The sequence below is a fragment of the Homarus americanus genome, unplaced genomic scaffold (assembly GCF_018991925.1).
Source record: "Homarus americanus isolate GMGI-L3 unplaced genomic scaffold, GMGI_Hamer_2.0 scaffold51859, whole genome shotgun sequence".
Taxonomy (NCBI): Eukaryota; Metazoa; Arthropoda; class Malacostraca; order Decapoda; family Nephropidae; genus Homarus; species Homarus americanus.
In genome coordinates this window covers 116862-188950 of record NW_024711292.1, presented here as the reverse complement: position 1 = coordinate 188950, position 72089 = coordinate 116862, and the positions used below count along the sequence as shown (strand labels likewise).

Genomic DNA, 72089 nt, shown 5'->3' with positions numbered 1-72089 from the left:
TCCAGCCACTGGTTTTAGGTCAATAGGATATACAGTGAAGCCTCTATTTAACGGACTCTACAGAGAAGAAAGTCCGTTATATCGAGGGTTCCGTTAAATGTGAAATCCTCCATCTAAAGATTTATACGAAGAGGAAACTCCTTTTATATCGAGGGTCCGTTAAATGTGACACCTCCCATTTAACGGATTTATAAATAGAGAAGTCCGTTATATGGAGGTTTCACTGTAAGACCGTGTTCCAGTACAGTACTACAATAAGTGTATCTTGAAGAGATGTCAATAGTTTGGTGATGAGAGAAGTAGGAGAGGGGGAGGAGGGAGGGAGGGGGAGGGGAGGGGGAGAGGGAGAGGGGGAGGGGAGAGGGGAGGGAGGGGGGGAGGGGGAGGGAGAGAGGGAGGGTGGGGAGGGAGAGGAGGTGGGGGAGGGGAGAGGGAGAGGAGGGAGAAGGAGAGGGAGAAGGGAGGGTGAAGGTGAGGGAGGGAGAGGGAGGGGGGGGAGAGGAGAGGGGGAGAAGGAGGAGAGGGAGAGAGGGAGGAGGAGAGGGGAAGGAGGTGGAGAGGGAAGAGGGAGGGAGGTGGAGACGAAGAAGGGAGAGAGGGAGAGGGCGAAGGAGGTAGAGGGGGAGTAGATGGAGCAGGGGGTGGGGAGGGAGAGGGAGAGGGGGACAAAGAAGGGGAGGGAGGTGGAAAAAGAGAGAGAGGAAGGAGGTGAAAAGGGGAGTGGGAGAAGGAGAGGATAAGGAGGAACCTAACCTAACCAACGAGGATAAAAACACAAAACTAAACTAAACAGAGAAAAGAAAAACAAATAAAACATAACCACCCCTCTTACTCCCCCTCCCCCCCTCCTAGTTCCTTATACCGGGGCAGAGAGTTTTAGAATTTACCCTCAACTTTTAAAACAACTTGACGTAACTTGAGTAAGAAATTCAGTTAAAAGGTTTATTTAGTTCTTGCTAAGGAAAGGACACTCACTCAGTCAGTCAGTCAGGAGGTTTAGCTAAGGTTAGGTTAGACGATATAATCCAAGTCTCTCTCTCTCAATACAGCATCTCCAGCCTGTAATCTAACCTGTATTTATTACATTACAGCCTGTATTACCTTGAAATTCATGCTTTTCATAATATCAAGTCGACTTAGTGGCAACAACTGAATGTGTTAGGTCCGGGTCATGTGGTAGAGGCCAGAATCTCCCCAGCAGGTAAATTTTCTGGTAATTGTAACAAAAACAGTCGAGGGATAACACTGGATTATGATTTGCATGTAAATTACTCCCATGAATATAACATTGTTGGGACTTTCAGGCGGGCGGATTCTTGTCTTTACTTTACAATTCGCATTTAAAGTCTTAACCTGAATGTTTTCCGAACTGTAATGATAATAATGATAATGATAATAATAATAAAAATAATAATAATAGAACCTTGACATAATATTCTCTTCAAAAACTAAAGAATGAAATGATTTTACAAACATTTAAGACACACACACACACACACACATACACATACACATACACACACACACACACACACACACACACACACACACACACACACACACACCTTTTTTCCACGGAAGTTACAGGTAAGAACATCATCAGAGTGAGTAATTAGCGCCAGTACAGGTATAATTTACAGGTGTGTGTGGGAAAGGGAAGTTAGTATAGTTGTAATTAATAGGTATTCTTCTTTTTGTTATTTCTTCCTTATTTGTTATTTTATTCAGCAGTTTCTTATCTCTCTCCTTCCATCCACTTATTGAAGAGGGATATAATTGTTGGTGGTAGCTGTCAGTGTGTGTGTGGGGGAGGTTGACTCTACAGACAGACAGAGAGACAGACAGACAGAGAGACAGACAGACATACATACAACCTTCAAACACTAAGCAATAACCCTAAGCCTAACTCCGTAATCCTTCCTAACTAATCCATACTACTGTCCTTCCTAGCCTAACTAATCCTAACTAATTAATCCTTCCTAACTAATCCATACTACTGTCCTTCCTAGCCCAACTAATCCGACCTAACTAATCCTAACTAATTAATCCTTCCTAACTAATCCATACTACTGTCCTTCCTAGCCCAACTAATCCGACCTAACTAATCCGACCTAACTAATCCAACTAACGGGATGGGAAACTGAGCACAAGAAAAAAGCGTTTGGTCAGGAGGAGGAAGAGGAGAAGAGAGAGGATGGGGAGAGGAGAAGAGGGAGGAGAGGTGGAGAAGAGGGGGAGGAGAAGAGGAAGTAGAAGGAAGAGGGGGGTAGGATGAAGGGTAGGTAGGAGGAAATGGGAGAGGAAGAGGAGAAAATAAAAGTTGGGGAATGGGATTAGGAGAAAGAGGAAAAGAAGGGAGAGGAGGAGGTAAAAGAAGGGGGAAGGGGAGGAGATGGTAGATGGAAGAGTAGGAAGAAAGCAGGGAAGACTAGATGGAAGGCGATATAGGAGGAAGGGGAGGTAGGAGAGGGAGGGAAGAGGGAGGTAAAAAGAGAAGGAGGAAGAAGAAAGGGAGTGAGAAAGAGGACGAGGAGGAAGAAGAAGAATGGGAGGTAGAAATGGTAAGGCTAGGGATTTGATAACCTAACCTAACCTAACCTTTCCTAACCCAACCCAACCCAACCTAACCTAACCTAACTCTAACTTAACCAAACCTTCATCTAATGGATATAGTCCGTTATATGGAGGTTTCATATTTAACGAACCCTTCATATAACGGACTAATCTTCACCAAATAGTCCGTTAAATGGAGGTGTCATTATCCAGGGATGATCGAAAAGTCCCTGTGCACCTGGTTATACTTAGCCCAAGGGAAATGTGTATGGTTTTAACATTTATAGGTGCATAGAGACTTTTCGATCACCTTGTTGTTGTCTAAACTTCATTATATGCCTCGTTACATGTCCTTCATATCTCCCAACCACCTCGTTATCAGAGTTACTATTACCTAATAACCAATCACCTGAACTTTCAATCACTTAACAACCAATTAGACAGTAAAGTCGTTTAGAGGGAATAAGTATTGTTGTTGTGTGTGTGTGTGTGTGTGTGTATTCATGTAAACGTGTGTTAGGTGATATTTTACCCTAAGTGTGTGTGTGTGTGTGGTGATATTTGACCGTACGTGTGTGTGTGTGTGTGTGTGTGTGTGTGTGTGTGTGTTGAGCAGCGCCACAATAACAGAACAACTACCAGATCAAAAAGTCTTTGTCAGAAACACAACACGGGAAGGGGCCCCAGTTGATGTTACTCTCCTCTCAGTGATAACAAGATCCCTATCACAACAACATCAGCGGTACCCTACACAGTCAGCGGTGGGAAAGAGAAGCAACGATGCCACCAAAAGCTACAGCTGCACCAACTGTTGTAGTAGTAGTAGCAGCAGCTGTGTAGGAGAATTAGCTGGAACAAAAACAAAAACCGCAGCAACAACTTTGTTCCCTGACCTCACTAGCTGGTCGCTTGTCACACAGGGGATGAGAGGATCGGGGAGAGAGACTTTGATCTACGAGATGCAAAGAGAGGGAATTATACCTCTCTTTGTATCTCATTCCCCCCTTTTTTTCCTTCTCTCTCTTTGTCCCCCTCTCTTCCTCTTTCTCTCTCCCTCTCTCTCGTATTCCCCTTCCCCCCCCCCACCTCTCTCTCTCTCTAAAAGAAAGTGTTGTTGATGACAGCGAGGAGTCCTCATGTAGCCCGGTGGAAGGACGCTTACGAAGAGGTGATGACAGCTGTCCGGGGGGAGCGTCTCTAGGTGTGTCCCGCTGCTCGGTTTGTTACGCCTGCCTGTGATTCGCCTTAGGGAGTGACTGAGTGGCTTCCTGGTGACCACGAGTGACGAAGAAGTGTATAAAGAAGTTTTGTGAGTGTTAAGTTTGTGTTGTTTGTGTTTCTGAGACTTTAAGTAATGCCTTATTGTTTGACTAATGCTTCAAGTAGTCCTCTAAGTGATGTAAAGGTGTTTGTGCGGGACCTTAAGTAGTGATAATATAGAGCATAATAAATTATAAAGCCTAAACGTAATCTTTTATCACTACTTAAACTCTGGACACCTTAAAAAGAAACTTAAGAGTATCGCAATGGCTTCGTGGACCCCTGTAATATATCATCATGGCACCATCTGGAGACATGAACACGGCTTGTAGATTGATCGAGGTCCTTGAAAGATATATTACAGACATTTCTTTGGTACGAGAGCGTCCTGGAGGAAGTATGTTTGTGCAATAACACATGAAATATGTTAAAAGTTATCAAAAACGTTTTCCTCACGTCTCAAAGGCACCGATGGGACTGGAGTGAACCTTGGAAGTTTAACGAACCCAGACCTGATGCTCGTCTGTGGCTAAATAACTCTACCAAACCACCCAGCAACAACCTCCACAGTCAGTGTAACTTTTAAATGTATTCTAAACGAAACTTTAATACTACAAATGAATCCGACAGCGTCTTGCCTGTGTCTTAAGGGTCTCTAGAGACTCACACTATTTGCCTTCAAGAGAGCTACAGCACCCAAAAGGTTCAACCATTATCAATATTTTGTTTTGTTTCTTAAATTGTATTTGTATTATCCTGGCTAAATAAACTCGTAATGTTTAGAGAGACAGTGAGCATCTGGGAGATCTTCCAGGGGGCAGCTCCTCACTCCCTCAGATGTAAACACAACAAGGGGTCGAGTACATCAGTGTGTTTTGGATAATTCAGACCCTCTTTCTAAACAAAGTCGCGGTGGTGTACAGTATGTATGTACTGTATGTAGCTCGTATGTATGTATGTATGTATGTATGTATGTGTAGTGTAGCGATTGCCTACTGTCTCGAACTCATGTTGTAATGAACCGGGGATTCGATTACAGTTTCAAGCTCATGTGGGTTGGTAGGTGGCGCCACTGGTGGTACAAATTTTAATAATCTGACCATGACCACGACAAAATGTTTATCTATCAGACCAAAGCATCCAAGCCAGTAGAATAACATACACATAGCAGTAACTAGGGGAGCAGGTGTACACCCACGTAAGTTGACCCACCCAACAGTAATTAAAGTGAGATTAAGACCTGACGCAACAGAGGTCACGGTCACAAAGGGAAAAGGGGTTCTCGCCACTGTGTGATGAGAGAACCGGCGACATGATCTTGTTAATTCAAGAAACTGTCCTCCAACCAGCAAACCGACACCTGGCCAGACACACCCAGGGTGGTAATAATTAGGAAGCATTACCGACTGGCGCACCACGATAAGCAACATGTCCACGCACCTGATCAAACACAGTTGTCCAGACACACCAATATTAGTGATAATTAGGAGACGACATCTGACGGCCTGACACCTCCGATATAAGGGGCCTTTAGATCCTTCCAGGGGTCAGACAGGGAGAGACAGAACTCGGAGCCAGACGGTCACACTCGTCACAAGTCGAAATCGGGAGGGGGACTTCCTTTCCCAGCACCGAGTAACCAGCTGAAAGAGTCCAGTGCCCGCCGGGACCACTCGCCCCAGCAGTACCGGGCCCCTGCAGACAGAGTTCCCAGGTCACACGTGAGTCATTATCAGAGTGATCCATAGGGTGAGTTACTTACGGTGGGAAGTGTATCCATTTCATGTTTGTGTCCGAGAGTCATTGTCTAGTAACGTCAATATAATGATCTATTCGTGTCTCCATGCCATTCAGTTAACTAATAAACAGCTGTACTTAAAATTGTTGTTTAGAAGATTCCCCCTAACAACATATTGGCAGTTAAATAACTATTATGCCACGCTGTCATTCCTCACTTTACAATCCTTCTACTATAAATATTATTCTATTTATATATTCCATATGATATTTCCCTCATTACAACGAGTTAACACTGCCATTCCTTCTCTCCCACATTCCTCCCCAATACACATTATGTCTGTCTGTCTGTCTGTGTCTGTCTGTCTGTCATTATTTCCGAATCTGAAGAGTCAATCAGTCTGTCTTAGCATTTGTGCGTCTATTTAAAGCTTGTCGAACATAGTGAATTCGACCATTTATTTTGTACGCTGAAGTAAACTCAAATACACAAACATCTTTCTTCTTCGGTATCGTTGTCAACCTTGAATGTATTTTACTTATTAAGAATCGGAGAGTGAATATTGCTTCTACTTAGATAACTCAGTCAAGTGGCAATATCCCTCATGAGTGTCCCGCAGTGTCTTGCCCTCAATGCATTATCCATAATAAGTGGCTTACCAGGATGAACCTCGGGGTAACATGCATAATGAGTGGCCAACAATAGCGAACACAAGTTAACTCTAATCTAATATCCTTCACTAGTGGCCCCACCGTCCATGTCCCCCGTCATCGTGAACTCGCTAATGATTGGCTCAGCGTACCACTCTCACGATAGTATCCCTAATAAGTGCCCTGTTGACATTGATAGAAAAATAACATTCCTGATGAGTGGCCCAGCACAGGAGAGAACATTACTGTGAAGTATTTATGCACGTTTGCCAAGTATATATTGATCTGTTCAGTTTGTCGGTCTGTTAGCAGGTCAAGGTCAAAGGTCATCGATAAAGGTCATTTGTTCTCAGACGTGTATGTGTGTGTGTGTGTGTGTGTGTGTGTGTGTGTGTGTGTGTGTGTGTGTGTGTGTGTGTGTCACTCCCTATACATGTAAAAATATGAACATTCTTATAAAACATACATCATTAATTTTTCTCTATATATACACAAAGTATTTTATCTTTACAATTTACGTTAACGAAGCGGAATAGTAAAGGTCTATGTTCCCTATATTAAATTAGTGGATTACGGAGGAGAATTATTACTGAAGAGAAAAGGTGAAAAAACTAAGGAGGAACTCGATTAGATTTTTGTCACTATACCGGAAAAGAAACAATTATTTATTACCCTTTACTTGTTTTCTCTCATAACCGAAAGTGTCACTTATATTTTACGGTTAATGGGGATATATTATAACAAGGTGATTCTTATCTTGGTATGTATATAGTGTTTCTAAAAGGTGCGTATTACAATAAAGAAAGAATATCCTTGATGAGTAGCCTACCAAAATAATCATCTTGAAGTATCCTTGATGAGTGGCCTACTTATACGAGAAACAGATTAAGATGGTGTTGTAATAATTAAACTAATCATAACAGTATCTTTATTCTGACCACAAATAATAAGAAACTAATAATATTTAATGTAGGAATCTTTGGGTGGTAAATTCTCTCCACTTAGCCTTGCTCGAGGAACTTTACATGTCGCCTTACGGTGCGGCGCCAAATCTGTGCTGCGCTACACATAAATTCCATCCTTTCCTAAATTCTCCCCAATCTTACGGGAATACAGCATAAATTTCCTCGTACAAAGGCCAAAAATCCGTTCATGTTACATAAAGCGTAGTGTCTTTCAGGCGTCTGGCTCTCTCCCACCTTATATTTAAGGCTTGGAAGCGTCTGGTTCCAGCATTCCTTCACCAGATATTTAAGAGTGAAGAAATGAGAAATGATGTTACTTTTTTTTTTTATCTCGATATCTCTAAAATGGAGAATTTCTCCAACTTTATCATCGTCAAACTCAACTAACATATTAAATCGTCGTAAAATAAGTCTTGTTTGTCGTGTACATGAGGCGACACTCACCAACGGACAATTTATCATTTAGAAACTCCTTATTTCCATTAACTTATACTAACGTACAGTGTTGGGTGATCAATCAGAATGGGTTATTGTATTCGCTTTGCGTGTGTGTGTGTGTGTGTGTGTGTGTGTGTGTGTTATCGTCACTTGTTTTATAAAGTATCTGGAACATGGCGTTGAAATTATATATATACTTTTTTTTTTGAGGGAAGAAGATTAAGATTAAGGTGTCTGTCGTCTCGTCCCCACCCATCCTCCTCACCTGCGATGCACTACAGAAACAGAACACCACCAACATACAGCAGCAGCAATGTCAGTACCAGATGTGGCAACTCAAGATCCACCAGGAACTATAGTGTCCACGCAGAGGAAGACGGTGATGCTGGTAACAGTTCTACTGATGCCTCTGTGGACATGGTCAGTGAAGATGAACAAACACAAACTGAAAATGGTGGTGATGTCGTGTGTAACCAAAGTGTGTTGTTGTCTGCCACTGTAATAGATCAACTGGTGAGCACAACATGATCCAGGAATGTTTCAAAATAGTTAAACAGCCTCCTGCCAGCAGAAGGGACAGGCAGCATGAAAAAATGAAACAATCTCATAGCGTCATCCGGTTCTTTTAATTATAGTACATAATGGCCGGTGTTAATACCAGACAAAGATACAGAGCGGTGAAGGTGATGAGTTGGAACATCTCATCCCTCACAAAACGACACCCTGACCTACACCACAAAGTTGTGACTGAGGACATCGATACTGTGTGTCTGCAGGAGTGTCTCACACCTAATGGTAAGCCCCCACCCAGTACTTTCAGTACCATGGGATCACTATCCACCTGGGCAACTCCACACTCAACGTGCTAAACGCCTATGCTCCCTCAGATCAGCTTCAATACACAGAGCTCCCAGACTTTGTACAAACTAGACCATCTGTACAAAGTTGAGACACAACTAGACATAATCCTGACAGCTCTGTCCTCTTGTTCAACCTTAATACAACCCATGTTGTACTGCTTCCCTCATTATATTTATGTTTTTCAATTCCACTGTAACTTATGTATATACTTATAATATAAATGATAAAAAAATAATAATAATTAAAATAAATATCGAAGTGATAGCCGTGGCAACATTACGAGACGTTCTTACTACCACCATGTTATGTGTACTATTCCAGATGATACTAAATGTTACGTAATACTTCCTTGAGATAAATGTATAGTATACTTGTATATCAGGTGCCTCCAAGAGAGCTCAGGCCCTCAACTGAAATTTTAATATTGTTATTATTATCCACTCTGTATCTCTGTTTTTCTGGCTATATAAACTGTTTCAATATCAAAGAACTTCCTTCCACCCTGGCGGACAGTTCCCTTCGATATCACAATACCGACATATCCGCCTGAAAGATTATACAAAGTATCTATCTCCAAAACACTGCCAAAGTGAGAGCTCTTGAACACATACACACCCTACAAACTGATGATATCACACAGACCATCTACACTGATGGATCTCTTAAAAACTGCCTGTGTGAGGGCTGGAAGTGCTATTGTTGTGACGCAACCTAACGGTAATACAATTGAAAAATGAGTAACAACTGGGCATCCACTCTACAAACGGAATTAGTTGCCATACTCACAGCTATTAAATTTATTGAAACCACTGTCACTGACAGTCTCATCATCACTGACTCTCTATCCTCGCTACTTGCCCTTGACACCCTCAACTTAAGTTGCCACGCGCTTGTCTCTGAAGTCAAGACACAAATATGCGTGCCTTGTTGACCGGGGTGTCAAGATCAAACTGTTGTGGATCCCCTCTCACATAGGCCTCAAAGAACATGACAGAATTGATGCCCTCGCCAAACTCGCGTCTAAGAAAGACCCTGTTGAATACAATCTGTTTGTCAAAAAGAACCCTTAAAACTGTAATTAGGAAGGAACTTATTGATGAGTTTGACGCAAGCAAACAAGTGCAAACAGGCACTAGTCGATCCATAGTTTACCATGATGAGATGTATCAAGTGAAACATGTATATGGAGCAAGTAACAAGATCACTAGATTACAATATGTTGTAACCGCTAGATTAAGGTTAGGATAAAAGTACCTTTGGCAGTATGTTCCTCAAGCAGACGCAAACAAGACTAAATGTAAAGTGTGTGGCCAGACATATGGCCACACACTCGAACACTACGTCCTCGACTGTGTGAAGATAGAACCTTTTAGGGACAGGTCCAATCACACTGTGTGTGTAATGGGACAACACTTCATCTCTAATGGCAAGATAGCCGACATATTAAGATTGTATCCACTTTTTTGCACTTAACTATATCAACTCCCATGTATAGAACTAAACACACAATGTGCTTGAATACCTCTCACGCAAATGTGAATAACAAAGTGTGCGGCCAGAAATATTGCCTCACTCCTGTACTCACGCAGTTGTAAGTTACCCTCTGTGTATTGACATAAACGAAGAATTCATTATATATACTCTGTAACATTCAATGCCATAATATCCTGACCACGGGGGTTAGTTATACTGACCCTTTATGAACTCTACTCTGTATATAGTCCTTATGCGCTACCGCCCACAGGATGAGTGTGGGGTGAACAATAAACAAAAAATTATATATATATATATATATATATATATATATATATATATATATATATATATATATATATATATATATATATATTATATATCCTCACCCTCACCTCTCCTCCTCACATCACCCTTCACACCGACACAAACTGCCCAGCGATCCAACAATACTAAGAAAAATGTGAATCACAGAGTGCCTATCCCCCCTCCATCTCCATCTACAGCACCCAGCCCTCCGCCCTTCCCTCAGCCCCAGCCCATCCTCAGTCCCCAGCCCTTCCCCCAGCCCTCCCCCTGCCCTCACCCCCAACCCATCACCCACAGCTGCTGATGCGCCACCATAGAAATCATCAACGTTAATAATTATGTGATTTGTCTTTGTCTCGTGGCGGCCATCAAGTGTTTCCTCATAAGTGACAGCCGTGAGCCGTCCGTCCCTCCCTCCCTCCGGCAGTCACTGAAGCGAAAAGAATGACCCAGCAGCGTTGATGGTAATACATATTTTAACTCTGTATATGTAAAAAGGAGAGACACTTACGGTTTTGTGAAGTGGGAAGTATAATCCACGACCGGCTGCCAACACTACACCACAACACAGACTGACTCAAACAACTAACCACTATTATGAAGTTTTTAGTAAGAACCGCCTGTTTATAAATGCTGACGGGACAGAAAACAATTAGCTACCCAGACAGGACACTTCTACCCTCTACCCTGAGACGTGATCCACCAACACCATCTAGCGAGTGTATCCTCAACCTCTATAATAAAGGGGCACTGCCGTATATTTGTTATATATTTATTTCAGTATTATATGTAAAAGGATTATTAAGCTAAACTAAAAAAAAAATAAAGAATGGGACAAATCCAGGTACAAAATCTTGATAAATAATGAAGGAATTCCATCTTAGCCAACGACCCTCTTAGTCAAAGGTAGACTACCACCACCACCACAACAAACAACCGAGACTCACAACCAGGTGGGCCAGGGCACAGGACCTATCACTCTAACACTGAGGAAGAGTGAGGAGAAGGAGGAAGGAAGGTGAGAGAAGGAGGAAGGAGGGGAGAAGAAGGAGGAAGAGGAGGAAGGATGAAGAGGAGAGGACATAAGAGCAGGGGAAAGAGGAATTGGAAGGAAAAAGAAGCTAGATGATAAAGACGAAGGCATGGTAGAGAGAGAGAGAGAGAGAGAGAGAGAGAGAGAGAGAGAGAGAGAGAGTCATGATAATAATTCACTCACCCTTAAAGAATCACCGCGATAAAACAGTCGACCTGGAAACTGAAGAATGAGATGGAAGGAGGAAAGGAGAGGGAATAGGAGGAAAAGAGGAGAAAGAAAAGGAGAGGAAAAGGAAAGGAGAGAAAAGGGAAGAGGAGGAGGGAGGGGAAAAGGAGAGGAGAGGGTAAAGAAAACGAGAGGAAAGAGGGAATCAAGAGGAAAGAGGTTACTACTGTTTCTTCTTTGGTGAAACTGAAGACCTGGAGCCGTTGTTGAGCTGGTGTTTCAAACCTTAAGAGTCGAGTCAGTTCAGTTACCATCTTTTGGGAGGTGATACTAACTGAACTGGTTATAAAACATACTATTAGTTACTGAGGTTGTTATGTGTACGCACTGGGGCTATTATATAACACAACTATAACTACTAAAGAAACTAGAACGTATTTCATTGTAACAACACTATAACTACACTATAACAAAACTATAACAAGACTATAACTACACTATAACACAACTATAACTACACTATAACCCGTAAATATAAAATAAAACCCGACAAAGACCACCAGGGTAGGGTAAACTATTATATAACGAGGTATCAGCTGGAGGTGTGTACATGGAAAGGAGAATTTACGTGGCTCTCTTGAAAAAAAAATCCTGGAACCTTAGAGAATTTTCCAGCCAAAGTTCTCTACTCTTTAGGTCTATTGGGACGTGGAAACTGGGAAGGAGAATGAATGAAGGAAATAGTGGTTGTATGTTTGCTTTACAGAGATAATCTTCCCCTTTCCTTCCCCTCTCTTCTTCCCATCCCTCTCACCACCACCGACACTCTCCCCTCGGCCCTCTCACTCCACATTCTTTCACACACACACACACACACACACACACACACACACACACACACACACACACACACACACACACACACACTTCATCAAAGAGACAAACGTCGCCTCAGACATACATCATCTGATTCACAGTCTTTCATCTTCACTCATCCCACCATCTCTTCCCCTCCTCCTCCTCCTCCCCAGTCATCCCTTCCTCCTCTTCCTTCTCAGCCACCCCTTCTTCTACCTCCTCCTCCTCCTCCTCCTGCAGCCATCCCCTCTCCTCCTCCCCAGACATCCCCCTTCCCTCCTCCTCCTCCTCCCCCCTCCAGTCCTCCTTCCTCCTCCTCCTCCCCAGACATCCCCTCCTCCTCCTCCTCCTCCTCCTCCTCCTCCTCCTCCAGCCATCCCTTTCTCCTCCTCCTCCTCCTCCTCCCCAGTCATCCCTTCTTCTGCCCTCATCCCCCGCCATCCCCTCTTCCTCCCATCCTCCAGCCATCCCTCATCCTCTCCTCCGCCCTTCAGCGTGACAATAAGGACAGGGTAGGGGGCGAGGCAAGACCCAAGATCCGAGACAATGGCGCCTCGACACCAAGACAACCTGACTGGTAGGTTCCTCGAGACTACCAACTCTCTCTCTCTCTCTCTCTCTCTCTCTCAGCCAAGCGTCGTAGAATGGAGTAAACAAACTCTGTAATCCAAACTTTCTTTGTATATTAAACTTTCTTGAGAGAAGCTCATGTTTATCTCCTAACCATGACAGGTCAGGCAGGTCCATGGCAAGTCAAGCAGGTTCAAACGGGTCTTTGATTTTATTTCAATTGGCAGCAAAAAGTTGGTTTTAAACTATATTTCAGACAAATAGTACAAATCAAAAGGAAATCTTAAACTTTTACTAGCGTTTGTTTTCTTCAATATCTTCTATTAACACCAAAGTTGACCTCTTGGCTAACATCTTTAAGTAATCTCTTAAGTGTCTTGGCCAGCACCTTGAGGGAGAGACAAGACAAGAAGGACGTATAGTTCCGTCAGCCAAAGAGTGTGGACACTAACCTCAAGATCCTGGACGAGAGTTTTTAAAAGTTTCTTCTTCCGTGAAAATTCCTCCATGATGTTGATATAGAGAGAAGGGAGTCTTAGTATAAAGAAATTGCTTGAGTTACATGACGATAAATGACGATCTGCAGCACTTAGTTATATTCCTAATTATTGAGATATAAATATAATAATCATCTTTATTCTTACGAGTTTATAATTGCTTGTTATATCTGCTCTTTTTCCTAATATTAGGTTCTTCAGCTACGGCAGGACGAACATACTAACTAAATTATGGTTTTACTTAAAAGCTTTTCCACTGAACGTTTGATGTTTATTATGTTGTTTTAGTGGTTTGTAAGTTGACTCAATACAATAAAATATACAAATTAACATCTTCCAATCTTATAAATGAATATGTACGCCGGTATAAATGGTGTAGTGATTTCATTGCCAGAGGGTCATCATACTGAAATGTGGGTTGTTTTGTCCGTAGAGTTATCTGGAAGACTACGACATTGTACCATTGTCATTACCATTACCCAGGGGAAGGGGAGGGAGGGGATGGAAGAGGAGGGGGAGGAAGGGAAGGAAGAAGAAAGAGGAGATCGATGAAGAAGAGGAGGAAGGAAGTGAAAGAGAAAGTCAACTCAACGAGAAAGAAGGGGCAGGAAGAGAAAGTCATTAAAGATAAGGAATGGAAACAAGGGAAGGAAAACGAGAGGAAGAAGAGATAGAGAGAAAAAAAAGAACAATGAAAAATGAGGAGAGGGCAATAGTGAAGGGAGAAAGGGAGGAATCAGAAGGAAGAACAAAGAGATAGAGAAAGTAAGATAAATGAGAAGAATCAGTCAAGGAAAGAAGAAAAGAGAGGAGAGTGAAGGGTGAGGCGAGAGAGAGAGAAAGAAAGAGAGATAGAGAAGAGGAGAAGAAAAGGAAGGAAGAGAGATGGAAGTAACAAAAGATACAAGAAGGTAATAAACAAGAGAGATGAATTAAGAGAAAACGACGTAAACGACATAACCACAAGAAAAAAGAAGAATGAAAAATAGAGAAGCAACAAATAACTTAAAAGAAGACAAGGGAAGGAATACACGATAACAAACTTACAAAGAAACAGACAAAAAAAAACTACAAAACCTCTTAAAGGAAATTAATGTTGACATCACAGTGGTTTATATTCTCATTAACATAACGCGTATATAACAGATCCTCTCGTCTTTATGAAACAAAAACTTACATATCAGTGAGATTGAAGTAGATTATAATAATATTTTATTTTATTCTCTTTGTTAGTTTGTTATACTATGATAGTAAACAAACAAACACAGACCTGTCACATTTCACCCTCTTTTTTTTTCAGTTTTCTTTGATTTTTTCGTTTTCTTTTTTGTTTCTTAAAATCATCCCTCTTGCCATTCTCTTATTCTTTCATTATGCCTTGTTCTATCTATCTCTCCCTCTTTCCATTCTCTCTGTTAGTCGACTCTCTCTCTCTCTCTCTCTCTCTCTCTCTCTCTCTCTCTCTTCACAATTTGTCCCCTTCCTATACACCGTTTCAATGATTCCTCCCGTTCTCCTTCTCCTCCTCTCCTTCCATTCACCACCATAATTCTTTTACCACTCTTCCCCTCTCCCTCTCCTTCCTACCTTCAATTCTCCCTTTCTCTCTCTCCCTTTATTCCTACTCTAACCTAACTTAACTTAACCAAAACTAACATAACCTAACATTTTCCTCAATGCAAAATAAAACTCTCCATATTGTTGTAATTTGGATCGGCTGTCGACTTAGACGCCTCATGGTAAACTTCGACCGAGATAAAATCACTCTATTAATTGTGTTATTATAGTTGTTATGGAATTGTTATAGTTGTTGTTATAGTGTTATTATAGTTGTGTTATAATTGTGTTATAGTGTCGTTAATGTTACTATAGTTGTGTTTTTTTTTTTTTTGGTGTTATAGTGAAATTATAGTTACGTTAGTGTAGTTATAGTTGCCATAGTAGTTATAGCTGTGTTATAGTGTACAGTGTTGTTATTGTGTTCTTATAGTTGTGTTATAGTGTAGTTATAGTGTTGCTATAGTGTTGTTTTAGTTGTTTTAGCATAATTATAGTTGTGTTATAGTGTAAGTATAGTTGGTGTTAAAGTTGTATTGTAGTTGTGTTATAGTGTTGCTATAATTGTGTTATAGCTGTTATATTATAGTTATAGATGAGTTATAGTTATGTTGTAGTGTAGTTATAATCGTGTTATAGTGTAGTTAGTATTCTAGTGTCCTTATAATTGTGTTATGGTGTTGTTAGTGTAGTTACTGTAACTATAGTGTAGTTATAGTTGTGTTAGTTATAGCGTTCTTAGTGTTATAGTATAGTTATAGTGTAGTGTTTGATTTAGACATTGTTAGGTCCTATATTACTGTTACCCGTACCTGTTATCTCTGCCTGTTACCTGTTATCTGTTAATGTTATCTTTACCTGTTAACTATACCTGTGTGTATGAGAAGCAACATGCGTGTGTCAAGTTAAAATCTACACTACTCTACATGTCACAACTAGGATGAAACAACTACGAATCAAAGGAGTGTCCGTGCGAGTTTTCATGATATAAACAAACTTGAATGAAGCGAGCATCTAAACCAAGCAGAAATCTGAATAAAAAATATCGTGTGCACCTGTGGGGGACCTCTAATTAATTAAAAATCAGATAATTGAAACACTACAGTACACTATCGTCTGTTTTTTAGGTCGGATTTAATGGAGAGAGAGAGAGTGTTGGTCGTGATGTTTGTGGAATCGTCGTGCAATGTCGAATGTCTTTTTTTTTTGTTATTTTTGCTTTGTGTTGACCTTTATATTCTTTTGTAATTAGGTTTTTGTAATTTTTTGGCTATGAATATTTGTCTTCGTATTGGTATTTTGTAATTCGGATTTGGTTTTCGTAATTTATTCTTTGCAATTAATTCGTTCTCTGCAATTCGGTCTCTCACTCACTCACGATTCACCTCCCAGGATCAAACATAATGCATCTTAAGCCACCGTGAGCCGCCAAGAGATTTTCCTCGGGGGACGTAAGAGCCAGCAGTCCTCCCAGAATAAGAATATTTATACGAACCCTTGTCAAAGAGGTCTTGGCCCACTGTGGAGCTTTGTCAACTATAATCATTTACACTCAGGCTCCCTAAGATACCTCATTCTTATCGGCCGAGTGTTCCATTTCCAGGTGAGAGAAGGTACAAGATAAAGTGTGTTGTATGAAGGAAGGCATGAGGTGTGAGGGAAGGCATGAGGTGTGAGGGAAGGCATGAGGTGTGAGGGAAGGCATGAGGTGTGAGGGAAGGCATGAGGTGTGAGGGAAGGCATGGGATGTGAGGGAAAGTGAGAGGTGTGAGGGAAGGTATGGGATGTGAGGAGAAGTAAGAGGTGTGTGGGAAAATAGGATATATGAGGGAAGGTATAATAGCTATCTTGCTCTTAAGTATCAAAAGACGCCAATGGGTTCAGGAACTTATCTTTTGCTCCTCCAGACGCAGCCGGCGGTGCTACAGGAACACTACAGCTTCAAGACACCCCTCCCCCTTCCCCTACTGCACCACCACCAGAATCTCTTGACACGCCTCGACCTTCTCTTCGTCAGGAGATAAAAATGCTTCCGGGAGTCGTCTACCTGAAGGGCAAAACAATACAACACGTTCGTAGTTATTTTAGGAACATATGGTCTACATTGCTAACAAACCCAATTCATGTTAAGACCAAACCCAGTGTATATTGAGATTAAACCTATTATTACATATCAATAACATCCTCAATAATATATAACAACCTCAGTACGTATTTATACTTGGTACAATTAGTATAATCTTCAAAAATAATAACTAAACTAACTCGACACGGTTCGAAACGCCAGTTCAACACAGCTCCAGGTCTTCAACTTCACCACAGAAGAAACAGTATCAGCATTTCAATTCATCCCTTTGAGTTAAAGTATTGTAATATTACTACCGATATTCCCACTTTTATCAATCAAGGAAGCTAAATTTGTTGTGGTTATTTACGGGTTACAGATCACTGCTTTCCCTCGTAGTCGGCTCTTCTCTCACCCACCTGCAGTCAACCATAGTAACTGCCTGGATTAAACTTTACTCGAATAAGGGAATCTAGTTGGACTGTGAATCAAGATGTTTACGTCTGCATGAAGAGAGACCTGCAAATCTTCTCCCCTTATTTAGTCATTAGTACAAGACAGTTACCCGCCTTTAAGACTCCACAGGACAAGGTTTAAAAGACTAAAATGTGTACAGTATATCTAGGGAGTACGAACGAGTAGACTATCCGTTCATTTTAGGAGTTCCTGTCAAGTAAACATTACCCTTAAGTATATGAACTTTATCAACCTTAACCAACTACAAGAAAAAAAATTGTGAGGAGTTAAATGGAAGTTTTGGAAGATTTAATAAGATTTTTTTTAAGAGTTTCAAAAGAAGTCGCTGTCTGCCGGTCTCCCCATCCCAACAGACTAATGACAACAAAGTCTCCCGCAAGTTGATCGTCACCCTAGGGAAGGCTTATGGTGGCCGACAACATGGCGATAGGGTGTAGGGAAGGAGAGGGTGGGTGTATAGGGAAGGAGAGGGTGGGTGTATAGGGAAGGAGAGGGTGGGTGTATAGGGAAGGAGCAGGTGGGTGTATAGGGAGGGAGAGGGTGGGTGTATAGGGAAGGAGAGGGTGGGTATAGGGAAGGAGAGGTGGGTGTATAGGGGGGAGGGTGGGTGTATAGGGGAAGGAGGGTGGGGTGGCAGGGAAGGAGAGGGTGTGTATAGGGAAGGAGAGGGTGGGGTGTAGGGAAGGAGAGGGTGGGGTGTAGGGAAGGAGAGGGTGGGTGTATAGGGAAGGAGAGGGTGGGTGTAGGGAAAGAGAGGGTGGGGTGGGGTAGAAGGAGAGGGGTGGGTGTGAGCAGGGAAAGAGAGAGGGTGGGGTGTATAGGGAAGGAGAGGGTGGGTGTATAGGGAAGGAGAGGGTGGGTGTATAGGAAGGAGGGGGGGTATAGGGGAAGGAGAGAGGGTGGGTGTATAGGGAAGGAGAGGGTGGTAGGGAAGGAGGGGGTGGTTAGGGAAGGAGAGGGTGGGTGATATAGGGGAAGGAGAGAGGGAGAGGTAGAAGGAGAGGGTGGGGGAGAGGAAGGAGAGGGGGAGGAGATAGGGAAGGGAGGGTGAGTGGTAGGGGAAGGAGAGGGTGGTGAGTAGGGAAGGAGAAGGTGGGTGTATAGGGAAAGGAGAGAGGGTGGGTGTATAGGGGAAGGAGAGGTATAGGGAAGAAGAGGGTGAGGAGGGGAAGGAGAGGGTGGGTGTATAGGAAGGAGAGGTGTGTGTAGGGAAGGAGAGGGGGTGTATAGGAAGGAGAGGGTGGGTGATAGAGAAGGAGAGGGGTGGGTGTATATAGGGAAGGAGAAGGTGGGTGTATAGGGAAGGAGAGGGGTGGAGTAGGGAAGGAGAGGGTGGGGGTATAGGGGAAAAGAGAGGGGTGTGTAGGGGAAGGAGAGGGTGGGTGTATAGGAAGAAGAGGGGGTGTATAGGGAAGGAGAGAGGGTGAGGTATAGGGAAGGAGAGGGTGGGTGTATAGGGAAGGAGAAGGTGGGGTGTATAGGGAAGGAGAGGGTGGGTGGAGGAAGGAGGGTGGGGGAAGGAGAGGGTGAGTGTGTATAGGGAAGGAGAGGGTGGGTGTATAGGGAAGGAGAGGGTGGGTGTATAGGGAAGGAGAGGGTGGGTGTATAGGGAAGGAGAGGGTGGGTGTATAGGGAAGGAGAGGGTGGGTGTATAGGGAAGGAGAGGGTGGGTGTATAGGGAAGGAGCAGGGATAAACAAAGATTAGTCTTAAGGATAAACATTAGTAGAGTACAATGTCGAATAATCAAAAGACCAAAATTAAAATCTAGAGACTGAGCAGCAGACCTGTAAAACCCATCAACATTTTCTGAAATATTCCCAACCGGATAGCTTCAAACATAGGTTAGATGGATATATGAACAATAAAGTTGGGTGTAAACGGGACTGCCCAGTATGGGCCAATAGGCCCGCTGCAGTTTCCTCCATTATAATGGTCTTATATTCTGACACACCTAGGTCCTTTTTACATTCAGTCTCAATTAATGCAGTTCCATCGTCCCGTTGGGAACTTATGATACTCCTCCTTACCGTTGGTACGTTCCAGATACATCATCTTACACTTCGTGACATTGAATCTAGCTCACAGAGATCGTTCTTCAGCTATTCACAGTCTGATTGGTTCTTTATTTCCCTAATTAGCTTGACATCATCCTCAAACATTTGTATGGAGGAATCCATTGCTTCTGGCGTGTCATTTATGAAGCAAACAAACAACAGCGGGCCCAATACACTGCTTTGTGGTAACCCGATTGTCACGGGTACACATGACGATTTCGTGCCATTAATCACCACACACTACCTGCGGTCATGGAGAAAGTCTCCGATCCACGCTAGGACACTTCCCCGAATCCCGTACCCTTCCAGTTTAATTTTCAGCCTCTCATGGTGTACGCTGTCGAAAGCCTTGACAAAATCTAGTATATTTTGTCGATATTACCACCCTGTTCCAGAATTTGGGTCCAAACATCCTTGAGTGTTAAGCAGGAGCGTCCCGGCATAAAACCGTGTTGGCAATCCTTTACAAGGTTGTTTCGTAGTTTCCATCGTGGCATCTCTTATAATGCTCTTAAGTACTTTACACACTATGCTGGTCAGGCTCACTGGTCTATAATTATTCGTGGAGTGACGATGGCCCTTCTTAAAGATAGGACTCACATAAGCCATTTTCCAGTCACTGGGGACCTTTTGTTCATACAGGCATTTACCGAACAGGATCTTCAGGGGCTCAGCAAGCTCGTTGCACAACTCCCTTAGCACTGTGGGATGCACCATGTCAGGGCCGGGATTCTCATGAACCTTTAGCTTTGACAATTTATTTTTTATAGTCTCTTCTGTGAACACAATGTAGGTCAGCGCTGTGTTGAACCGTCTGTCCTCAAACTCAGGAAGATTGTTCGCATCTTCTCTTGTGAACACCGAGGAAAACAAACTGTTCAATGCCTCCGCCTTGTCTTGGTCAGAATCTGCGTAACTACCATCTTCAAGCCTCAGGTCTGATACTCCTACTCGCGTTTTTAATTTCGACTTTGCATAGAGGTAAAACGCCATTGGGTTTGACTTGACCTCGCTTGCAACCAGCCTCTGGAACTCCTTCACAAATATGAGAAAATATTTTGAAGGGTAAAAGAATGATGGTTTATATGCGTGTTTATAAAATAGGAGGAAAATATATAGCAGATGATTGATTGTTGTGCAGGAATGGGTATTGTATTGTAAGTGGTGGTGGTAGTGGTGGTGATGGTGGTGGTGGTGGTGGTGGTGATGATGGTGGTGGTGGTGATGATGGTGGTGGCGGCGAGAAAGTCAAAGGCTCACCAAATGAATTCTAATCCAACGAATTCAACCTCTGACAAAACCTTTTCAGAACCCGGCAGTCGGAGTCAGCCAGAGTCACCCAGTTACCCACAGTCAGCTAGAATAAATCAAAGTCAGTTTAGGTTAGGTTAGGTTAGATTAGGTTAGATTGGGTAAGAGTTAGGGTGTCCAATCTTAATATGAAATAAACTTAGGGTACATAATCATTACGTGAACTGTCAACAATGTTTACTCTCTGTTACCATGACGACAGAAATACCAAAAGCATAAACACATCCGCAATATCAAAAGAGAATGGGAATTTTTTAACCAAGGATGACGATAGTATAAATTTCTGGACATGCAAAGGGTAAAATATGGAGATGAGAAAAGTGATGGAGGGTGTGAGGGAAGGTGTGGTGTGTGAGGGAAGAGTGAAGGTTGAGGAAGATTCAATGAAATAAGTCACTTCCTTTTAATTTTTTCCATTACCTAAAATACACAACAAACATTAACTCTTTGAAACCTGAAAATAAAATAATCTTTCATTCATCAATAACCACAAGAATAATAAATGTCTAACTTACAGCAGCATGAGAGAAAAACAAAATACTACTTGGAGGACATTCACGTAAATAGACTCTAACCGCTCTGTATGTGGGAAAGGTAAACACAGTGGCGAATTTACCAACTCTGTGGTCAACGTCTCTCTCATCCCACCTAACACCAAAAAAAAAAAAAAAACACGAGTTAGAAAGAGACACGAATATAAAACCAATGTACTCTGGCTACTGTCTCTATACACAAGTCCTACAAACAAACACAGAAGACCCCACAATCCCACACACACAGACCTGGCTACTGTCTCTACACACAAGTCCTACAAACAAACACAGAAGCCCCACAATCCCACACACACAGACCTGGCTACTGTCTCTACACACAAGTCCTACAAACAAACACAGAAGCCCCACAATCCCACACACACAGACCAAGCTACTGTCTCTACACACACGCCCTACAAATACACAAACATACACAGGTGCTCCACAAACGCTAGAAATCTCTTCCAGCGAGAACAAAAGAGATTCAACCAACCCGTATAAGTCTCTGTAAGTCGACACGGATATAACGGGCCCTAGCACAGGAAACACTTAACTCGTCCACACCTACACACACATATAGTATATATATATACATACAGTACATGCATATAGTTTATTATTATTATTAATTAAAAAATAAGATAAATTTCTTGATGTCTTATGGAAATTCTATTCGTAAGCCACTTGGGTGACCAACACGACTATGTGACCTTATGACACACCTGACTGCTACCTGTATTCTGATGGTCAATTAATTAGGTTAGTATTTAACGCCTAGCTTTAATATCCTTATATATTATAGTAATGTACTGTATTATGATGTATGGATATATTATTTATTTTTATCTTTTTCACTGGATGTCTTCTTTGCACATTATCTCTCACTCTCATGTGAGTTAGGTGTGGTGTGGTGTGGTTCCTGTTTGGTTTGGCCTAGTTCGCTTTGGTGTGGTTTGATAAACACCATAAACATTACCATTAATACTCTTAATCATCTAATCATCATTAAACTACATAATTAAACGAGGCAGGGGCGGATCCAGGGAGGTCCAGGGGGTCAGGACCCCCCTTTTTCATCAGAAAATTCCAATACTTTTTCTTTACTGTAGTATTGAGCCCAGGCGATTTTGTAGAGTAAAAATTAATTACCATTGTCCTCAGAATATCTCCTGATATCAAGTGCATACGACTTTAAAATGGCCTCAAAATGCCCATGATATTGGTCAGATTTTAAAAAAAAATAAATCTGGGGATTTACAGCACCACCCACCCCCCCAACCCCCGAGCTGGGTGGGCTCGCTGTGCTCGCCATGTTCCCCCACCCACAACTTCTTGGACCATCCCACCCCCTTTTGGATATTCCTGGATCCGCCCCTGCGAGGTGAATTATTTCCTCTAATTTTTGGAGAGAAAAGCCCACGTCATATATCTATTTACCTAGCGAAAATGTGGCTTCACACAAATTACACTCGCGCTATAACCTAGTGTAAGTTCATCCTCTCAGGTGTAAAATTAGTAACAAAAACAAAGTCAGCGAAACACAGGTCTGGATGTATGCGAGTCAGGATTACGACACTATTCAAATGGGATTTATCATTTAAATGAGAGTAATTATGTAAAGACCCAGCGGCCATTACGTTCAGTTGATTACTTGCAGAGAATTTAATTTGATCAAAAAGAGACTACTGCTGTCCCTTGTGTTCTGTAAACACAACAATTTAAGAATGTAAGATAACCTCAAGACGAAAGGGGAAGAACCAGCAACTCCCAGACACAAGCCAAACAAATTCAAGACGACAAGACCGTCTCTGGTATCTCGCCTTACATCCTCTCGACATCAAACAGCCACCAGCGAACGAGACTTCTACCGCCTGGTGATCGGTTAAACTTCAAATCAACACGTAAAATCTGCCTTAAATTTTTTTTTTTTTTTACTGGGATTAGCCCACCCGGGCACAGGTCACTGACCCACATCAGGGCCTGGGGGGCGAAAATGTTATAATAATAATAATAATAATTATAATAATAATAATAATAATAATAATAATAATAATAATAATAATAATAATAATAATAATAAAAATAATAATAATAATAATAATAATAATAATAATAATAATAATAATAATAATAATAATAATAATAATAATAATAATAATAATAATAATAATAATAATAATAATAATAATAAAGAACCATAAAGAAATACAAAAATAATAAAAAAGATCAAGAGTGAGAAACATTATATGTATGTTGTGTTGTCAATGGTAAGAGAAACAACTGAGACCCTGCATTTGTGTGTATATGAGGCAGAAAGTCAGATTAGCAATCACAATTTTTGTGATGCCATATGGCAGCAGGGTTTACCATTATACAATACATAATGCCTTCAATAATTATCTTCCCAGGAGGTAGTACCTCTGTTTGGTAGCTGCCTACTACCTACGACCTAAAATGCTGCATTATCGAGTTTATAACATTTACCATACAGCATAAAGAGGTCAAATGCCTTTGAAATGTGGTGTTATGGGCGAATGTAAAGAATAAATTACACTGACAGGAAAACAAATAAAGAAGTACTAAGGTTAGCGCAAACTTCAAGAGAAAAAAAATGATACTTTGGTCATATCATTAGGGTCTACGTTCAGTTACTGTCTGAGCAGCTCCCATCCTTATAATGTACAGTAAGAAAAATATTTAAAAGCTTGAAGTGATACAAAACGAAGCCATGAGAATCGTTTTAGGTTGTCAACGGAACACTAGAACTGAAATAATGAGAATGGAGTTAGATCAACCAAGTATAGAACATAGAGTAAAGGAACTTGGCAATGTGTCCAAGTATGTGATGGATCAGAGTTAAGTAACGGTCAAGCGGGATGTGGTGTTTTTATAAAGGAATATATTATCAATGAGTGTTGTGCAGATGAAATAGTTTGTAAAAGAATTAGTAATAACACCTCATCCACGCTGGCTGAACTATACGCAATTTGTGAAGGACTCCAGGTTGCTATAGAGAAATGTAAAGAAACATATTTTTGTTGATAGTAAAAGTTCATTGGAAGCCTTGTAGAGTAAAAACATCCAAGTAACTTTCATATTGTTAATATCTGTAAAAGACTGGTCATAGTAATTCAAGAAATGGAATACACTGTGCAGTTTGAATGAATTCCATCACATGTGGGGATTCATTTAAATGAAATGGCTGACAAATTGGCCAAAAAAGCTGCAGAAAAGATGTACAGTATATAGATATTGTTAGCAATGTAAATATTAGAACGATAAAGAGGGAAATGAAAAGAAAGGGAGAGGAAAGGGAAAAGCAAGAAGAGAAGTGATTGCCATATGTAGCGAGAGTTTTCAGCACTATTAGTATGTTTTACAAAACACCAGTGTAACTTATGGGACTAACTTACCATCTGTTGATACTGTTATAATGAGACAGATTGGGATACACATATTACTGGCAGATAAGTGGAGGGGCGGGTCAACCTTGTCAACTGTGTCGTCTTAGGGATGCACATACATTACAACATTATGTATTAGGATGTGAAAAAAAATCCAACCATACAGGAATAGTGAGATCACTGCATTAAAGAAACAAGTTTGTTGGAGGATTAATAATGGAAAGATTAACATGTATAAGTTTTGTAAGCCCCAGAAGGAGATGGCAAAGGTGAGGGCAGGAGTAGTATACTACCCTGTCCTATTGATGTAATAGTTTTGTTGTCAATGAAGTATTTAAATTTCAATTTCAATTTCAATTAGGGGTGAGGGGATAATAGATATTAATAGGTTGTTGTTGTTGTTATGATATTATTACTGTGCTTCAACAAAAAAGGTCTCCAAGCGCGCATTAAGGTTAGTAATGCACTAGTCCAACAACATTACAAATTATGAGTTAGAACATTTTACTTTACGTGACTAGTAATTCCAATCCAAGAAGGAGGTCGCTTTGGTGATGTGTCTTATGAATCCAATAAAATTTACAGTTTCCTCACCCCAACCTGAAGGTTTGACTTGACCTTAATTGCAATCATATTTAGTAAATTTATGTATTCAGCAATTGGATGTGTAATTAACGTCAATACCTATAAACTGTATTAATGATATAATTAGAAGCTGTTCCAGAGATGAATTTCTCTTTAATTATAATTATTGATAATATAATTCGGCCATTTACTACTAAATATAAGATGCAAATAAAATTTCATTTCCTAGCATCAATAATGTTCCAGGTACTGTACTGTACAACCACAGTACAGGCATACTTTTTCATTATCATTTATAATTGTAGTAACGAGTGTGTGGCCTCACGAAAGACTACACACACACACACAGGAAATTTTAAATGACTTTGAGACAAAACTTGCGTTCCTAATGGGTAAAGGGATGCAGTAAAATACATGTTTAAATACATAAGCTATTGACACTCAGTAATACATTTTAACTTCTTGACATATAAACTTGTTTTTCTAATTTAATTTAACTTTTAATTTGAATTTGATTTAGTATTGATTGCGTCTTATTCTGTTGATTTTCAATACTACTTCTACTACTACTACTGCAATACCAATAATAATAATAATAATAATAATAATAATAATAATAATAATAATAATAATAATAATAATAATAATAATAATATCACTTCAGTAGTTGTTTACATAAAAGACAAAGCTATTGGCTGACAAATATATCCATTAATATTACTATTTATTTACCTATGTATGATAATCAAGAATATTATTAAAGACTAAATATAAAAATGTATAAATATACTTAACTAAACTGCTTGTCATTAGTGGCTAAATATATAGTTATACTGTACAATATTTCATTCCATTAACTCTTAAATCAAATATAAAATCAATAATTCTCAATATCCAAGGGAATAACACTACAGTTTAACATATATTACCATTAATAATAACAAGAAACTGTGTATTAGTGTGAAGAAAATAAAGAAAAATTGGGATAAATAAAGGAAAACGAGTCTTGATGTAGTTCTAGGTCGTCATCTCTCAGTGGCCTCAGACTTGGTGCTAAGAGAGGTTGTTATTTTACGGCTCTCCTCACATCAACGTCTTATTTTTTTTACTTCAAATGGCATATACAGACAAAGAACTCTCACTCTTGCTTATGTTTATGGTATTATGGCCGGGTATATGGTCCTTATCACCTCCAAAAGTGAGTGAGGAAGATAGTGTAGCAGATAACGACTCTGGCAAGACTGTTCATTTGTTAGATAAAACGACTATTGAAACGAGTACAGCTTATGAAGGTAAGTTTAATATAATGTCCAGTTGGGGTTTTGTCATGGAACCGTCGAGAGGATATTGGTGGATTGAGTGAAATATTAGACGAGGATGAATACATAATTAGGGAGTAAGACTGACAAATGGAATGGATTGTCTTGAGGTACTTGGTTTGTGGTATTTCTTGTACAGGTATATGTATTCCTATCGGCCCCACCAGTTGGTCCGTGTTTGTGGCTAGTATTAAGGTGTAAAGGCCTGCAAATGACTTATTGTGATTTGTACAGGTGAACCTACTGTGATTTGTACAGGTGAACCTACCTAACCTACCTGCAACCATTTCCTTAGCTTGAGTGGGTTCATCTCTTCCCCTGTAAATAATACAATGTAAGTTGCTGGAAAATTTTTGTATATACAGAAAAGTGTAGTTTTGTAACCTGTTTACCTAATGGCCACCAACTAGAGGTGGCCATGCTGAGGGAAGGCAGCCACTGGCCAGTATAATATCCCTCCACTGGTCTGACTAATTACCCAAATGTAGCCGCAATGAAGTCAAATGATGATCCTACAAGAATAAATCGGACTGCCAATCACTTCTCGACTAGTATTTGGTGTCAGGAAGTCACAAAAAATTGGTAAACTTAATTTAATCTGAGTTAATAGATCGAGTGCATGTACCTAACCTAACACAACTCAGATTAAATTAAGTTTACCAATTTTTTGTGACTTTATGACACCAAATAAAAATCGAGAAGTGATTCACAGCCCGATTTACGCTTGTAGGACCATCATTTGACTTCATTGCGACTACATTTGGGTTCATTTGGGTAATTACTCGCTCCCTCGGTACAAGCACTCGATCTATTAACTCGGTTTAAATTAAGTTTCCCAATTTTTTTTTTACTTTGTGACACCAATTACGAGTCGAGAAGTGGTTGGCAGTCCGATTTATTCATGCAGGACCATTATTTGACTTCATTGCGGCTACATTTGGGTACATTTGGGTAATTAGTCGGACCGTTCCTCCACTGTTCTTATAAATTTGTCAAGGGTTATTTTGAAGCCCATTACTGTTCTTGATTCCTCAGTTTGGACTGGTAGACTGTTCCAAAGATCTACCAGCCTCTGTGTGAAGTAATATTTCCTTATGTTCGTTCTGCAGGATAGCTTGTTGAGCTTGTAATTGTCCCCTTGTCGCGACCTGTGGCATAATGGGCAGCATGCTCGCCTCGTAAGCGAGTGCACCCGGGTTCAATCCCTGGGCAGGGTGAAACTATGGCCAGGTTTCTTTTTGCCATTTGCCTCTGTCTACCCAGTAGTAATTGGGAACCTGGATGTTAATAGATTTTCGTAATAAAATACTAATTCAGTGATGGTGCTTGTCAACCTCTCAGTGCAGCAAATACATTGGTTATGGCATAATTTTTTTTTAAATTCTGGACTATGTGGCCTCTTGTTTGTGTGTAGAATATTCAAAAACTATTTGCCCAGTAATTTTTATTATGGCTACCATATTGCCTCCTGGAGAATATAGCTACTGGAGTATGTCTCTGATTGAACCATAGGCTATCTTGTATTGTTACCATGTCGTTGATTAATTTTTGTAGTTTGTGAAATGTTATTAACCGTATTACCATAACGAGAACAAGTGACTTGTATATTTGGGTAACCTGCGCGATTTAGCTGTTTGGTAGAATTTCCATTTGCTAGCAACTGTAATACAGTTTTAACCCCTTCATTATGGGGGCACCACTTTTAATAGTCCTTTCATTTGGGCTTGATGGCTGATGATTTTATTCGGCTCTGTACAAAAGTGATTAAAATTCACAGCAGTACAAACGTGATCCAGGAGTGGGTGGCCAATAGCTAAATAAGGTAAATGATTTAAGGACATGGATAACTGTGATTACAGTGCAGTACAGTAGATCCATTAAATACAGGAACACTTTTGAATGGCCATTTTAAAGACTGCCAAGATAATATACAGTTAAGTATTATGTAGACCAACAAAATGGTATACTGTACAGTATGCTATGCACTACAGTTTCATTGGTCTTAGTAACTTTAAGTTTACAAATGATAGGCCAGGAAGTTCTAAATCCAATTGCATATGTTTTACTTGGATATGAACAAAAGCACTTTATGACAACCAACATTTATTTATTTTTATATATTGTAAATAAACTTCTATTTTTATTTATTTTTTCTTTATTACCAGGTACTTTCTGGCAGATTACGGACATTCACTGGGACCACAAGTACAGCCAACAAGGGGATGCCACTAGAATGTGCCACGAGGGCTATTTATCATCCGACTCCAACGGTGTGTACGGCAATTACCTGTGTGACTCTCCGTGGCCGCTTGTGAAGAGTGCCCTTGAGGCCATGGTGGAGATTCACAACAAGCCGGACTTCATATTGTGGACAGGGTTAGTGTGCTGAGGATTAAGAGAAAATATGAAAGGAATTAAAAAGGTATCGGTAATGTAAATACAGTAACCATGTGTATACAAAGTGATCATTGACTTTGTTAAGGTAAATCTTGTATATAATAGTAACTCCTGCTTGATAATGCAAACGGTACAATTGTAGTAATAATGGTGTTTTTGCATATTTAATTGTTGCACTGTTTTAATAGACAAACCAACTTTCAGGGATAATGCACCTCATACTGACGACCCTGAGCCTGACTTCACGGTAATATTTCAAACAGTTGCTAATATTACTGGCGAGCTGAGGTCCAGATTTCAGGAGTCCATCCCAATTCTTCCAGTTTTGGGTAACCACGATGCCTATCCTCGGGTGAGTTGATAAACTGTATTGCATTGTAGAAAATGACTGTGTGTGTGTTGGGCTATTAGTGTTTAGCTTCTCGAATATTGGGCTTATTCTTTTTACTGTATTTTAAGAGTGTGAAATTACTCTAATTTTATTAACATAGTACTATGTGAAATAATATTGATCATGTTACACAAACAAACGATAATTATATTTCGATATGGAAATCGGTATTGGAATAAATTGGTAAAAAAAAGTGACAATTGGATGTATAAAACCATTTCATGGGGGGATTCAGTTTTGGACATTATGAAGCTCCGATTTGGACCTGTCAATATTCTCTGGATAATTTATAGTTTGTTGTACATACTTTGGGGATTTTTATAAAGATTAGGAACTTTTCAAATACTGCATATACAGGCAACCCTTGATACAAGATAGAGGAATCCAACCCTATCATACATTTAATAATTTCTCCATTGATTACCATTAGGAGTACTGTTGATACTTTCCTCCGTTTTCAGGACAATTTCCCAGTTGCTGGAGACGAATTCTATGGACAGTACTTGAGCAAGGGAGGATGGTCGTCTCTGTTACCCGAGGATGCACAACAGGAATTCAGGAATGGAGGTTACTATGGTTATGAACTTCCTACAGGTGTGACCGTAAGTAGCTACTGTATGTGCGAAGATGTAATTTTGATTGTGCTCGTGTGTGACTAAAAGTGCTTTGTATGCGTTTTAAAAGAGGTGACTGTGAGTACTGACTTCAAGGTGTGACTGTAACTACTGTGTATTTGTTCAAGATTCAACCGAGTAGCTACTGTATATACACCTAGACCCTGACTTACGACGGGGTTAGGGACCCAAATCCAGGTCGTAAGTCCGACATGGTCGTAAGCAGGGCTGTGGAGTCGAAGACAAAACCTTCGACTCCGACTCCTCAAATTTTTATGCTTCCGACTCCGACTCCAACTCCGACTCCTTGGCCTATTTGTAACAACTATTTCTACCATCCTAATTGTAATTTGTATGTTGTAACCTGCATAGGTAAAAAGTAAAACACCGTGGCTATACTGCTACAGCTTTATTAATGATCTGGACGATATTTAAGAACTACAAAAAGATGATAGGCTTGACTTTCAAAGTTTCAATCAAAAGAAAAATAAATTTATTAAGAATTCAAGATATTAACTAGAAAACACCATTTACATGTATATCTAAAAGTTCGATCTCAGCATATGAATTTTGTTTAAGCTCATAATCTGATGTGGATCTAAATGATGATCCTACAATTCCTTTTAAAGTAAAGTTATATATTTATGTACATTAAAGAAATGAATACCTTATTAAGGAAAATGGATAAACCTTACATGATTAAGTTATTAAATTAAATTTGCCTTAATCTCACCAAAAACAGGTTGTAGCTAATTGTTTTGTAGCTGAGAGCCTCTGTGCAGTTTTCAACGAAACAAAATTTGATATAATTCAAAATTTCAAATGGTAAAGAAGAGACTATCGTCCAAAATTATAGTGCTATACTGTGCCTGCTACAATAAATTCATAATAATGCTTATAAAATGGAAATAAATTCTTTTAATAACTTAAGAAAATTAGTGGGATCAGTGGAATCACTGCAATGAATATGCCTGAGTTCATATATTTGTTCTTAGGAACAGAATCGCTTCAGTCGGAGTCTGGACAATTTTACCGACTCCGACTCCTCGACTCCGACTCCGACTCCACAGCCCTGGTCGTAAGTCCGACATAGATAAAAAAAAAAAAAAAAAAAAAAAAAAATTTTTTTTTTTTTTTTTTTAAATAAATAATCTACAATGAAATACAGTACAGTAAAAGTAATGAATAATGAGTACAGTAAAAGTAATGAATAATGATGAATGGATACAGTACAGTGAAAGTAATAAATAATAAGGAATGGATACAGTGTGACTGAGCACTTACCCTTTAATGTAGTCAGCTGAATGCACATGGGGCCCCCATAATTTTCTAATTATACATGGAGACTACATTAACTGGAAACGTTTCGGTATAGAAAATGCGTGTGTCATTTAAATTTTTATTTTATTTATTTATTTTATTTTTTTATCTATATCTGAGGCGGTCGTAAGTCCCGACGGTCGTAAGTCCACGTAGTCGTAAGTCAGGGTCTAGGTGTATTGTCTCATTTTATAGCCAACAAGGTGCAGCATTAAGAACTTCACATGAATCTATCCACCCACCCACCTTCTCTAGATCTTTGGTCCAGTACAATGAATGGATGTTAACTGGGCTTGTGATTCCATAATTTGGTTTACAGAGTAAAACTTTCTTCACAAAATCCTAATCGTAATACTCCTGCACCTTCTAAGATTATAGATCTTTGTCACGCTAGTTGGATGACTAGACCCTAGACACACAGGTCCCGTCGACTAGTGAATGAAAGTCGCCTCTCCAAAGCCATAATTTACCTTATTTACTTTATGACCATCCACCAAGAAGTAAATTATGATTTAAAAAGCTATTTTTCCTTTTATTGTAATTGATTTTTCCTCTCGTAGGTGTTGGTGGTCAACACAAACCTCTATTATGGAAAAAATCCACTTGGCATTAAGGCAGATGACCCCTGTGGACAGTTTGCCTGGTTGAGGAAGAGACTTGAAACGGCTCAGAAGAAAAATTCCAAGGTTTGAAATATTTTTTGTCCTTGTTTACATATGAATTAAGACTTGTATATATATATATATATATATATATTTTTTTTTTTAATTCTTAAATAAACTTTGGGTTTATTTAGGGAACTTAGTTTGAAGTTGCTTTGAAATAACAGGGTCTTAAACACTACTTTTTAGTTTCATCCCAAAATCCTTTTTTTTTTTTTTTTTTTTAGTCAGAAACTTTACGATTTGCCATTTTCTATATTTTCCCACACATAAGGTGTGGGGATGAATAAAACTATTTTAACAAACCATTTGATCTACCGTAAACTATATAAAGTTATCGGCCAAGTATCCATCTAAGATAATGTGCAGAGATGTACAATTTACAAAATAAGATAAAGAAGATTATTGCAGTGGTAGGTATAGATTTTTTTACTGCATGATGGTAAATTAAAGGTTGTACGGTAGTCAGGGTAACCAACTCACAAGTCTAAAGAGCCTTGTTGTGGATCCTGTCACTTTTGGATTAAATCTTCTCGTGCTTGAAACATGTTTACTGCCCTCTGTTATTCCCCTTCAAAAGTTCACTTTTTCTAATTTACCTCATGCTGAGTAGTGATACTATTTGGTGTTGGCAATGCTATACAGCAGTAGTACTCTTGCCTCACTGCTGTGTCCTGGATTCAATCCCCAGGTCGGATATGAGAAGGGTGTTATCCAGTGTAACCCTACCAAACTATGGCAGGACAGTGAAGGTAGTAGCAGATAACTGAATGTGAGCCTAACTAGCTCGTAAACTAGTAAGTGGTGTAACTATATTAAAAATGTATTAAAACTCTTCTTTTGTTACAGGTGATAATTGCTGCACATGCCCCTCCTGGATATTTTGAAAGACTTGCAATAATACCATATTTTAATGATACATACAATGAGGCCTATGTTGACCTTCTCAACGAGTTTGGTACAGTGATTATGGCCCAGATATATGGCCATGAACACACGGATAGTTTCAAGCTCTTCCGCTCACCCAAAGGTAAGCACGTGAATTATTTTACTGGATAATAATCTTTCAAAGATGCCATCATAATCCTCCTTCAATGTCTTGGCCATCTTGTTGAAATGTAATTATTATTGATGTATCTACTAGAGTTCTTTAGGAAATAAGTTCTGTAAAAGGATTTATTAATGTAGGGACCACATTTTTACTTTGAGAAAATAACATGTAGGGAAGGAGAGTTGATCTAGTACTTTACAGTATATAGAAAGGGGGAACCAAACCATACACGGCCCATAACAAACCAACAGTGTTGTTCCCTTCAGTGTGGAGGATCTTGGGGGCTCCTTAAAGTATAGATTTCCTGACCCACTGCACCTCTTCTGTCTCTGTATCTTTGGAGTAGAATAGGGTAAATATGTTACTTGGTAAATGGAGAAGTAGGAAGGTACAGTTTCACCCTAAATTTTGTTAACTCTCCCAGCCAGCTATTGCTGCACTACCTGCTTCAGATGTATGAACTTGAGTCTGTTACTTCGAACCTTTAGATTCATTCGTATGTGCTTCATTATTCTGGTTGGTACCGAGACAGTTTCATACATCTGAAGCAGGCAGTGCAGCAATAGCTGGCTGGGGGAGTTGACAAACTTTAGGGCGAGACTGTACATAGGCACTCATGAATGGATAGGTAAGTTACATAGATAGGCATATAAAGAGGTAGATACAGTTTATACAAATTGTTTAAGGTAATCCCAAATCTGTCCATTCAGGTGATATAAAAAGTGCGGCATTTATGGCACCATCGGTGACCCCCTGCTATAGACGCTCTATTCCGGGCAAAGTGGCAGTCAATCCTTCCCTCCGACTCTACTTGTACAACAGTCGCACGCTTTTGGACTATACCCAGTACAATCTAGATTTGACAGTCGCCAACGAACTCCTTTATGAAGAGAAACCCATCTACGACGACATGGCAGAATTAGAGGTGGTGAAGCCTGAATGGGATGTTTATTACCGAGCAAGAGAAGCTTACGGGTTAAAGTCTCTCGACGCAGTTAATATGGCACAGCTCTACAGACGGTTAATGTCAGACAACAGATTGTTTCAGGAGTACTACTTGAGAAACTCTGGAGGATACACAAGATTTCTAGATGGTCCATGTGATCGTGACTGCAAAATGCACTTCATGTGTTCCATGGTGAATATCAAGAGCAGAGACTTGGACAAGTGCATGGGGTACATCGATTACGACACACCGAAAGTTGGAGCTCAAAAACCTCAACACATTAAGCCAGAGTTGAACGAAGAGTTATGATAGTTGTGTACCTTACTCATGATGGTATGGAGGCCTGATGTGGCTTTGGGTGAAGAAAAGTTTTAAAATTTTATATATATTCATATGTAATAAAGATGAACGAATTAATGCAAAGATACGTAATACATAATAAAAATAAGTTATGATAAAGAGGTTTTATTGCGAGGTTATTGTGTTGTAGTTATCGCCACTGGTGAGTTGCTGTTATGCATCATTTTATGCATTTATTCTAATGAAACCATTCACTTTTTCAATATAATCCCTAAATAGAAGATAATGCCAGAAATAGGCATCCTGTCATTACTTCACATTTGATTAAGCCGCTCCTCAAAATACGTATTCATAAAGTTTTCAAAATTATTAAAATAAAATGTATTGCATATTCTTAATGAATTAATTTGTTTAAAAAATAATTTGGTACACATTCTATCAGAAGTATAGACCCTGAGTGAGTGGCATCACCTTGACTGCTGCCCTGAGAGTGTTGCCAGGACAGTAAAGTCCTAAGTTGTGTATCATACAAAGGTTGAAAAGAAGGAAATTGATTTAGAGGATAAGAGAAGGCAGAAGCCCCAGTTAAAGTAGATGACAAATTGCAGAGTGGGCAACACATAATACACTAGGATGATGAGAAGAACCACTCGATAGACCTGATCCAGCAAATGTTCCTTCCTGTGCTGGGCTAAAGACTCCCACTAGGCATGTAAACCCATGGATACTGGATACAGTATTGTGGTTGGTAAAACTGTGTTCAAAATATGAAACTTGGGCACTCAAAACCACCGTTGGTAAACCTGAGGGATTATTGTATACTGTATCTGCTCTTTGCTGATGTTGGTAATATGTTACTCCTTACTGTACTGTTGCAAGCATCACTATCTCTGTCTTTTCTTAGGTGCCTTTTGTTATGGTAAAATCTCTGAATTTAAAAATATAATGTAGACCTGGAGAATATGATGCATAAGCCACACAGGAGGTGGGAAAGCAGAGTTTAGTGGCTAAACTCTTGCCTGAATCTTGTGGTGTACATTTGAAATCTGTAATTCTCTGTACTGTACAGTATTCTTGAACTTTGACTGTAATGCTGTATAAACCACCATGATGTATCCAATTTTTGAAGTTTTAGAGACAATTTTGGTAATAAAAGTGCATTTATGATGTTCTTCAATGGAATATTAGCCATAGAAAAGGACAAATGAAAATTTGGACCAGATTTTGACTTAATTTTGAAAATGATGGGTAGAGAAGGAAACGATCCATTGCAATATTTTGGAAGAGAACAGTTTATTGCCCATACCAGCAGAAACATTGCCCTTAACTGGCTCCTAAATCAAAAGGCTTCTGAATGACGACTCCCTCCCAGGAGTGTGGAGGATCTTTAAGACCTTTACAGAAATGGCGAATAAAGTCACGCACAAGACCAGCAGAAATGAAACTGATAATATATGTATTACTGAACCCCAAGAACTATGGACTGTAGTGAGTATAGATCAAGAAGTTGAACTTATAAAAAATAATAATTATAATGGACAGACATACAAAATGAGAGGTATCGTGGAACAATATGGCTCTATGAAATGAAAGGACTAGAAGGCTATATGTATTAAGATAGCAGAAAGAGTCATCCAGGAGATACAAAGGGACCTGTATCCTTGACTTAAATTATGAAAGGCCGGCAATAAAGAGAATCCACAGTACAGTATATCATAAGTTAAAGCAAGTAAATGTGGATCGCATGGACATGTACTTCAGTATTGTCTGGTTTTACGCAGTTAATTAAACCCATGGAGGTCTGCATACAAAGCGAAACGCGTAAATAAAATAACAGAACCAATGGAATTAATTGAAATCGAAACTGGGCCGACTACCAGACTCCCCTTTTTTTTTTTGCTATTTCCTACACAATACTATACATTGTAGTAAAAATACCATCTTAATTTTATGATGGTATGCACACACAAATAATATACAAGAGAAATAGCAATAATATTAGATTTTTTAACACTTACGTTAGTAGAAGAGATGGCTGGGCACATGGGGGGGTTGGTTCCGAGGCAGAGGGCAGATTATTTGGCCCTTGCCCCCCCCCCTCCTCTATCCACCACAGAGGCTAGCAGGGCCTCATCGTCAAACACCTCGAAGTCCTCGTCCTCACTATGCACACTATCACTGACTTGGGCTTGCTGTGGTGGTTGGCGGGCAAAGTCTGTGATGTGTTGATGGCTAGCATTGATGTGGTCGTGATACAATTGAACATAGGGCTCCAGGCATTTCAACAGATGGTAATTAGACACTTTGTAGCAATGATAGACTGGGTCTTTGGCAAGGATGAGCTTCATTTTCTCACCAAACTCGATGGCATCCTTCACATCAGCATGTGGGGGTCCAGCGGAAACCATTGTGTAGAAAGAAAAAATAAGCACTGGTTCCTGGGCACGAGTGAATATACGCAGAGACAGTGAGGCTGACGCAGCGGGGGTGGCAAGGATGCCTACCAATCACAGCGCGCAACGGAGGGGGTATGTGGGTGATAAGGAAAAGTGGCTCAATCCCAGTCTGCGACGTCACCGGCGCAAGTCTGACGTCAGCGCCCTGCTGCTTGCTGCGTACGTGATGGAATTTTCCGTGTAAATAATAATTATCTCTTCTGACACGTGCCACGTAAATGGCCTTCCCCGTAAAACCAGACTATACTGTATTAAATTTAAAGCAACCAGCAGCAATGAAGATTATGAGCAAAACATTCGATGAAAATGGAGTAAAAAAGAGCTTGGATTTTGGGGACGTAACAAACAAATGGCTGAGAAAATTCCAGCTTAATAGGTGAAATGAGGGAGGAAAAAAGGCAACTTCAAAAATTCCTGGAGGATCGGTTGGTGATGAGCTGATATAGACATGAGTGGCAGATCATGATCGCTGACAACAAAGAAATGACAGTGTGGAGGAACTTGCACCCCTAAGAAAAGTGAATAATTGTAATTACCCCTAAAAAAAAAAAGGATGTAAAAACCTTTAAGCCTTTTGGCCCATTATACCTTTTCCATCTTGTTGCATTGGGAAGGGAGTAAGGTTGATGAAAGATGAATATAGTGGTGAATAGATAGGTACTGTAGTTATATATGAATGGATAGGTAGGTAAATAAAGGCAGTTGGATAAAAAGAATTTTTATAGAAATGTTGTGTATGTTAACCAAAATCTGTCCCTCCCCCAGGTGATGTACAAAGTGTGGCATTCATGGCACCATCAGTGACTCCCTGGTATCCATCCTTAACTCCAGGTGGCACAGCAGTTAATCCTTCTCTTCGACTTTACTTGTACAACAGTCACACACTTTTGGATTATACCCAGTTCCACCTCAATTTGACGAAGGCCAATAACCAAGACATTACAGGAGTAGATAATACCTCGGTGGAAGATACTGGACTGGGGAAGCCAAAGTGGGAAGTTTATTACCAAGCAAGAGAAGCGTATGGGTTAGGAAGTCTCAACAATATTAATATGACAAACCTTTTTAAAGAGCTAATGACAAATGACAGTTTGTTTCAGAAGTACTATGTAAGGAATTCTGCAGGACATACAGATGGTATATGTGAATCAGAATGCAAAAGGACTCAGACCTGTGCCATGATGAGTGTCAAGGTCAAGGACCTAAACCAGTGCATGGGAACTGGCCATTACAACACCGGCCTGCACAGTCCCTCCCCCAATTCATCTCCTCTAGTCATTACTATCATGGGTTTATGTATGTCCATAACTACAATGTTAGCAGTTGCTTTGGCTTTCATGTTGGTTGTGATATCAGTCAGGAGGAATCGGATGCTAAGAACTGAGAGAAGTCTACCTGTTGTGGACCTCACCTGGGGTCGTCGGCAGCAGAACTATAAACAGCTTCCCTGAGTGAATGATGAAAAACAGTTTGAAAGTTATCACCTTTGTTGTTTCTCTGAATCTCTGTTAAATGGTTGGAGGTTAAATCAATTAAATCATTATATTCTTTTTTTTTTTTTTTTATTAAATGACTGTTTTGAGGTTAAATTTTAAATTTGTTAAGTGTCAAAGAGATTAACTTGTATGTCTTGAGGTTCATTAGTTTCTCTCATTTCTACTATGGTTATCATTATTCCTCAGTCAGTCCACCCTTTTAGATTCAGTTCCTAGATGCTTACCACTAAGATCAGATGTATTTACTTCATGTTATGCCTACTAATGTTGCTCTAAGTGTTGTGCCCCGCTTGGTGACTCTCAAAGGAGGGGTATAGTTTGTGGGGTTTCATTACCGTTCTTGGTGTTGTCATTAATGTGAGACTGATATTTGGTCATGTTGCACATAGTTCATAAGATTTATTTGTCAATTCTCACTTCAACTCTTTGCAACCATGACCTTCCTCCCTCCCTCACCCAGTACAGGTACTATATAATGCAGTACTTGTTGTCGCCTCTCAACTCGGTAAAGTCCAGCCCACGTTAAGTATAATCCAACAGTGCCTACTAGAAATAGAACAACGGCTTGATCTAAACACCATGACAGCCTTCCTCTCCTAATCCACCAAAGCACGTCTTACACGTGATGAACACCGGTCTCACTCATCCACAGGTTCCACTTCACAACCAACAACTTTTGTCCTGAATTAATTACCCACAAACTCTTGGTTTGACACTTGGATTTTACGCACCACACAGACTACATTAGTGCCTTCCATGAATTCGAGCCTCTCAACATACGGAATTACAGTTTATACAGACCACATTTAACTATACTGAATTAATAAAAAAAAAACTAAGATTTTGCTCAAACTCCACAAATAACATTCACCTCGTGTCCTAGACACAAAATTGAAGATATTGTGTCCATACAGGACCACCTCAACATGAGACACTTATTTCTTAGCATCATCCCAATAAAGTAACCAACTTTTTTTATTACATCCTCAACCACATCACACTACACAGATACCCTAAACAACCTCCCCACAACTCACTGAAGCACAAAGACCTGCATCTACAGCTAGCTGTGTAACATCTTCCTCAGTATGTAGCCATAACTCCTTTAGAGAGACTGCTGCCAAATATCCACCCCATTGATTCCACCCTCCTTCGAGAAATAAGTATTTGTCTGTTGAAGTCTTCTCTGCACAAACTGGAACTCTCCCCACACACTATAAACTACTTGCCCGTCCCCAACACAACCCTCGTGGCTTCTCGACATAATCTCGTTGAGATATCTCTGGGAACTCAGGCATTTTTGCATAGTAAAATGTAATTACTATTGACTTCAGAATATCTCTTAATGTCAAGTGCACATGGCTTGAAAATGCCCATGATATTGGTCAGATTTAAAAAAAAAATTATGGAGGGGGCCCCCCCTTTTTTATTCCTGGATCTGCCCTTGGAACATGTGGTGGAAGTATCTGGCTTCCTAGTGGCCATTAAGTATTATGTGGAATTGAACTGAGGTAGCACAACTACAATGCCTATGCAGTCCATGTCTCAGTGTTGTAAGCCAAGGTTCTCCTATAACAGATCTGAAACATTCTTGGCTCTAAGCTAATAAGTGCTTAAGCTTTTTATTAACTAAATATATGTTTATCTAGTTGTAAGTACAGTATGCACCATCATTGTGATTTCATCTAGATTTGAAAAGACTTGAGTATTTTAATTACTGGTAATATGTGATAAGTAACATAGGAACCAACTCTTACTACAGTACTTTCTCAACAGGGTAATTTTTCCCCCCCCAATACTTTTCATCTGCTGTTAGTGGCTCAAGGGTTCAGTGTTAGTTTCACCATTAAGATACAGATATCCCTTAAAATGTTTCACTGATGGGATGGAATTCCTGTCAAATTCTGAACAATGATGTGCAATGAAAACAACCTTCAGTTCAGTGAAACCTCCATTAATTGACTTAAATTGGCGGGGACAGTCCATTATATCAAAGTCTATAAGATGTGAAACCAAGTAAAGGACTACTGTATATGGGAAAGTATAGTCTCTTTTATATGGAGATTTCACTGAACTGGTAAATATTTTTAATTTAGTGAGACCAACTACTGGTACATTAATATTAACTCTGTGAATCTCATCGTCCAGTATTGTCTTGGATAATTGCACTAGCTCTTATGAATCTGCTGTTTGATTTGTTAAGTTTTCTTTACCAATTCTGCCTTATGATGTAGCTTTTTCCCCTAAGGCTGACGTTGATATTTGCAGAGAATAAGTTTAGATGATATACCGGTAGCCACAGAACTAATGTGAGTTTCTAGTGTTGTGTGTCATGTGGTCCAGTACTGTAACCCAAATATGTTCTCAAGATCCTGTGATCCTTTAACTGAGTGGCTAAAGGATATATGCTTCTATAGCAGTGGTCCCCAACCTGCAGTTCACTGATGCCTTAGTGCCCGCGGAACCATATTATGGAGCCTGCAAAGGTTTATTTGAAAATTGTGAATTATTTGGGATTCTTTGTAAGAGTGACATCAACGAAAATATGTAATAACGTGATACAACTGTCAAGTACAGGACGTGTGTATTTACCCCAGACCGGGCCCAGAGAGAGAGCCAGCCTTCTCACTGGGGTAAATACACATGTCCTGTCCAAGACTAAATGTAAAAAGTGTGCAAATTGTAACAGTTAGACATGTAAAACTGCAAATAACTGTACAATATGAGATTTTTTTCTTGGATGTAGATCCAAAGTTTTGGTGCCCTCCACTATATTTACAATGATAAATGTGGCCCAGAGCCTACAAAAGGTTGGGGACCACTGTTCCATGGTGAAATCTCCATATGACTGACATCTAGCTTCATATGTTAAATGGGGGATATCACATCTAAAGGACACCTCGATATAACCGACTTTCATCTAGCGAATTATATTATACAGTAGTTCGTTAGATGGAGGTTTCACATGTAATGTACCCTCGATATAATGAATTTTCCTCTCCACATAGTCCGTTAAATAGAGGTTTTATTGTGAATTTATCTCGGGGTAATTTTTACCCCAATTTAATCTATATTCCATATCATATTTTTTAGGCTTAAATGCACAAGTGATTTAACATTTTCTCGGTCAAAAATCACTTTTCAAGGATATTACTATTTAGATTGTACTCATTTTTATATGTATATCATATTTTTTGAGGCTTATATATAAAGAGCGAATAATATTTTCCCAATCACATAATTCAAGGATATTACTATTTAGATTAACTTCACTTGTCATTGATTGTATTTGGTTTAGCTGTGGCCCGCCTGCTGCTAAAACTTGAGGAAAAATGATCAAGTTCTACGAAAACACTATCACCCTTGGAACCTTCTGAGGATATTTGATGCTTTTAGTTGATGTAATAAAGTGTCAGGACTGTAATGTAGAATGATCTTTGGGTATCATTTGTCCTGAAGAAAAAAGTGGGACTTATTTATTTTATCATACAGTACAGGGTTTTGATAAGATTTGTACTTAATAAACGCATAGTAATGACGAGAAATAATAGTCACTGATCGCCAATTAACTTGGTGTTGTCAAGAGCTTAAGTGTAATGATAACTGTCCACACCTGATACTGTTGATTAGATTAGTTCAGCGTGGAGTATCTTGTGTTGTGATACATACTGTAAGTTGTGTTTACTGTGAAGCTGCAGGTGATTCCTTGACTTTCAGTAATTGGTAGAACTTAGGATATTTTTCCAAGAGTTTATTTAAGCCAAGTTATATTTTTTGATGTTTTCCCAAGAGTTGTGAACTTATTTTGTGAAGCTAATGTGTGATATTACAATATAGTAAAATACTTATTTAATTTATTTGTATTTTTTCTTCCTTTTTATTGCAATTAAAACAAAGTACTGTACTTAATAATAATAGTTTCCCCTTGTGTTCAAGGTTGGCCAACCCTTAGAGCCAACATGGTGTGAAATTGTTTAAGGTATACGAGTAGAAGCTGTCTCCAACACCACAACCACACCCCAAGTTAAGGACCTGTATGATCCAATGTTAAGGAATAATCCAAGAAGAATGGACAACTGATCAACTGCACTGGCTAATCATTACCCTGGAACACAATCTACAATTCGATAAACTGCCAGGTCTCCAACTACTGATGGTTAAACAGAGGCAAATGTTGTAAAGAAACTTGTCCATAGTTTTACCCTGCCCGGGGATCAAACCCAAGTCCACTCACTTGTGAGATGAGCATGCTGGCTGTTACATCACAGGTATATTACATTATAGAGTACCTGTACTATATGATTATGCCCATCAGAAAGGCATATTAATGCAACATTTTCTTTGGTTTGACAATCACCTTACTATACACAGGACACTGTACAGTACAGGGGTAGAGTCCAGGCTGTAACTGCAGGGGGGGAGGGACACAAGCTATGCGGGGCTGCTTCCCCAGTAATAAAACACACTGCATCACAATGTCTCAATCAAGCAAGATCACCAAACTATCATTAAAGTTATGTCAAACAAATAATAGTGAACTGCCTATAAAAATAATAAGAATAATCTAATATATGTATAAAAGCACAGCCACACACACCAAATATTGATGGGAAATCAACAATTCCAGCAAATTTATCTGTCAAGAGACAACAATCAGTCACTGCAGCGGCAGTTGACGCTCAGACTAGTCAACAACAGTTCTCACCGTTCGAAAATTGTCAATTCAGATGAAATTTTAATATATGATTTCAGAATATAGACCCTCACCAACTGCAGATTCCATGTATCCACGGTTTTCACTCTATACCATTTCCCCAAATGCAACATTTAGTTTTATGTATCCGCAGATAAGCGTGGCGTATTTATCCCTCCGCTGTCTATTCCTTTCTAAATGTAAGAAATAAATAAAGTAAAAGAAAAAATACTGCATTGTTTCTTGCAATCACTTCACTAAGGACATGGGAGACAGGAGCACCATCTCCCACCCCCTCCTCTGATCATGTGCTAATTCCCGCACATGAAGAAATGTTTATTCTCGTTAAGTTGTTGACCTTATGATCATATTATTTTATTTTTTTGCACATTCCATATGAACAAACAATTGTGTGTGCATTTAACAGAGTAAAAAATTTTTTTTAAGAAAATAGTATATATCTACCAGAAATATGAGTTGAGAAATAACAATACCTATACAGTAAACCTTTGCAATTCGCAATTTCGACAATTTGTGATAAGCAGATAGTGGTTATGGTGGCTAGCTTGTGAGCCTCTCCCACAGCGCAGCAAGTCACCCCACGCACCCGCAGCATCTCCTCTCCCTCTGTTCGCACTCAACCATTGTCTGCGACGCAGTATCTCTTGTGTTTTACTCTCAAAACTTTTAGTGTTTCTGTGTGAAAATGGCCCGTAAGTCACTGCCTAGTGTCAGTGCTAGTGATGCAAGTGGAGTGAAATGTAAAAGGCAGAAGTCAGTGACGACCCTGACAAAGAAAACTGAATTATTAGACAAGTTAAAGGAGGGGATGAGTGCTGCTGCAGCTGGTCGGTTGTTTGGTCCAAGAAATCAACCAGGCATTGGTTCCCTACCAAGAAATGCTTAAAGACCTCAAAGCCAGGAGGAAACAACTACTAATCACTATGTTTTTCAAGAACGAACCAGTCATTCATTCAGCTGATTTGTCTCCCTCCCACACTCAGTCAGCTGCTGCCGCCGTTCCACCACCCTCCTCCCAGCCACAAGCCACCAACCACCACTGCATCATCTTCCAACAGTGATCCTGATGATCTCCCTATGCTTCAGTAACCAGGGCCGGTATACACAAAACTTTTAAGTGCTAACAAACAGTTGATAAGGGCTGACATTTTCCTGTTATGCACTAATAGTACATACACAAAACTTTTAAGGGCCTCAATAGTACTGTTAAGTTAAAAGACCTCGGGAGCACTTTTAAGTCCCGTAATAGTCGTCTGTTAGTTGATACTATGGCGAACCAACAACAACATCACGGCGGCAACGGATTTGTCGGGAAAGGAGAGATGTATTTAATGAATATAGTGTGTACGTATATATTAAATAAAGTGTGAATATATTGTTTGTATTCCCTCTTTATAACAGGGATCTTCATTCTTGACTTGGGCAATACAGTAATGAGAATCAGCGTGTCTCACACTCTGCCACTAACCTCACCACACCAGGAAATGCAGCATTGACTCTCATGGTGATTTCCAGCCATGCCCTTTTGGATATTTTTTGTGAACCACCCATCATCTTTTTCACAAGAAAAATAATTGTTTTTCGCTAGTTTTCTTGCTGTTTTAGATGATTCTGAAATTTATCTTTGGGGCAAATCACTTTTTTTAGTTAGGTAAGGAGGTTAGGATGTGGCCTGTTAGGTCAGGTAACCTAATCTAACTAAAAAAAAGTTAGGTTAGGTTACCTGACATATGACCGCCTCAGTCGTACCAAAATTTTGTCAAATTACGTATTTTCGAGTCCCAACGTCAGTGATTGCGCTGTGTACTGAAAAAATTTTCGTTTGTAATTCACTTTAAAATGGCTGGCAAGCTTAAAAGTGAGTTTTGTGGTGTTGAGAAGAAAAAGTGTATAATAATAAAGTGAGTATAGGTGTGTGTGTGTGTGTGTTAGTGGTAATAGTAGTGGTAGTGATGGTGGTTAGGTTAGGTTAGGCACCGATACGTCTTGATGTGTCTTCTATTTTCTATATATTATTTAAGCATTTTTAACTTACGACCTGGATTTGGGTCCCTAACCCCGTCGTAAGTCAGGGAGCAGCTGTAGTATTGGCGACTTAAGTTTCTCATACACACTATAGGTATACAGTAGTGCACTGAGGTAGTGTAAGTTGCTATTCATAAGTTTGCCAATTTGGGCCATTCCTTGGAACCTAACCCAAGCGAATAGCAAGGGCTTACTATCGGGCAATTCTACGAGGGGGCCAGGGGGGGGCCATGGCCCCGAGATTTTGGGCTGGCCCCCCCACTTTTTATTCTCAAAATTGTAATTCCAAAAACATTCCCAAAACCAGGAAGTGAGTCAAGTGACTCAGGCAATGGGCGCGCCGCATGCCAGATGCAGGCATGGGTGAGGTGAGGTGAGGCCCGGAGGGCAGGAATTGGGAGGGTGCAGATATGCGGGGTGGGGTCACATCACGGTGTATATAAACAAACTGCCTTGTCGCTGATGAACATTACCACTCTGTATTTCCACTGAGGAGGGTGACAGACTGACAGTAATTGTCGAATTTGTCGCCGAAACTGATAAACACCACTGTAACTTGATTGAGCATTACTCCGAGAAGATTGATGAGCTCTGTGAGAAATGCAGGATTTCACCAACAAAGACACGAAAGCGAACCAGAAAACCTCGACAGAATGATGAATTGATCGTGCTGGAGACGACCGGTCAAAGCTCTGACGTGAGTCATGTGCGCATTGGCATCTTCTATGAAGTCCTAGACTGTTTGATTAGTGAATTAGACAGGCATTTCTCCAATGATTCCTGTGTAATTTTTTGTGGGATTTCAGCTCTTTGTCCAGAAGGACAGACATTCTTGTCTGAAGAAGATTTGAAGGCATTTGCAGTTACATACTCAGTCAATCAAAGTGATTTACAACATGAGATACCTCTGGTGAAGAAATTGCTCGTGAAGGAACACAAACAACCTTCATCGCTCGTGCAATTTATGTCATTTATATGCCCTTATAAGGCTGCATTTGACTGTTTGTATAAATTACTGTTGATAGCTGTAACTCTCCCTGTTTCCAGTGCTTCATGCGAGAGAAGCTTTTCGAAAATGAAATTAGTGAAAACATTCCTAAGAAATTCCATGTCCAGTGACAGACTGAGGAACATCGCACTTCTATCGATTGAAAGTGCACGCGCTGAGGGAATTGATTTAGATTGTTTTGTCGATGAGTTTGGCAGCCGACATGCCGACATAATAATCGTTGGATTAAGTTGCACTGAATATACTGCTACCGTCACAGTACCGTGTGAACTGAAACTGCACCATTGCCATTTGCCATTGGGTATATTGTAACAGTTGCATGCGGCGCCCATGTCTGAAAATGTAAACGTTGTCTCCATAATCTCTATTATGTGTGAAGCGTGAGATCATTCATTTTTTTGCTGATGTATGTACATACATTGTAAAGACACTTGCTATATTTTTCAATGTTTGTTATGTGGTACACCCGCCCTTTATGTGACTATGTGAGCAATAATACAGTTTTAGAGATACAGTATGTTCAAGTGTGTCAATACTCCAATGAATCATGATTAGTGGAATAAGAGCGTTACCATTATACTGCCATATGCCGATTATTTTAGGCTGGCGTCATGAGAGACGTCACTTTACATTTGTCAATCAAAATGGTGTAATAATGCCAAAAACTGCATCTTGCAAGTTGTACACAGGTTTGGTTTTGCCCCTCCCCCCCCCCAACATTTACCTTGGCCCCAAAGTGGCCCCCCCACTTTCTGAAGGCTAGAAATGCCACTGCTTACTATAATATAGCTCACATCTTGGCCTTGTAGGGGGAGAGTTGGAGGGATGTAGCTATAGGTACAATCTAGCTTGACAACATGTTAAGTCTACACACACATTCACTTCACACACATACACACCCATGCTCTTCATTTTTCTTATTTAATAGCAACATGCCATCTCCACGGAGATGTAAAATTTATATTTACTTTATTACTATTTAATTTATATTAAGCTATTTTATATGTACTGTACATGTACTGTATTTGATTCAAATTTAATTAAATTTACAATACAGATATTGTTTGGTGAAGAAACAAGCAATTGGTGAGGCTTTAACAAGTATACTATTTGCAGCCATGGAACCTAACCCCCTACTTCCCAGAAACCTTCAGCCTTGCCAACCACGGATTTGCCAGCCACAGGGTTTTTCAGGAACATCCCCCCCCCCTCCCCCGGCAGTTGGCGAAGAACTACTGTATATATCCTAAATAAATTATCCTCATTTATGCCTAAAATTTGTCTTGGTTTTAATTTTTTTTTCTTTATTACATGTATGAAATGCGAGCTCAAATTATTAAAGTACTGTATCTGTATTGCAAAAATAGGAATAACGACGAGACCTCATTTGACATGAGACAGCGACAAAGGAATCTGATCTTCAACCCTACATTCTCCAATTAAATATGGATTCTTGGCTATGAATGACATCACTAAGCATAGTAATTCCTGAAACTTGGCCTTCCTCATGCCATGAAAGTCATAGAATGATTGAGGGTCTTCCAGGCCGACTTACAGTACAGGGTATTACACTAAATTATGGTACACACTCCTGCTCTCTCTTCTTGCCAGCCAGGAAGGTACCCATATGCATTTTTTTTTTGGTGTTTAACCTAATCTAATTGAACTGCACATGTTATTAAAGCAGTGATAGCCACTGCTGTCATGCACATGGATTCCATTGCTTATTTTGGTTGCTGAAACGGTTAGCAAGTCTGTAAAATGGATCTTTTGCATGTACGACCACTGGGTCGATTGCTAATTTAATGTCTGTTGATGAAACAGTTTCAACGATTTTGATTGATGAAACATGATAGTGTGACTACGGTATACCTTAATCTTTTTAATAACAAGTTTTAGATATACTGTACAGTAATAAAAAATAAATACCCCTGTACAAACTATTGGTCTTTAGTTAATTTTTATGCAAAATTGAATAGTTTATAATTTAGACATTTTGGAACTGAAAATTTGAATTTGAACAAGTGATCAGTAAGAATGGCCCCGAAGAAAAATTCACCAAGTAATATGTCTCTGACCATAACCATATCAAAAAACATTAATTAAAAAAAAACTTTTTACAGAACTAGCATCAATGTTAATTACCTTATGATCTGAAGTCTTGCAATGAAGTATATTTACAAAGTTCACAAAACAGTGTGATCAAAACTGAAGAGACTTACTGAGTCTAGCCTGTTGTATATGACCTGACAGGCTAACCCATGACCTCAACACCATTATCTTGTCAGCACTTGGGGCCAGAAGCAGGTTGACCCCAATCACACTGTGTCATGGTTCAAGAAAGACTGAAGCAATATTATTTGGATGAAACAGAAAACTCTAATGAGTAAACAAATTCATTGTAGTATGTGGGAATGAACCATCTCAACTGTTACTTTAGTGAAATACCTTGGGCTAATCCTTAACTCTTCCTCATCTGAGGAAGTAATCATAGATAATGCACAAAATAAAGGCAATGCCAGGATAAAATTTCTTTATAGAGTAGAAATGCCAAATGCTTCTCACCTGATGCCCGTAGAAACCTTTCCTTGGCGCTCATGCAATGTAACTTAGATTATTCCTGCTCATCATGGTACTCTGCAATAAACCAGATTCTAAAAACCAAGCTACATATTATTAAAAACAAGATGTTCAGATTCATTCTTAACATGAAAGCAAACAATCACATTGGTCACAAACTCCTACAATCACTGAACATGCCAAGTGTGATGGATAAGAGTGAAGCAACTGGGGCTGAATCACACTTTTAGGATTTTCAACAAACTGTACCCAGAGTATCAAACAACAAACTTTGTAAGGAATTGAACAGTTTTATGGTACCTGGTGTCCACAGTCAGGCAAAAACACATTCTTTTCTACAGCTATAATTGACTGGAAAAAGTTACCTGACCAAATTAAACTCAGAAATGTTATCAAAACATTCAAAGATACAGTATTAAAGGTCACATTGCAAATTATCTGCATTGCAATGTTTCATCTCACCTAGGGGTGCTGAAGTGAAAGCTGCATTTGACATTATGTTGAAATAAAATTATCACAGATTAGCTTGTGGTTCTGAAGTGAAAGTAACACAGGTATCTAGTTGTGTTACAGTGAAATGATCGAGTATCTAGTGAAGCTGAAGTGAAAGTGGCTAATGAATAGGTCCAAGAGGAGGAGCAGCACCACACCTCTTGCTTCCCACATCAGTTCCTCTCGTGAGTGGTCAACTGAACTGTCTAATCATGTCTGGAGAATAAATAACAATTCTCATAAAACAGTTTTATTGAAAATAAAATGGCAACTACTGTACATTACAACAAAGTACTAAGAGGCATTTATATTATATTATGCAAATTCATCCAAGTTAAAAATGTAATAAATTTTTTCACTAGTGATTTTCAGTAATAACCCAAATGTTGTGTTTTCTGTTAAGACATAAGGGAAGGTCAAGTTTCTACCCTGCCATTTGTACTTCCCTACAGCCATCCTAAACCTGGAAGTGTTAGTAGTACTCTGTGAAAGTTAAAAATGGATATGATTCTCACATATTTTCATTGGCTTACTTAAACTAGGTGTCTGTAAAACTGGTAAGACTCCCACAACCGATTTCCCCAAATGATAAAAGTTGAAAAACATCATCCAACACGACCCATACTACGTAAAGTTTGTCTATCTTCATCATCATCACTCCATGATACTTGGCAAAGTCTCAGAAGAGTTGATGTCCCTTACTGATGATTCCAGTGTCTGACAAGATGGACGGACAGGTCAACCCTTATGTCCCTGACGAGGGCACAGAAAGGTAACTTGAGGATGTGTGGCCTTACAGTTAGCCTATTGGAACTGCCAAGGCCTTGAAAACTAGAACCTTGCTTATTTTCTTGTACAGGTATCGTCTTTTACTTGATGTTTACAGAAGAGTAATATCCTGAAGTTTAAACATGGTTTTCTTCAATTCATAAAACGGTATTTGTCATTCAAACATCTGGATACTTGTGAGCACATGTAACAAAGGTAATTAAGCAGGTCATCAAGGTGTGTTTACCCAGCTGTCTTCTGCTGCATCACCAAGATTTCGTATCACAGCAGGACCTTGTTGGGCCATCTAGTCTTTCGAGACACAAGACTCGGATAATTTGTCGCTTTTTTTTATTTATTTTTTTTATTTTATTTTTTTTTTTGGGGGGGGGAATAGCCCACCCTAGCACAGGTCATCAACCCATAAGTTAAACATTCCTACCACTAGTATGTTTCAAAAGATGGCAGCGATGCACATCTACATTAGTCTACCTAAATTTGTCTTCACTCTTACAAGCAACAACAAGAATTTATCCTGAAATCTTGCTACAGTAAAGTAAAAAAAAAAAAAGTCAACACATGAAAATTTGTGGTCATGAAGTCTCAGAGGTTATATCCCAGCTTAACTTACAACACTGATGGCTGGTACTATACTGTATTAATTAAAAGAATTCGTACAACTCTTCCCCTCAGAGAGAGACATGGAAGTTGCAGGTTAACATTGAAAGTTGAGGACTAAAATCAGTGTGTTGGTGCTACAGCTGCTTGAATATTGTGGCTCTGGCTTGTTCATCATTAACCATCTTGGATTTAAACTACAGTTGGACAATGTTAAACCCACAGGGAGGAAGGAGTATTCAGTCCTCGTCTCAGCTTGGCTAAAAAAAATAGGTCATCCTGAACCGATTCATGACATTAGCCTCCTGCGAGTCCAATAAATCACTTGGTTGTCAAGCCAGGTACAGGAGGAGGCATTCCCAAGTATCTCTGTGTTAGGGGTCAAGTATTTAGGGAACGGGGATGATGCAGTAGTAATTCTTTCTGGTACAGTCGTGACATTTGTGCATTATGTTTGTTATTCGTTTACTGTCTTAACACAGCAACAATAATAAAATGTGTAAAAAAAAAAAAAAAAATTAAATAAAAAAAAATGCCAATAGCATGTCAGGAAACTCAGCCAAAGGTGACTGTATGAGGGGTATTAATGTGGCAATATACAGCTCCTCCCCGACTTACGACCTGCCTCAGTCCGTAACGACCATCCGCACATACGACCGCCGCAGTCGGTACCAAATTTTTTTATCAAATGACATGCGCATTTTCTATACATGTACCGAAACGTTTCCGTCCCATACGAGAGCATCGCGTGGCTTGGGTCACCGCGTGGGTACAGCACCCATGCCATAGAGCGCTTAGTTGGTGTTTGGATGTCGTTGTATCCGCAACTGATCGCGCTGTGTACCGACATTATTTTTGTATTTAATTGACTTTAGAAAGACTGGAAAGCGTACAAGTGAGAGTGCTGGTGGTGCTCAGAAGAAAAGGAGACAGTCAATTACTTTTGAGACGAAAATGAAGATAATAATGCAGTATGAAAATGGAAAAACTGTAGCAACAATTTCACACGACCTAGGCTTCTCGCACTCGACCATATCTACTATTTTGAAGGACAAGGAACGTATTTGTGAGGTAGTGAAAGGATCAGCACCTATAAAGGGAACAATAATAATGAAGAAAAGACAAGGTCCTATTCATGAGATGGAAAAATTACTTGTGGTATGGATGGAAGACCAGATACAAAAGCGTGTACCCTTAAGCCTTCTAACCCTACAGGCTAAGGCAAGAAGCCTTTTCGAAAGCCTGAAGGAGCAGGCAGGAGATGAGTGCGAGCAAACCTTCACAGCAAGTCATGGGTGGTTTAACAGATTTAAGAACCGCTACAGTTTACATATGTTAAGGTGAGCGGAGAGGCAGCTAGTGTTGATGTTGTTGTTGCTGCTGAAGCTTTTAAGGAGGAGCTAGATAGTGTCATCATGGAAGGAAATTATTTGCCTGAGCAAATATTCAATGTGGATGAAACTGGATTATAATGGAAGCGCATGCCTGAACGGAAATACATCCATAAAGAGGCAAAAACAATGTCAGGATTCAAGGCATTCAAGGACCAAATTACGCTTCTATTGGGGGGGAATGTAGCTGGTTTCAAGAAAAAGCCCTTCATGATCTATCATTCAGAGAACCCCAGGGCTTTTAAACATGTCAGCAAGCACACACTGCCAGTGTTTTATCGCAGTAACAAGAAAACCTGGATGACCCTAGTACAGTGGTCCCTCGGTTAACGAGCAAAATTCGTTCTAGAAGGTTGCTCGTTAACCGAAAAATTCGTAAACCGAAACCATTGTTTCAATGGGTTTTTGGGTAATTGGTTCCAACTCACCGAAAATTACAAACTAAAAATAAATGCAGTAAAGTACACTTACTTTGAGGTATGCATGTAGAAGGCTCCTGGATGATGATGATGATGGGAATTAGAATGGGGGTGGAGGAGAAGGGAGAAGAGAAGGCATTGGGGTGGAAGAGAAGTCACCCCATGCCGCCATTTCACCCATGAAATTTTAGTTCACTTGGTGTAATTCAAGATTATTTTCTTTAAATCAGCACTGCAATGCATTATATATTGTCAATATGTAAAATAAACTTCAGATTGACCAATAATTTGCTTGCAAACACAGAAAAAAAGCATTTAGTTGAAGAGAGGTAGTAGGCAGCTATCAAACAGGGAGGTACTACCGCCTGGGAAGATATTGGAAGCATAATGTGTTGTCTAATGGTAGACCCTGCTGCCATATGGCATCACGAATATTGTGACCAAGTCCCAGGTTGCTAATCTGTCTTTCTGCCTCATTTACACACAATTGCAGTCTCAATTGTTTCTCTTACTATTGACAAGACAACATATAGCGTTTCTCACTATTGATTATTATTATTTTTTCTTTATTATCATTATTACAATATTACAGTGTTATTATTGCTATTATTATTATTATTGTTATTATTATTTTATTTGACATTTTATTATAAATTTTATTTACTATGAATTACTATTATTATTATTATTAGATTTTCGCCCCCCAGGCCCCGATGTGGGTCAGTGACCTGTGCCCAGGTGGGCTGATCCCCTTAAAAAAAAAAAAAAAAAAAAAAAAAAAAAAGAGCAAGATGTTACCTCCACTGAAAAGACAGAGAGACTGGCACCTGTCTGGTGTGTTGCTAGGCTGAATGGCGCGCATGAAACTAGTTTCCTTACCTTCAATTATGTTCAATAATTGTTAAAATGACTAAAAAATTTAATATTAAACTTTTAAAATTATTGAATAGTATAAACATCTTGATATTTACTAAAATAGTAGGGAATTTAAGCCCTAAAACCAATTACTGTATTGGAGGACTAATACTACAGCTGGTGCACCGCCAAATGCAAGCGAAAACATGTTGAGGTGGCTCGTAAAAAAACTCGTTAATCGAGGGATTGCTCGTTAACCGAAATCTCGTTAACCGAGGGATCACTGTATATATGTATATAAGTGCTTGTGCATACACCATGTGCATGAAGAACGTTTCTTTAAAAATACAATTCACACGTCTTTTTCTCATCTACATTGCAAATATTGTGCGATAGTTACGGGACAACACTGTTTGAAGGTCCAGCTGAGCAAATGCAGGATTATTTTGTCAGGTGTTAAGGTTGTCAAGGGGTGCCGGGTGAGGAACACTGGGCGTAGTTGTTGAGGACAAGGTCTGTGAGCGACGGCGGCTTGCTGCAAGAAGTGCGGGTGTGTGTGGCACACGACAACCCAGGATCTATCAGCCCCAACACCCCTCCTACTAGATGGAGTGAACCTGTCACTAACACCTGTAAAGATATTGAAAAGAGGAAAATATTAATCACAAGAATGAAATACACACAATATCTAATCTAAATTAACACTACTGCATACCTTTAAAATATTATATTTCAAATACAGAATCTATATGATATGTAAAGATAGGAATATCCATACTAGTTAGCACACACTTTTATACACCAATGCATGACCTTGCAAAATATTCTATAAGAAGAACCTTTGAGTGTCTAACAAATTTCACTACACAATACGTTAAGCTTAAGTTATCCTGAAATCCTACAAGAATATCCCTTATTTGAAGACAATATCCTCCCATCATGACGATTTTTAATTCCTTGATTACAGATAGCTCCTCCACTCCATTTTCAATCACAAATTTGATTTCCCCATAAATAAAATAACCCAATGTCACAAGCTCACATCAGTGACCTTCAAGACAGCACAAATTAAACACAACACCATTTTACTTCATGTGTGGAAATTCACGAACCTGTATCTGTGTAGCTTCTTGTAGCTGTGGGGGAGGGGGAATAGCAGGTGGCACTGATATCTCTCCTCTGAGACTCTGATTACGCCCACACGACAACCACAGCAGAGCGTCGCGGATACACGGAAATATTATGCTCGGAACGTCCGTTGCCGGTAAGCTAGTCGTTAGATTCAGATTATCTTCATGAGCACTGGGAGGATCACTCTGACCCCCCTGAGGATTGTATGCCCTAGTGGTGTTCTCCTGAGGGACACATTCCTGGTAAGCCTCCCAGTTCTTAAGCTTCCTCACCAGTTTGATCCAGGTGTTCCTCTGACGTACACACCTCAAGTGCATCTCGTCGGGGGAGATTGTGTAGTTTGTTTGATCTGAAGATAAAAAATAAAGAGAAATAAAAAAATGCCTATTCTACCCACAGTCAGTTCAGCACTCCTCAAGCTACTATAGTTCCTCCTCCATCTTTCACTTCTCATTATCCGCAACAAGACACCTTCCCAACTGCTGTACTGTACTTTCTTCATCATTGATGTCTTCAGGTCATCATTCCCATATGCTTTTCCTCTCTTCCTATATTTCATTTCCATGCTGCCTCACACACACCTGCTAAGTAACCTCCTCTGTGTTATAATAAATCAGTAATGAATAATTATTCAATAAAAATCTTTGCTTTTAATTTAAGAAGACATTATGTGGAGAGCATATAAAGTAACTGCTAATTCACCGAGAGGAGCCAAGGACTAACTCTGGTCACACTAGTTGATCAGTCACTCACGATATACCTGTATAGTGTATCATCAGTAACTCACCAGAGGAGGCACTCATTGAGGTAGTCACGAGGTTGGTTGTGAACACAGTCAAGTCGAAGTTGCAAGAGGCCAGACACTGGAGTAACATCGTAGGATCACGATCACCAGTGGAGTTGAACATGAGCACACGGTAAGTCTTCCCTCCGCTGATATAAAATATAAAAAGGAAAGATTTCGAGAACACCAATTTAAGATCTTATCTTTTTCTTAATAAAAAAAATGCTTCTTGACAATATATGGCATCAATACATTTTACTTATTACTCTGTATATATGACCGGATTTGTTAATAAGCCTCTTTGAATCTTGATAACTATTTAGTGTACACTCACTCCATAAAGTATCTTTACGACTTTGTGTTAGAACCAGTGGTTCCCAACCTGGAGGCCATGGGGTAATTTGAACCATGTAAGTTCATAATAAAATTAAATAAGGCTTGACCATCACAGAAGAGAGCCAGAATTGAAACCATATGATCTAATGATGCTTATCAATAATAAAATTTAAATAAGACTTCAATGGTATGGTAGTACACAATACTTGCTTGATCCTGTATACTGAAAAGCAATATACTTGAGCATCTAGAGTTACTGGAGATAGAATTTCATCAGTGAAGTATTTTCCCGATTTAGACAACAATGGGGTAAAAATTTTGAAAAATTATTTTTCTGTCAACTTTCGTGTGGAGAACATTCCAGAGGCAATGCACGACGTATTCCTGGAACTCCAAAACAATTAATTTTGCCATAGACAAATTTGAAAAGAAGAGCTTGACGGAGTTTTGGGTGGCAATGAGTCGCTACCCTAATACAGTATCAAAAAATGGATATCCGGGGGTTTCTGCCATTTTTGTCTTCCAATCTCTGCAAAGCGGGTTTTCCATGCTGTTGATCTTCAAATCAAAACAGTGTAATTGGCTCCACGTGGAAGATGACCTCCGCTGTGCCCTGACTGCGACTCCACCACAGATACCCTAATTGGTAGCAAAAAATGCAATTTCAGCCATCCCACTGAGTTTTAATTAATTTTTGTATTTTTCTTTTTTTACACGAGTGTAAATTTTATGTGCGTGCATCACGTCCTTAGTTTTTATTACCCGAGGTGTTGTTAAGTTGAGTTTATTTTTGAGATTGTAATATACTGTACAGAGTACTGTATTTTCTCCAGACACATGAGGTTTAGATTTTTCACATATCCATGACTTGGATTCTTTTCATACAGTTTTCTTGTGTGGCACTTAAATTTTATGCTGTCCCTGTAACTACTGGTGCCAATAACAGTAAAATATTAAAATCTCATATCCAGCAAGCTCATTTGAGCAACATTGCTTTGTTTGCTTCGAAGAAAGAAGTAGATGGGGGCCGCGGAGGTTATCATATTTTGTCCGGGGGGCCACAGAACGGTAAAGGTTGGGAATCACTGTCATAAGACGAGATGACAACGGAAAAATGATTGCTTCTGATTTGACAGCAATGGCAGTATTCATTTTAAAATTAATTGGCCCCCCATAAAGGTACTTTATGAAGTGTATGTGTGCAAGCACTTCCTATACTGTAGACCCACATCACTACTTTGAAACTTTGACTTCTAAAAAATTCTTCCCAAATAATAATAAAATTTAAAGAATACAACTGGTTGAATAAACATACCAAGATTCTAAAGGACAAGTACAGTAGACCCTTGCCATTCGCGAGAGATAGGTTCCAAGAATTGGCAACTTATACTACCTTAGTGCACTACTGTACAGTCAACCCTAGCTTTACGCGGTCCCATTTTACGCGTTTCCACGTTTACGCGGTACCCTGCCGAACACGGAATGCTCACTTTCCGCGGTGTGTGTACCCTTTTACGCGGAGAGCGGCGCGAGCAGGGTGCGCACAAGGTCGCCCAGTCATCAAAACAATACCGAGTCCTTCACCCGCCACAGCCGGCCCAAGTCAGTGATAGTGATAATGATAGTGAGGATATGGACTTATATGGACTTTGAGGGGTTTGACAAAGAGGCCCTGCAAGCCTCTGTGGTGGATAGTGATACAATTGATACAAGTGATACAGGTGAGGGCCAATAATCTGCCCTCTGCCTCGGATCCAACCCCCCCATCCCCGTATGCCCAGCCATCTTTTCTACTAATGTAAGTGTTAAAAAACCTAATATTATTGATATTTCTATTAATTATTAATTGTGTGTGCATACCATCATAAAATTAAGAAGTTATTTTTACTACAACGTAGGTATTGTGTCTGAAAAAGTGGAGTTTGGGGGTCGGCCCGGTCTCTATTTCAATTAATCCCATGTTATGTTGTTCCCTTTACGCGGGCCGCCGTGGGTTAAATTGACCGCGTAAAGTGAGGGTTCACTGTATACCTATACCAAACAACTGACCAGCTGTGGCAGCACTCATCCCCTCTTTTCACTTATCTAATAATAAAACTTCCTTTGTCAGGGTCATCACTGACTTCTGCCTTTTACATTTCACTCCACTAGCACTGACATTAGGCAGTCTTTTAGGGGCCATTTCACACAGAAACACTAAAGTTTTGAGAGTACAACACGAGATGCTGCGTAGGGTGACTCGTTGTACTATGGGAAAAGGCTTGCAAGCAAGCCACCATCTGCTTACCGCGAATCGTCGAAATTACAAATCACAAACTCGTGAATGGCAAGGGTATACTGTAAACAAATAAAAAAAATACACAAGGAATTCAAGTTAGCAATAACCGAGAGAGCTGGGAAACAACATTCTTTTACGTATGACATAAAAAGGACTACTGTACCTCTTACCTACTTTTGTGTTAAGTTGTCAGAGAAGTGTCCCTTTATTCCTCTATAGCTATAATACAGTGTATCCTTAACCTCTTGTGAACAGGGTCACCTCAAAGCTGTGGCTCCCCCCCCCCACACACACACACAGAGAAGGGTTTAAAAAGGACTTTACCTTCCTAATTTAAAATATAAAGTCTAAAAAGAACATCTACTGTATATCCCTTAATTCCTTCACTAATGGACATCACTTTCAATGTTTTATTTTGCTAATGTCAGAGTTTTATTCAGCACAGAGAGAGATCCCAGGTACCCAAGGAGATAATTCTTTAGAGATAAGAAGTCAAAGTAAAGAACTATACCATTAATACTTGAAAAATATGAAGTAAAAAAAAAATATAAGTGAGGGAAGGAGATAATTGAATGCCAGATAACCCCCTACAAGACCCCCTGTCATTAACTATCATGAGGCCCTGAGTATGAGATGCCTGGTACAATTTTCTCTGTTCCCACTAACTTAGAATTCCTTCCAGGGAGGAGAGAGGGACACCATACCAAGCGTCTCCTCCGCTCTGTTACAAAACCTCTGAGAACTTGGGTTAATGTTCATTGTAACTGGATCACATTTTGGCCAAGAGGGTCAAACAATCCCCAACTGGGATTTAGTAACAAGTTGTGTTATACCCAATAATCATCCATTAGAAAGTGTGACCCACCACTTGACCATGGCAGACACTAATAAGGTGAGCGATGAGAGTTGTTCTAGTGAGGAAATGTCACAGGATGCATATATGAACCATTAGTAAAAGGAATTTTTTTTTCACGTTTGAGATATGCAGTCACAGAGAAGCTCCATTACTGTACTATACACCTTTAAACATATACAGTGAAACCTCCATATAATGGACTTCTCTCTCAATATAATACATTAGATGGGAGTTTCACATCAAACAGACCTTTGATATAAGTTCATTAGATGAAGGTTTCATATCAAACAGACCCTTGATATAACGAACTTTTCTCTTCATATAGTCTGTTAAATCAAGGGTTTCACTGAATGTCAAGAAAAATTACTTGTTTAGAGACACATATACCCTGATTTCATACACTGAGAAGAGGACCCACCCTGACCCCAAGCTTACTCATGCGGGGTGTGAAGAGGTAGAGCCTTGGTGAACCAATCAACACATGCCTGCATGCTGGCAAAAGTGTGGGCTCCATCAATGAAAAATTTCAAAGGATCATAAGACATCACCTGAGAAAAAAAAAACTTATTTATTTATTTGTTCTTAGTTATAAATACTGTACTGTACTATATCAATCCAAGCTTTGAACTTTATTGAAGCCTGGTTTTGTTCTATGGTGACAGATCAAAAAAATTACATTAATATACTATTTTTTGGCCTTTTTGGTTATGGAAAACTGAAGTAGAAAAATCTTTGGTTTACATTTCTTTATCTCGATTCTTTACAATGAATTTTGACAGCTGTGTCTGGTCTAACACACATAATACCTGTCTTTCCTTCTCTTCACATTACACACAGCAAGGGAACTCCATCTAAATGCTGGGAGGTGGTGCCTTTGGACCTTCCTAACTTATTTTCTTACTTGCATCTTCATACTGTACATGTAATATTTCAAGTTTTTCTATTGAACTTTTGATGCTGGATGGTGTAGCAACAAGTATCCACCCTCACATACCTCATCTGACCAGACAAGAACTGACTTTGAGTATGAGAAAAAAGTTTCCATAACAGAAAAAGAGATTATTGTCTTAAATATGAATAAAATTTACATGACAAAATGTAATTAAAATAATAGTTGCCTCCCACTATGAGAAACATTTACAAAAAAGAAAATAATATAAACAAATATAGTTGCCTCGAGTACGAGAATACTTTACATAAAGAAAAAAAAAAAGATTATTTCTAGAAACTAATGATATAACCTCACCAAAATACTGAACTGACCTGTGATCTCCCTGGCCAGACAACAGACTTAAGGCCACACACTTCCTCATCAGCAAGAGTAAAGGGAGCAGCCACCTGAAGCCCTGCGTGATCCAGGTGTGGGGTGCCGACGCATTTCACTTTGTTACTTCCTCCTGATGTATTCAAAATATAAATAACATTCTTTTAGAGATTAGTACTTTTATATACTTCAACTCTTTATGTAGCAAGAATAAATTAACTCTTTCATCACTACTGGTTAAATAATGACACTCATGAGGCAGCTACAACACAAACTTCCAAACTGGCATGAAGAAGTTGACCACACATTAATGTATATAGAGTACTGAATCAATAAACACACACACCCAATGTTTTCAGACTGCCAACACGAGACAGAAACTACTTTTTACTATCGAGGAATGGGTGAAATTACAAAATTGAACTGGAAAAAAGGTGAACAGCTTGTGGACAAGTCATACCATAGCAGATGAAAGCAACTAGTACAGCAGTGAGAACAAGTGAATGAAAACCTATAAAAGAAAACTGTGTACTGTATGTGAGTGTTTGGTCTCACTTCTAGTCACTCTGCATTAATGTGAAAAGACTTGAGAATAAAAAAGACATCACATTATGACTGATGATTGTAACAAGTTGTGAGCTATGTTTTTCCTAAACAGCAGGACACAGCATCAGTATAGTATGGTGGTTGCAGCATGTTGTGCCCATAAATACTCCAAAAAGCATGCTACAGTGACCTTTTTCTTTCAAGAATGTTACTATGCATTGCAGTATCATATGACCTTGTACAGTCACAATCAAAAGTTTGCCAAAAATCCCTAGCCAACATTATATTTCTATTCATAACACATAGATGACGCACTTTCGGCCAGCGGTTGACCTGCAGTCCTGTCACAAAAAAAAACGCTTCCAAGCTTGTCCCACACATGCAGGACTGCAGGTCAACCATTGGGGGAAAGAGCTTGATCCATGTGTTAAGAGACAGAAACATAATGCAGTCTGGGGATTTTAAGTGAAGTTTTGATTAAAGCTGTACATGAAATATGGTGATGACAGACAGCAATCAGCACATGTATTAAACCAGGTGTAACAATTTGGGATGACCTACAGGTGGTCAACTCTTCAAGGCAACATTAAAACAAATGAAAAACTTGGGTTCAATTACATTCAAGATTAGGTTACTCAGCCTTATTCAGCAAAGCAAACTTAAAAGGGATTCAATCAACGACACATCAACCATTACAGTCTATTGTGAGGCTGTTAGAGGTAGGAACAGTGAGAGATATATACACCGAACAAAGCAAACACACAACACCAATTCTCAATAATCCAGATATTACCTTTACTCTGAGCATTGATCCAATACTGCGAGAGCTGTAGAGCAAGCGAGGCGTTCTTGTACTGCACGTTTCCAGCCAGACCCAACTGTAATGGTCGAGTGCCCCAGCCATAGCTCTCAAGGGGAGGCACCTCATACAATTCACACTGCAACCATCCATTACATGTGGGTAAGTCAGAAGAATGTATTGAAAATGTTAATAAAGGAGTTACCCATTTAACCATCAATGCCAAACCTAATCTAACCGTGTTTCATTACCTATCCTAAGGAAAACCTAATCTAACCTATCCACAGGTGTTATCTATCTTTAAAGTCAAACCTGACCATGTTTTGTTACCATTCTCCAGTAAAACCTAACCTAACCAATCTTTATGTACTTTATAACCTATCTAACCTATAAACCTAACCTAACCTAACCTTAAACTATTTTAAATTAAAAACAAATCATTTACATAACCAGAACGTCGGTACCTTCTTCTCCTTGGCCCTCTCAATCAACACGGGCATGGAGGAGATCAACTGCTGGTTCAAGGTAAAAGTAGGCACCCCAGGCTTCATGATACCTGCTTTATGCCAGGCAATTGACTCGATGGTTTTGCCCAAGACTGACGTGTGGTCTATATCTAGGGTCGTCACGCCACATACCACGGGCTTCCTACACAGAAAAATAACCAAGATGAAATTTTTAAAGGGAATACAAAGAAGGTAAGAGTTATAAATATATACTGTGTGTCTATGGTGAGTGTACGATAATCTTTTAATAATCAACGTACCCTGCGACGTCAAGTGCAGCTGTTCCCATTAATATCCTGAGTACTGTATCATGTATTGTATTGTCCAAATTGGTAAAACTGTAATAAATATACAGTGCAGAAAGAGGATAACTCTACAGGGTGGCTTGCCAATCAGAAAATTCACCAGTAAGTCATTTGGTAACTAACAATCTGGTGTCAAATAATAATGGAATACCTGGCAATTCTTTATTCACTTTTGTGTGTCAAGACCAAAACAATTTCATTAAGGATAAAAAAATTTATACAGTATAAGTCTTGTGATTTTACAGTTGAATGGTTATATGAACATAATGTGTCATGGCATTCATTACCTCAAGAATAGGTGATAAAAAATTAGGTTAAAGTTGCTTCATATTCAGGCCAGTCCATACAGTATTTCTAAAAGCCATGAAAATCCCAAATTCACAAACTGCTCCATCCAAAGTACTGTACTATGATTTTTTTATATAATTCTATTCTATTGCATCATTAATCAGAAGTTCTAGAACTTTCATTTGTCTCAGGAGTTTTGTGTTTTTCCTTTGAAACAGAAAACTATGCTGATTTTTTTCACAATTTTGTAAGAGTTCAGTGTTTTTCCTTTCAAACTCAAACCCATTCCATTTATTTTTTCAGGTTATGTTGAAATATTAAAAGAACAAACATATACTGTAATCAGCAGACACACACACACACAATATAAATGGACCCCAAACACTCTGTCAACTCTAACGCAGTGAAAGATAGTAGTAAACAACCTAAACAACCTTCAACAAATAATGGAATATGGTACAAAAGCATCAACATTTTCCTTTAATCTAAATCTTACCGGACAACATTAGTACTGTCGTACTCTCCCCCGATGCCCACCTCCAGCACTGCGACATCCACTTCCTCACGCAGGAAAACTTTCAAAGCAAGAACAGTCAGAAATTTGAAGTACGGGGGCATGTCGTCTTCATTTTCCTGGGACAACAACAGAAGAAATTAACAAGAATTTCTAACCAAATTAACGAATGATGGATTATATTCTCAACATATACAGTACTAAAATAATATTCAAATTAGAACAGGACTTTGGCTACTGTGGATTACACTGTTAACATACTTAGTAATTCTAAATAAAATAGTTCACCTCCAATGGGTAAGAAAAGTACCAAAAACCACAAGTGACTAAGGATGAATTGTCCTTGGACCATCTACGCAGATTTGTTCAAAGCTCAAATGTTGCCAACACAATAAACCCAACCTTATAAAGCGCCTTTGTCCAGGAAGACCATACACACTAAGAACTGCACTGGCTAAATTAACCACTGTCCCAGAACACAACCTATTTATCAATTTACATCATGTTTCTTAAGCAATGCTGGATAAAGAAAAATGATTCAGAAGAACTTGCCCGTAGTCTCATAAATAGTGAACCACTACATAGCAGGTCATCATCTCATGGTCTAAAAGATCATATAAAGTACAGTACAACCTCTATTCAAAGGACTGTATGGAGAGGAAAGTCCACTACATGTATATTGAGGGTCCGTTAGATATGAAAAGTCCATTTAACGAACAATATAGAGATGAATGGCTGTTATATCAAAGGTATGTTAAATATGAACCCCCCCCAACTAACGGATTATATGGAGGTTTAACTGTAATTAATTCTGGCTCAAAGCAGATGGGAAAGAAACCATTTACAGTACCCATGTTCAATTCAACAAGCAGTCACCCAAAATATTACATAAAATTTACACACCACACACACTTGGGTTGTCTGCCAAATATTCTCAAATATGAACACTATTCTTCATTTCATCTTATTTCTATTTCAGTGTTTTTCCTTTACTTCTACATCTGCATCTTCACAAGCTTCCCAACTTAGGAATGTCATAACAAGAACCTACAGTTGGGTATTCACAAAAACAAAATTCCTCAACATTGCAGCACATGATGGTTTATCAACGTCCAACATAATTGTCTGTAGTCCATTGTGTGGCAACCTTTTTGAGGACTACCAGAATAAATTAACATCAACTGCTTCATGTTACTCATATGCGTAGAAGATACAGTGGTCCCTCGGTTAACGAACACAATTTGTTCCAGAAGGTTGTTCGTTAACCGAAATTTTTTTAACCAAAACCATTAATCGGTTCCAGCTCACCGAAAATTACCTAAAGTAAAAAAAAAATGCAGTAAAGTACACTTACTTTGAGGTGTGTATGTAGAAGGCTCCTGGATGATGATGCTGGTGTGAATTTGAAGTGGGAGGTGGAGGAGGAGAAGGGAGAAGAGAAGGAAGTGGGGATGGAGGAGAAGGGAGAAGAGAAGGCATTTGGGTGGAAGAGAAGTCACCCCATGCTGCCATTTCACCCACAAAATTTTAGTTCACTTGGTGTATTTCAAGATTATTTTCTTTAAATCAACACTGCAATGCATTATATATTGTCAATATGTAAAATAAACTTCAGATTGACCAATAATTTGACTGGAAACACAGAAAAAAGCATTTATGTTGAAGAGTCTCTAACAAGATGTTCCTTCCTCTGAACCAATAAACAAACTGACGCCAAGCTTGGTGTGTTGAGTGGCTGTTTAGCGCGCAAAAAACTAGTTTCCTGTACTTCAATTATGTTCAATAATTGTTAAAAAGACTAAAAAATTTAATATAAAACTTTTAAAATTATTGAATAATACAACCTTATTGATATTTACTAAAATGGTAACGAATTTAAGCCCTAGAACCGATTACTGTATTGGTAGACTAATACTACAGCTGGAGAGCAGCCAAATGCAAGCGAAAACATGTTGGGAAAAATTCGTAAGGAATTCGTTAACCGAAATTTTTTCGTTAACCGAAGTGAAGAATCTTATGGAAGGTAATTCGTTAACCAAAATTTCATTAACCGAGGCATTCGTTAACCGAGGGATCACTGTATTTATGATTATAGTGAATATACTGTATACTAATGACAAAATGTTTACAAACAAGTCAACACACTTTCTGAGCAGCAAGTTGATTATAAACATCCCAAAAATGCTTCATGAAGTTCTCCTTAAGTATGGGTTGCCCATTGATGCGTATCCTTTCACGAACAGCGACAAGATGAGGAGAGGAGAAGAAGCCTGTCCGATAGCCATGTTCCCTCAAGATGCTCTCGATGAAGGCACACGTTGAGCCTTTGCCTTTGGTTCCTGTAATGATTAATAGCATACTGTACGGTATAAGTAGAAACATAACAAATAAAGACAGGTTGCAGCATAAAGGTATTCTGAAGTAAAACAACCATAAATGTAATTCTTAAGACACTCAAAGTGATAATTGTTATTGTTTGCGGATCATTTAATAAACACAGGAGTTATTTTCACATGATATAGTTGAGGTTGTAGGCCATCTTATACTCCTTTCAACATGAAGTCATTAAATTAAATAATGTTCAAGTTATATTTTCAATGCTTTACGAGTGACCAAAATCAATGCAAATAGGATGGAATGTATTATTCTAGGTGGCGTGCTGAATAGTGTGGTTGTGAATACTTACAAGAGTAAAGGTGATGCTCTGAAGCTGTTAGACCAAGTTATGAAAGTTGTGAAAAAAGTGATCAAGAAATTCTCATAAAGAAGAGAAAGGACAATAATGAAATGCAGTTTAGGGTTCTACCATGCAGGGGGACCACAGAAGCAATATTTATGGCCAGACAACTACTGTAAAAGAAGACCTATCCATGTGTCTCTACCAAGCTGTCTTACATGAATGACTGACAACTTATCAAGGTCATCCAGTGATACCCCAACTCTCTTTAAGTAACGTTCTGTGGTGGGCAAATTCTGTGAACTGAAACTCTCTCGGTCTTGGCGGATAAGTTGAAGGGTGGCGGCATTGGACTGTAGGTTATTTAGCGCCCTGATGGCATCCTGGAAATTCAATTGGTTCATAGTGAAATAATATAATCAAATTCATAAGTACCTGTACAAAATTAAAAATCTCAAGTGGTTAAAATAGAAGATAAACTTAGGGTAGGCCAGAGGGTTTAATAGTTTACAGTACAGTACTAACTAAAATTTGACAAATATTCATTTATACACTGGAATCCATACAGCTTTGTCAATGTTGTAGCTGCACATGGTAACACTTTAGGAAGTAATTCAGGTTAACCAGCTACCTAATAAAATAATCTCTATAGAAGAAAACTTATTTCTTACCTCAAGAATAATTCAAATCAGATGGGGGAATTGCACTTCTCTTATGTCATTTTTTTCCCACACGATGCCATGGTTGACTAATCCTTCCCTGTGACTGACCCAACACTATTCATAAGAACCTGCCAAACATAACCTAACCTAAAATAACTTACTTCCATCAGGGTAGGTAGGTTTGGTAAGTGACAGGGAAATCTAGGGGAAAAAAAATGCAATACCTCCATCCAGTTTGGGTTACCATTGAGGTGACAAGCTTTTATCAATCGATATTTTTTGTTAAGTGGCCAATTAACCCATGACCCTATCCATGAGTGTTACTACAACTAACATTAGTTAATTTAATCATCAGGTGAAATATGATGGTAAGGGAGAGTAGCAGGGGGGGGAGGCAGGAGTCATCCATCAGGTGAAATATGATGGTAAGGGAGAGTAGCAGGGGGAAGGGGGAGTCATCACATATTCCCCCTAAAATTGCACTGGTATGGTGTGTTGATATTACCCCTCAACATAGAGAGATAAAGTTAGGTTAGATTAGGTTAAGTTAGTCTTGCTTACTTTCTTAGGTTAGGTCAGATTAGGTTTGCTTACTTTCTTAGGTTAGGTCAGATTAGGTTTGCTTACTTTCTTAGTTTAAGTCAGATTAAGTTTGGTTACTTTGTTAGGTTAGGTTAATTGTTAGGCTTCGATTATGTTAATAAGGCGGTTAAGTTAGGTCAGATTTGGTTTGGTTTGGTTACTTTGTTAGGTTAGGGGTTAAGTTAGCATAAAGTTGTTTAATCATAAATAACTACAGTACATATCATATTAGAGAACCACTGAATAAGGAATCTAAATTGGAACCACCTTACACTATTCTTTTCACAGTATTAATTAAAACACCCAAATGATTTCTTTAAAAAATCCCGACTATTATCACTGAATCATTTAAAGATCACCAGTGATATAAATCAGCCTTAGGACACACCCAGGTAACATTACAGTATCAAGCTCAACAAGACACATTATCTATATATATAAAACAAAGAAGTATGTCTGTGTGTTTGTTTGTTTGTGTGTCTGCACGAGAATCTTGGAAACTACTTTACTGATCTGTAATGATGATGGATGGTGTTATATGTAGTGATGATGATGGATGATGTTATATGTAGTGATGATGGATGATGATGTTATATGTAGTGATGATGGATGGTGTTATATGTAGTGATGATGGATGGTGTTATATGATTCCCAACATGGCTTCACAAGCGGGCGTTCATGTCCAACTAATCTATTAACATTCTTTTCATCAGTTTTCGAATCAGTGGACGAGGGGCACAATTATGATGTGGTATATCTCGACTTTAGCAAAGCCTTCACCAGAGTCCCCCACGAGAGACTAATTAGAAAGGTAGAAGCTCATGGCATCAAAGGTAACATCCTTAAATGGATTAGGGCATGGTTACGGGACAGGAAACAGCGAGTGAGCATAAACGGCACTAAATCGCATTGGAGCAATGTAACTAGTGGAGTTCCCCAAGGCTCAGTACTTGGACCATTATTATTTATTATATACATAAACGACATAGATATCGGCATAGACAGCAACATAAGTAAATTTGCAGATGACACTAAAATAGGATGTGTAATTAAATCTGACGAGGACTTTGCAAAACTACAGGAAGATCTAAACCAATTTTTCGAATGGTCGGAAAAATGGCAGATGAAATTCAATGTGGACAAATGTAAAGTACTCAGTATATGAGATGTAAACAGGGAAACCAGTTACCAGATGAACAACGATGCCATTATGGAATCCGACTGCGAGAGAGATTTAGGAGTAATGATGAGTAGGAATCTTAAGCCAAGTAAACAATGTGTTTTTGCTCGTAACAAGGCTAATAAAGTACTTGGGTTCATACAAAGGAGTGTTAGTTACAAGACTAGCGAGGTCATCTTAAAATTATATCTAGCGCTTGTGAGACCTCACCTGGATTACACAGTTCAGTTCTGGTCACCGTATTACAGAATGGTATGGAATCATTGGAAAGAATCCAGAGGAGAATGACAAGACTAATCCCGGGCATTAGGAACCTTGAATACAGAGACAGGTTAAAGCACCCCTTTCACCATATGTCAGAATGTCATTTCCCCCTCCTTTCCAAGATTGTCTGCCTCAAAAAGTGCATTCCAAATAATATGCATATAATACTGAAAAACCTTTATTTTTTCCATATTAGTACATACACATTTACAATTTTACATGGATTATTTTTATAGTGGGGTTTTACAAATTAAATGCCAATTGAAAATGTTGATGGATTTATAAAACTTGAATAAAAGTAAAAAAGTTTTTTTTATATTTATAATGAATTACTTAACAGACCAAACTGAAGCATAATGCAATAAACAAAAATTTCAATAGAATACCAGGATATTGTAAATTTGTAATTAATTTTATTCAGATGAAGATTACAGTCAATGAGAAACCTGTGAGTGTTTTTTCTTCGCCAATTCTGGGATACGGGGAGGAGTGCTTGAAAGGGCACAACGCAGGTCATTTTCTACCTCTAATCTATTACGTTACTTCGTTTTAATTTGCAACAGAGTTGAAAAGCCTGACTCACAAAGATATGTCGACACAAACGGAAGCAATGCACGGATAGCTCTTTCTGCCACTTTTGGGTAGGAATCGCACATCAAGGGCCAAAATTTTGTGATTGATTTCTCATCGAACATATCTCTTGCTCCTGAATCGGTTTCCCCCCCCCCCCCTGGTTGAGAACCACTGGGTTAAAGCATCTTAATTTGCACTCCCTCGAGAGACGCAGAGTGAGGGGCGACATGATAGAGGTGTATAAATGGAAGTCAGGGTTAAACAAAGGGGACATTACAAAAGTACTCAAACTATCCAACCAGGAGCGAACTCGTAACAATGGTTTTAAATTAGACAAATTTAGATTTCGGCGTGAAATAGGTAAACACTGGTTTGGAAACAGAGCAGTGGATGAATGGAACAAGTTACCAAATATCATCATTAACTCGAATACGCTGGATAGCTTCAAACATAGGTTGGATGCTTAAATGAGCAATAGGGGGTTGGGTATAAACGGGACTGCCCAGTATGGGTCAATAGGCCCGATGCAGTTTCCTCCATTCTTATGTTCTTATGTAGTGATGATGGATGATGTTATATGTAGTGATGATGGGTGGTGTTATGGTCACAAAAGATTGGAAAACTTACTTTAATCTGAGTTAATAGATCGCCTGCATGTACCGAGGAATTGCCCAAATGTACCCAAATGTAGTCGCAATGAAGTCAAATAATGGTCCTAGATGAATAAATCGGGCTGCCAATCACTTCTCAACTAGTATTTGGTGTCACAAAGTCACAAAAAATTGGTAAACTTAATTTAATCTGAGTTAATAGATCGAGTGCATGTACCTAACCTAACCTAACCTAACACAACTCAGATTAAATTAAGTTTACCATTTTTTTTTACTTTATGACACCAAATAATAATCGAGAAGTGATTCACAGCCCGAATTACGCTTGTACGACCATCATTCGACTTCATTGCGGCTACATTTGGGTAATTCCTCGCTCCCTCGGTACATGCACGCGATCTATTAACTCAGATTAAAGTAAGTTTTCCAATTTTTTGTGACTTTGTGACACCAAATACTAGACGAGAAGTGATTAGCAGTCTGATTTACTCATGTAGGACCATTATTTGACTTCATTGCGGCTATATTTGGGTACAATTGGGTAATTAGTCGGACCAGGAATTTAGTCTATTACATGCTAGCTTTTCCAGTATCTTACTCAAGGCTGGGAGGACTGATATGGGGCGGTAATTCTTGAAGAGACCTTTGTCCCAGATTTTGTATATGCCGGGTGGACTTTAGCAATTTTCAGTACATCAGGAAAGACACCACTAGTGAAGGAGGAGTTACAAATGTGGAGAACAGGCAGTAATAAGTGGGCCACTTTCTTTATGATGCTCATTGGTATATTGTCTTTGCCTGCTGCTGAATCTTTGGACATTTTATGATGGCCAGTAATTCATCTGCTGTGACAGGGGATAAGAATAGTTCATTTAGCTGTCTGTTTTGCAGGTAGGCTCTAAATTCCTCATGGTGATCAGGGATGCTCTCCAGATTTTTGCCAACATTAATAAAATATTCATTGAAGTGGTTGGCAATGAGGGAGGGTTCCGTTATAACTGAATCGTTTATCATAAACGCTGAGTGGGGGGCCGAAGGCCGAGTGTTCCTGTTCTGAATAGAATTTATGACATTCCAGGTTTTCTTACTGTCGCCTGATGCTGACTGGAGCTTATTTGTATAATAGTTACGTCTGGCATTTCTAACTGCTTGTGTTACTCTATTTCTGATACTTCGGTAAGCATCACCGAAAGTTATGGGTCTTTTTGCAAATTTCCTTTGGAGTTTGTGTTTTTCCTTTATCATTATCTTAATTTCGCTTGTGATATAGGGTTTGGAAATGGATACACTTTTCACTGACTTAGTCTTGACAGGGAAGCATTTATCAAAGCAAGCATTGAAGATGCAGGAGAAGTTACTGCTGTTCACGTTAGGGTTGTTAGAGGCATAGACAAGATCCCAGTTAGCATTATTAGATTGTTTTAAAAAAAGAGCATGTTGTCGGCGCAGTAGTCTCTGTATTGAATTGAGACTACTAGACCTTTCAGGTCTTGTGGCTGTTTTATACATGGCAAAAACTGGGAAGTGATCTGAGATATTGTTATAATTCCACTTGATAGGTTAAGAGTGTTGCTAGTCCAGATATGATCTATCACAGTGGCAGAGGTGGCAGTTACTCTAGTGGGTTTGGTTATAGTGTTGAAGATGAGTTTAGGTGACAGGTAGCAAAAAGGTCTAATACTGAGGTGTCGGTTTCTGATTTTAATAGATCACGGTTGAAATCTCCTGTGATGTAGCAGTCTTTCCTCTCTGAACTTGTAATAGAGATAAGCTCCGAAACTTTATCAAGAAAATTCCTTATATTAGTGTGGGGTCTTCTGTAGATTATCCCTACTAGGATATTTCGTGTGTCGTTACGGAACCTTTAGATCATCTCTTACAGAAGTGTTATACTTGATATCAACATATAGGGCGACACCACCAGTTATCTCATATTTCTTATCTTTGGAAGCTATTTTAAATCTTTCCTATCAACTTAAAATAAAGAGTACCTAGTACCTCATATTGGTGATCCACGTCTGTTTGTGTCTGTCTGCTGAGCCTCCTTAAGCCTTTGAGATCATGTACCATAGCCATGTTCAGGGTTCCTCTTATCTTGCGTAGCTGACAGTAGCTGAGTTTAGCAGTGAGTGTAGCCATAGTGGTCCACGTGGGGTCTTTATAATGTTCCCTCCACCCTAAACCCATCACCTGTGGCGGTGTGGCCTCCTACATCCAGGCTGGCAAACTTCACCATTCCCTCACTTCTCAATTTATTCCCTCTTAAAATTTAATACGTACATTATATTAACAACTATCCAACAATATTAAGTTATTATGGTATATACTGTATAAATATTGAGCAATGGTCCATAATATATGAGTTTTGGTATAGATTTTATTATTTATTATATATTTTACAGTTGGTACTCGGTGTTTCGAGTTGTAAGCGATGATTTATATATTTATTTGTTTATTTATAGGTACTGCTCATCAAATTACTAGTTTTTGGTGTATTGTCAGTTATTTGCTACTTTATTATCATCTTTTTATATTTATTCTCTAAAATCGTAACACACGTTCACATATAATCAATGACAAAAGTCGTGTCTCGGTTTTGTCCCAAGATTAAATATAACTCATGAAACATTATGAGAGCCCCCTACCACAAGGCACCCTCCTTACATCCTTGTGTAAGGTGAAGCGCAGAATCGTTTACAGCGCCCTACAGGGAAGCATGCTTTTTTTTAGTTTAACAAATTTATTGGCA

General features: G+C 39.2%; 2 protein-coding genes across 4 annotated transcripts; one reads left to right on the top strand and one right to left on the bottom strand.

Annotated features, from left to right (window-relative positions):
• The first annotated feature begins 26370 nt into the window (after positions 1 to 26370).
• LOC121863597 (acid sphingomyelinase-like phosphodiesterase 3b) lies at positions 26371 to 39170 on the top strand. Its single transcript, XM_042362365.1, has 9 exons — positions 26371 to 26653; positions 28846 to 29056; positions 29282 to 29429; positions 29930 to 30070; positions 31963 to 32088; positions 32914 to 33094; positions 33826 to 34363; positions 35708 to 35817; positions 37583 to 39170. The coding sequence occupies exons 1-9, from the start codon at positions 26476 to 26478 to the stop codon at positions 38266 to 38268; spliced, it is 2319 nt and encodes a 772-aa protein (XP_042218299.1). The 5' UTR covers positions 26371 to 26475; the 3' UTR covers positions 38269 to 39170.
• Positions 32961 to 71553, bottom strand: LOC121867648 (folylpolyglutamate synthase, mitochondrial-like). Of its 3 annotated transcripts, XR_006089227.1 has the most exons (13): positions 71339 to 71553; positions 65684 to 65851; positions 64937 to 65134; positions 62774 to 62910; positions 61643 to 61826; positions 61173 to 61317; positions 59833 to 59966; positions 59005 to 59117; positions 55103 to 55248; positions 54297 to 54664; positions 53585 to 53814; positions 48627 to 48698; positions 32961 to 33450 (listed from the first exon to the last, which is right to left on the bottom strand). XR_006089227.1 is itself a non-coding variant. In XM_042367699.1 (11 exons), exons 1-11 carry the CDS (start codon positions 71525 to 71527, stop codon positions 53650 to 53652), a joined length of 1947 nt encoding a protein of 648 aa, XP_042223633.1. In that variant the 5' UTR covers positions 71528 to 71553; the 3' UTR covers positions 53370 to 53649. The 3 variants fall into 3 exon arrangements, 1 of the variants encoding a protein (XP_042223633.1); XR_006089236.1 differs by lacking the exon at positions 48627 to 48698; XM_042367699.1 differs by lacking the exons at positions 32961 to 33450; positions 48627 to 48698 and having other exon boundaries at positions 53370 to 53814.
• Between the last annotated feature and the right edge of the window lie 536 nt (positions 71554 to 72089).

Excerpts from the sequence above, each read along its gene's own strand:
- LOC121863597 (XM_042362365.1), top strand. The coding sequence starts at position 26,476 with ATGGCATATACAGACAAAGAACTCTCACTCTTGCTTATGTTTATGGTA. Across the intron at positions 30,071-31,962 it reads AACTTCCTACAGGTGTGACC|GTGTTGGTGGTCAACACAAA; the intron begins GTAAGTAGCTAC and ends TTCCTCTCGTAG. Across the intron at positions 32,089-32,913 it reads CTCAGAAGAAAAATTCCAAG|GTGATAATTGCTGCACATGC; the intron begins GTTTGAAATATT and ends CTTTTGTTACAG.
- LOC121867648 (XM_042367699.1), bottom strand. The coding sequence starts at position 71,527 with ATGGGTTTAGGGTGGAGGGAACATTATAAAGACCCCACGTGGACCACT. Across the intron at positions 61,827-62,773 it reads GACAGTACTAATGTTGTCCG|GAAGCCCGTGGTATGTGGCG; the intron begins GTAAGATTTAGA and ends TTTTCTGTGTAG. Across the intron at positions 53,815-54,296 it reads AAGAAGCTACACAGATACAG|GTGTTAGTGACAGGTTCACT; the intron begins GTTCGTGAATTT and ends ATATCTTTACAG.